The sequence below is a fragment of the Chenopodium album genome, chromosome 8 (assembly GCF_948465745.1).
Source record: "Chenopodium album chromosome 8, dcCheAlbu1.1, whole genome shotgun sequence".
NCBI classification, from domain to species: domain Eukaryota; kingdom Viridiplantae; phylum Streptophyta; class Magnoliopsida; order Caryophyllales; family Amaranthaceae; genus Chenopodium; species Chenopodium album.
Window position 1 is genome coordinate 43,992,067 of NC_137841.1, and position 72,089 is coordinate 44,064,155.

The 72,089-nt window shown below is 40.5% G+C and overlaps 2 protein-coding genes across 2 annotated transcripts; both read left to right on the top strand.

Annotated features, from left to right (window-relative positions):
- The first annotated feature begins 21,799 nt into the window (after positions 1 to 21,799).
- LOC145641841 (uncharacterized) lies at positions 21,800 to 31,893 on the top strand. Its single transcript, XM_081692825.1, has 15 exons — positions 21,800 to 22,163; positions 22,839 to 23,026; positions 23,195 to 23,274; positions 23,358 to 23,453; positions 23,793 to 23,913; positions 24,425 to 24,483; positions 24,571 to 24,645; positions 27,752 to 27,819; positions 27,920 to 28,016; positions 29,331 to 29,405; positions 30,782 to 30,880; positions 30,974 to 31,117; positions 31,199 to 31,291; positions 31,488 to 31,565; positions 31,658 to 31,893. The coding sequence occupies exons 1-15, from the start codon at positions 22,045 to 22,047 to the stop codon at positions 31,724 to 31,726; spliced, it is 1,461 nt and encodes a 486-aa protein (XP_081548951.1). The 5' UTR covers positions 21,800 to 22,044; the 3' UTR covers positions 31,727 to 31,893.
- A 7,965-nt stretch (positions 31,894 to 39,858) lies between these two features.
- Positions 39,859 to 40,395, top strand: LOC145642986 (uncharacterized). Its single transcript, XM_081694144.1, has one exon. It carries the CDS (start codon positions 39,859 to 39,861, stop codon positions 40,393 to 40,395), a length of 537 nt encoding a protein of 178 aa, XP_081550270.1.
- Positions 40,396 to 72,089: the final 31,694 nt, after the last annotated feature.

Sequence of the window (72,089 nt, forward strand, 5' to 3'; positions counted from 1 at the left end):
TTCTTGAAATTATTAGTAATGACTTGTTTATTTCATGTGGTTCTTTGGATTGACTTGTTGCAATTGATTGGTTGTTCATAGTAGAACATGTTCTTATGATGATTATGCATGTTTACCTTGGTTTTATTTTGATCTCAATGTAATTGAGTGTTGATTTCATACTAGGGTATTCATGTTACGATTTTATGATTGAGAAATGCATGAGTTGGATGTTATTGGAGATTGTTATTCATGGTTTTGGCTTGATTTTGATGGTTTGATGATTGGATATCATGAAAATAAGGGGACATCATGCCAAATTTCACCTAGACCTTGTTAGGACTAATTTAGGAATGACATAGGAATCCTTATTCAAACCTTGGTCCAAATGTATTCATGCATGCCTTGAATTGTATACTCTCAAGCATACACTTTTACCTTGGTTAAGTACTTGGCTTCTTATGTCATTTCCTATCAATTTGTTCTAATGATATGCTCTTGGTGAATTTGTAGAATCACGATGTTCGGCAAGGGAAAAGGAAAGTCAAAGAGGAAGAGGGTGGGAGAATCCTCAGCAACGCAATTCCCACCTCCTCCCGGCATCAACGATCATGGCATTATTGCCCCGAACGAGCAATTTTGGCCTATATATGCATCACTCATCAAGCGTCCGATTAGGTCCACAAGGTTCTTTTGCCCTCAAACTTTGAGGAAGCTGGGAATATTGGATGAGGTGACTAGGTTGGCTCAAAACTTTGGTTGGGGCGACTTCATCCACCTCCACGCTCACACTTACGAGCGTGTGACCTTGGAATTCCTTGCCTCCCTCCGCAAGGAAGTTTTTGAGCCGGAAGATGTCGATGAGGATCCTCAACTCATTATACACTTCAGGATGTTCAACGAGGATCACTCTCTAACGGAGAGTGATCTAAATGAGATCTTCTTTTGGTACGCCACTGGCCTTGATCACCCGTCTGAAATGACCTCCTCCCATCGCATTCCTTACAACGAACAAGAGTGGTGGAGGAGCATCACAAACAAGGATAGGTTCCAAACTAATACCTCAAAGGTCAACAACATCATCCATTTAGCCTTGAGGTATTTTGTACGGCTTCTACAATACGCCGTGTTCTTCAAAGCCAACCTCGGCTCCATGGTAAAAGACGAGGTTGCTTGCCTATTCTTGGCCGACAATCCTCAACGGCTAAAATTTCAATGTTCCTCCACCTTTATCCAACGGCTTTTGGATACTAGGGACAACCGTCTAGGTGATGAGATATTTATGGGTGGCATGATTACTATCATTGCTCTCTCTTTGAAGGGTGGAGCATACAAGGACCAAATTGAATTGCTCCCACCCGTGCACCAAAACCGAGAAGAGCTCACCGACGAGTTCCCTCCCTATGCTCTATCCATAAGCGCCCTCCGTCACAACCGCTTCCTCAATTTCACTACTAGCAAACGCCGTTTTATCCTCCTGGTCGATAGGGAGATCGAATGGTGTGTCCTCCCGGACCCCGACCTCACTACGGTGGACCACTCCGCTTCTCTCAAATGGAAGATCCCTCAGCAAATCATCCCCAATGAGCTGAGGCGAACTAGAGCCCGGGGTGGAGCTCCTCAACCTCCACCGGTCCTCCATCAAGAGCAAATCAATCCCCCCCTTAGCGGGGGAGGTGAGGCATCTTCTTCTTCTTCCTTTCCTCCTTTTGATTTCAATGCCCTTCGTAGTACCCTCGATGATATTCGTCGAGACAATCAAGCTTCCATTGAGCAATGGGGGTACTACGCGAGGGCAAATTATGACAATCTTGTGCAAGCAGGCATTCAAGCGCCCTATGTGAACTACCCCTACCACCCTCCTCAAGAGGGTCCGGTCAATCATTGGGGGCCCTATGACCCTCAACACCCCACCCCCCTTGCTACGCCTATTGGGAAGGTCCCATCGACCCTACCCAACGCGTTGGCACCCCCCCATACGACCCCTATCGTCCGGGTGGGTGTGATCCGTCTTATGACCCGGCATCCGCATCCACCCCCGCTCCTTTTGATGGTGGTTGGGGTGCCCAAGGGTGGCCCTATGAGCACTTTAACCAACCCTTCCACCCTTTCATGGACACTCCCGGGTTTGATCCTAACAACCCCCCTCAACCTAGGGGGCGAGGAGATGATAACCAGTGATGCTGTGGGAACTTTTCCCTCCCCCCCGATCTTCTCACTTGTCACTTTTGCTGGGGACGAGCAAAAGAATAGTGTGGGGGAGGATGTCCTTTTGGTTGGTTGAAGTGTACATAGGAAGGTAGGGTGGTAGAGTAGTTGCTTGCACATAAGGAGGATAGTGAGGATAGTGGCTTTGTGGTATTGATGTGGCGTTGTGGCGGTGGTGATGATGTTGGTGATGTTGTGATGGTGATGTGATGAGATGGTGATGTGATGAGATGGTGATGTTTTATGATTATTGATGTGATGATGATGATGATGATGTTTTATGGTTATTTTTGCTGATTTCTGATGATTTTCTTTGATGATCCCCGAGTCTCTGTAGGTGGAGATGCTCCCGAAAAAAAAAATCCAAATTTCCCGAAACTCCAAATCCCCTTAATCCAAACTTTGTAGATAGCTTTTTATTAATTCTTCTTCTTTTTGTTTGTTTCTTTAGTCTTTTTCTTTGTTTTCTAACCTTTTCTTGTTTTGTTTTAGTTTCTTTTGTTTGGCCCACCTTTATTGAAGCTTGAAGCAGAGATGTAGGACGTTAAGGAGCAACACTAGCTCCCTTGGTGAGAATTGGATATATTACCTTGTCTTATATTTCAAGCGACATTCGGTGAGACCTTTCCTCTCTTTCTTTTTCTTTTTCTTTGAGTGCTTAGTTTAGGTCTAGTTTAGGAAGAGTTGAATGGTTCGAGGTTGATTGATTTTGGTTCCAAGGAACCTGGGATCGTTGATGTTGATATCAACGATCACTTGTATGTCGATTGGGATTTATTTGATTTACATGCCTCGATTATGAACCTTTTTAATTTCTTCCTCCCTTTTGTGTGTTTTTCTTGTTCTCTTTTGTGTAACGAGCATGACTATGACAAGTTGAAACATTTTTTTATGTGGATTTGCTCATTCATTTGGATTCAAGAATTTATGTGCCTTTTTGATGACATGGCTTTGAATGCTTACCTTCCTAGTTGATGAGGGTTTACACGGTTTAAGAATGCTTAAGGTTGAATTAGACACATTATAAGCTAAGGTAGCCCGGTTTAGAACTCTTGATGACGTTTAAACCCCTTAGTTCACGGGAAAGTGGTAAGATGGTGTTGCTCTCCGTAGTGAATAGGATTCCCTTGGTTGGTATTTGCTTATTTTTATCCCGTGTGAGCGTCATTTGTTCTAGCCTTCATCACTCTTGTGAGCGGCGTTTTGGATCCTTAACTATGCATGTCTTAATCTTTGTGTTGGTATTTAGCTCCCGAGATCGTGACCAAACAACTTTAAAGGAGGAAGAGGGCATTTCTTCTCATTTTTCTTTGTTTTCTTTGTGTTTTGTTATAAATTTGGTTTTCATTTTTACATCCACCCACTTGCTAACCAATTTGGGCCTCATTCCCCTTTCTTGATCTAGCCATATTACAAACCTTTCGGCCTATGTTCTACCAACCCTTGTAGTTAGTGAAGCATTGGTTTTTGAGGTTCGAATTCGAGAGTGTTGGTTTTAGGGCAAGAAAGTTGTGAATATTGGTTCAAGTGAGATTTTGAAAGTTGTTCATGAAAGGAAATATTTGCAAAAAGTTTGTGAGGAAGGATGCAACGTATGAAGTTCAAAATAAAAAAAAAATAAAATAAAAAAAAAAGAGAGAGAAGGGGAAGGAAAAGGAAGAGGAAATGATGAGAGAAATGAAGTAATGTTATGAAATTTTGTATTGAAGGTTGTAATTTGAATTTAGGTTCAATTCTTAGGTGGTTCTTGAGAGATGGCCACTCTTTTGCTTCACTTAGGATTTGCCACCAAAAATTTTCAAATTAATTCCCAACCTTAACCCTTAGCCATGACATTACAACCCAAGTTAAGACCCTTGGACTTGGAGAAGTGCGGTCAAAGAACGGTGGAGGGAGATAGATTTCAACCCTATGGAAAGAGTGTGCATAGTTGAGATGTCGGGATAACCTTATGACTCCACAATAAATTTCTTTTTCCGGTTCCCTCGAGGAACCATGAGGAGCTAACTTAGGGATGATTTGAAGCTAGTGGAGAGAATGCGGACCGTCTTGGTTGGAGCTAGGGAAGAGGATGAAATCATTAGTTCTCTACGCTTAGCTTAGGTTTGTCTCCCTCAACCATGAGCATCTTAGAACGTGTTCCCCCTCTTTGAGTTGAGAAAAGTAAGCATTATTTGATTCATGTCCCTATGTTAGAGTCCATTTGGAGCATTTCCCATCGTGAAACTTGATTGATTTTCTTAACCCTTGTCATATTATGCTTGTTGTGTGTTGTCTTTTTGTTTTAGTATTCCTTGCTTGAGGACAAGCAAAAGGCAAGTGTGGGGGATTTTGATGAGTGGCATTTATGCCACTCTTTTATCCTTTTTCTCTAAGGATTCTCCCCTCGTTTGCACTTGTTTGGCCCTCTTTCTAAGCATTTTTACTTAGCTTTGCTTTCTCTTTTCTTTCTCCTTTATCCTCCCTTTTCTTAGTCTTCCCGCTTTGTTCTTATTGTGCTTTTCATGCTTATGCTTTGTAGGAACCATCGAGACTTTCAAGAGGAGGAAGCTAAGCTCAAAGGAAGCTAGAGGAAGCATGATTCAGAAGAGGTTCGGCCGAACCTCCTGATGGTGTGGCCGAACCAAGGTGTGGCCGAACCTGCTCAGTGGTTCGGCCGAACTTCGAGGCAGGGGCAAGATGAAAATTGGCAGTTTTGCAGGAGTGGCCGAACCACAGGAGTTCGACCAAACCAGGATCAGGGAGGTTCGACCGAACCTACCCATGGTTCGGCCGAACCTACCCTGTAGTCTGGCCGAACCTTCCCATTTGTTCGGTCGGACCTCTCCTTTTCTCAGCTGACTCTGTACGGACTATATAAGTCCCTTTTTTAGAACGTTTTGGGAGATTAACTTAGTTTTAATTTTCTACATTTTTAGCTTAATCTAGAGAAAGAAACTTCATTAGTAGAGAGAGAAAGTGTGGATTTCTATTGATGAACTTGGATATTGAAGAAGGAGCTTGATTGAATCTTTGTAAATCTTCATCTTCAATGAATGAGCAATCTCTTGCTCTCTTTCTTTACTTTTGTATCTAGTTTTGTTTGCTTATTTTGATTTTCCTTCTTTGCTTATTGATCATGTTGATGCTTATTGATTTGATGATTGATATTGTCTTCAATATGATTTGTGAGTAGTCACCTAGCCAAGGGAGTGGGGATGGTGTAGTTGTTAATTGATTCATGCTTATGATGTTGGGGGTTATGTTAATGGTGATTAAAGTCTTTGTATGCTTGATATTCTTTGGTCTTTCTTGCAAGTGCACATTGTTAGTTGATCAAAGATGAGTCTTTACTAACAAGTAACAGAAGTTGACTTAGTTGAGATTCATTACTATCGATAATTCTTTGTTTGCACCTTCTAATATATGGTTCTAATGTGGAAACATAGAGGCTATGTTAGGAGAAATCGATTAACCCCGGAAGGCGGTTAGATCGAGCTTTATTTCGATATTCTTGCATGCTTAGTTTACCATTGCTTTGCTTCTATGTTATTGCATGATCAAGTGACATCTACATCTACCCACTTCCCTTGGTGTTTAGTTATATTGATCTTTAATCATTCTTAATCCTTAGTTTAATCTCTTAGTTATTCATACTTCTTGTCCCGAGATAGCTTAAAGTCTTAAGTAGTGAATGCGGTGTTTATGCATGTCTCCCTGTGGTTCGATCCCTCTATTTACCCTATACACGTATTAGGTTGGTAGAGCGTTATAAATTAATTTGACTTAGGTGTAGTCGCTCAACGACACGATTATTGCTTTGTCACCTAACAGCGCTCAGATCAAGGCTTGTTTTCTTAGCAGGGATGTTCATTGAGAGGTTGGAAGCAAACAGGAAGGCGAGCTTCCTGAAGCTATCGTTGGACCCGGCTGGCAAGTTGCCTAACCATTGTTGGGCAATGCCCTTCAATGTAGCCGGGAAGCACCGACACCAAGTGGCATCATCCAACCCCTGCAGATACATGAGGTTGGTGTAAGCCATGAGGTGGTCTTCTAGATTGGTGGTACCATCATAGGTACCAACCAACACATTCTTAACCTTGGCCGGCTGTCCTTGGCCGGCTAGGCCGCCTCGGTTATCTCCCGGGTGAACGCAGAAGGTTGTTCACCCAGGCGCAGCAGACGGAGCTGCCAGTCCAATGGCTGGACATTTTGATATGCCGCCTGACCTCCAAAGAGAGTCGGCTGCATGAAGTGAGGGGGATACTGTCCGTAAGCCTGAGTAGGCACATACGGTACAGTTCCAATCATCTGAGGGCCAGAATGGACGGTATTACCGCCTGTCTGGCTCCCATGCAGAGAGAGAGAGAGTTCCATGCAGTAGTATAGTTGAAGCTGTCTGGAAAGTTCGACGTTGAAGCCGACTCAGACAGCTGTTGATTCCTCTTCCGGTTGATTATTTCCCGGGCATCAGGAATTGATTTTTTACTTCCCATCGGCTGCTGAGTCCGGCGGGTGTTGTTGTTCCTCTTAGGAAGAAGAATTTTTTACCAATCAATGGTCCCGACTGCCTTCTCCTTTGGATGAGGAGTGGGCTGCCGGTCCCTGACTGACTTCCCCTTCTCCGGAGGAGTCTTCTTCGCCGACTGACCTTTACTTGGGCCAGCCCGGCTTTGGGTGATCAGCTCTTTAATTTCACCCTTGAAACTTGTCATGAATCTCATGAGTTCGTCTCGGGTGACAGGGGCTGATCCAGCGGCCGTTTGGGTTTCCCCTTCCTGCTGCCCAGAGGGTCGGCTAGTACCCGCCTGGGAGGCACCCCGCTCCAGAGTGTCTCTGGGCCGGATGCGCTTGGTTCTGAGAGAGCCGTCTTCGGCTGTAAAGGTTTCGACTTGAGGATCTTCATCCTCATGGTCTGTAAAGACTTCTAGGTCTTCGCCCAGACGGTTAGGGGGTGGTACAGACTCTTGAACCATCTTCAAGGTACTCTCCCAACAGACGGCGCCAAATGTTTTGGGTGTTTTTGTCCCTCGGGAGAGTTACAACACGAAGACTGATCCGGCTTGAGCTGCACCTGCAAAATAACGGAGACTCCGGGTGGTTGGAGCTCCGCCTCCGACGGTCAAGTTAGTAACTTGAAAAGGAATAAAGAGTACGGAAATTTAGGTGGGTATCTTCTCGGATTCCAAGCTCAGATCTTTCTCTGATGTAAGAGAATTCAGGTAAAATAAATGGTAAAACGTGCCCTCAAAATGAGAGGAATCTCCCTATTTATAGGGTCTTTGGGATTTGTGCCCTTGATTAGGTCACTGAACCCTAATTATTGGTGGGCTGCGCCTTTTTGCGGCTTTCTCGGGATTTGGGCCTGAAGGCCGCCTTTTTCCCTTATTTTCTAGAGCGACACGTGTCAAGCAGGGATTGGTCCACTTTGGGCCAGCCTAAGGCTGACACGTGTCATCCGCTGATTGGACCACGTGGCGGGGTAAAATTACCCTAAACAGGAGGCATGTCAACAATTGCCTTTATTTTAGAGGGATCAATCTCAATACCGCGAGTGCTTACTACGTATCCGAGTAACTTGCCAGAAGTTACCCCGAAGGCGAGTTTTTGTGGATTTAATCGCATGTTATAATCTTTTATGCGAGTGAAAAATTTGCGTAAAGCTTTTATATGTCCCATTCTATCTTTGGACTTTACTATCATATCATCCGCATACACTTCTATTTCTTTATGCATCATATCATGTAAGAGAGTCGTAGCCGTTCTTTGGTACGTAGCTCATGCATTTTTTAAACCAAATGGCATGACTGTATAGCAATACGTCCCCCAAGGGGTAATAAAGCATGTCTTTTCTTCGTCTTCTTTTGCCATTAAAATATGGTTGTAACCTGCGTATCCATCCATAAAGGATAACATCGCATGTTCAGCCGTGTTATCTACCAATATATCAATATGTGGTAGAGGAAAATCGTCTTTAGGGCTAGCCTTATTAAGGTCCCTAAAGTCGACACACATACAAACTCGTCCATCCTTTTTAGGGACTGGGACGATGTTCGCTACCCATTCTGGATAATTACATACGCGAATGAAACCTGCGTCCAATTGTTTTTGTACTTCTTCTTTTATTTTTAGTGCGACGTCAAGTTTCATTCGTCGAAGTTTTTGTTTTACTGGTTTAGAGGTAGGGTTCAAGGGAATGGTATGTTCTGCAATTTCCCTATCTATTCCAGGCATGTCCTTGTATGACCAAGCAAATACGTCTTCGAATTCTTTGAGCGTCGATATGAGGGTCGATCGCTCTTCCGGATTTAGAGTTAAGCCAATTTTGACTTCTCTTTTGTTTTCATTAGTTCCTATATTGATTGTTTTAGTTTCTTCAATGATAGGGTTCTTTTGTTCAACAAACTTATTAATGTTATCATCTTCATTAGATTGATTATTATAGCATTCAAAAGATTCAAAAGAAGGCATATACTCGGAAATAGAGCTCATATTATTAGAATCAAAAGAAAGTACATTAAGAGAAGAATCCTTTTTGGGATCTTCATCCTTAGAACTAGAAAATAAAGACTCAGTAATGGCCACAAGGCCTAAATTTTCAGCTTCCCTAGAGTCTATAATAGATTCGTCGTCCGATTCTTCAAACATCTTCCCTTCGCCTGTGACGATTTCCAGCCTATCGCCTTTGTGATTGGTCCATTTGAAAGATTTCCTCCATCCATGCTCCAAGGTTTCATTAGAAGGGGTGATCAATGAAGTTGGGTCAAAAGCTTCATCCTGGATGGCATTTTGATTGGTCATTGTAGCGACATAATTTTGCTCTAGTCCAAATAGCAAGTTGAATGCTTGCCTTTCATAGCACCCTGGAGTTGGGTACTTTGATTTAACGATACTAAAATTGTCATCCAAGAAGTAGCAATCGTGAAATATTTCGAATCCAGGCTTCTTGATTCCTTCCAAAACCAATGTTTCTGGAAAGTCATAGCATGGGTAGTCTTCTCCCTCCCTAATGGATTGTCCATTAAGGGTTTGTTGATAGGATGGGAGTAAAGTGACTATCCCCTTGTTGTTGTCATCTCTACGTGCCTTTCTTTTCGCATCGTGAGACTTCAATTCTTCTTTAGTTGGTTTGTATCCCAATCCAAAGGAGAATCTTTTCTTTGGGATAGGAAGTAAGAAAGATTTCTTCATTCCTATTCCCAAAGGCATCCCAGGAAAGTAACTACTCTTAAATAAGATGTTGTTTACTATCTGGGTGGAATATGGATCAAGCTTGAAAGGTTCTTCCAAGTCTTCTTCCATTTCAATTGTGCAGATTGGCTCCGCGGCGAATCCCCACATGTCCTCTTCATCATTGTCATGGTTTATTTCTAGGAGTGATTGATCGTTTATTGCTATTTTTAGTGGAGAAGCATGTATAGTCATAGGAAGCCCTTGATAGTTCAACCTAATCATTTGATGAAGTGAGGATGGTATTGCACCAAGCTCATGTATCCAAGGACGTCCAAGTAAAAGGTTGAATGTAGGTTTTATGTCCATAACATGGAATTCAACCATCTTTTGTATTGGGCCTGTGGTAATTGGTAGCTTAACAGTTCCACAAACCGATCTTCTCGAGTTGTCATAGGCCCTAATGCTTTGTGTTGTTGATTGCAAATCTTTTTCTGGATTAAGGCCTAAATATTTTGCAGTTCGCAATGGGCATACGTTTACAGCTGACCCATTGTCTACCAAAGTTAGAGGGATGTTATATCTCTTGCACCCCACAGTTAAGTATAATGCATTGTTGTGGGTAATGTCTTTTGAAGGCAAATCATCATTAGTGAAAATGATTGACTTGTCAGATTTCTCTCTAGTAAGCAAGATAACGAGATCTTGAGGGGTTGTGTCCGTGCTTACAGGAAAAGCCGTTAGAGCGTTCATAAGGGAATTCCTATGTTCTTTAGAAGTACTTAGGAGTTCCCAAATGCTAACATTTTCCTTGGATTGACGAAGTTGTTTGACCAATGGATCTTCCACCTCAAGAGGAGGTGATATTGTATTTTGTACTTGGCCTTGATTTTGCGTGGTCGAAGATCCATTTGGTGGTGGTGCCTGGTAAATTCATCCAGAATGAGTTAAATGATCTATCTCGTTTGGATTAGTTGTAGGACTTATGAACCAACTTTCTTCTAGAGGCTTTGAGCGTGCCTCCATTTCAAGATGTTCCATGAGTTGAGCTTGATGCCATTGTTCATCCAAGGAGAGATTTGATAAGTCTTGTGACTTCCCCAAGAAATGATCCCAATCAAGCGCTCTATTTGTTTCATTTTGTAAACAAGATGGAGGTGGGACGGCGGCATACTTAGAGATATATAAGTCTTGAAAGTCGTCGTCCCATAGCCCACATACTTCATTAGTTGCCCCTATGAGTATTGTTGTTAGAGGTTCTCCTAAAGGTGTGATGTAGTTCAATGGATTGAACGTATCGCTTCCCATATGGTCCTCATCAATGTGAAACACCCCCAAGGGGGACGCATTATTGTTTGGTTTAGGCATGGGAATTCTCCCATCGTCTACCAAATCCTGTATTTTATGTTTTAAGACAAAGCAACATTCAGTGTCGTGTCCATTGCCTCTATGATAAGCACAATAAGCATTACCATCCCAATTAGGAAACCTTCTTTCTGGTGGAGTGGGTGGTGTTGGTCCTGTTGGTGCAAGTAAGCCTTTTTCATTTAATTTTTCTAACAATTCTTTATAGCTTACAGGAAATGGAGTAAATTTTCTTTCTTTTGTCCATCTTTTCCTAGGATCATTATATTTATTTTTGTTGTGGTATTGCATGGAGGTCGCAAATACATCAATGAAGGATGATGAGCCATCATTCCCCTCTTGTAGTTATTTTTAGGTTGATGATGATGAGGCTTATTTGCTTTTTCTTTAACAAGATCATCTTCAATCCTAGTAGCCACGGAATAGACCTTTTGGAAAGTGTCTAAACCAAAGTAACGTAGATGCTTGTTGTACTTTTCATGACAATTGTCAATAAACTTCTGTACTAGCTCGAGTTCGGACAGCCTTTGGGCAAGGTGGGCCGCCTTTTCTCGCCATCTACCATAGAAAGCAAGGAAACCTTCATCGTCGCCTTGCTTAAGCATTTCGAGTTCACGTAGAGTGGACTTGAACTCTACGTTACTCTCATATTGGGTAATGAAAGCCGAAACTACATCTTCCCATGTTGCTTTGAATTTTAGGTCTAGCCCATAGTACCACTCTCTTGCGGTTGGGTCTAGAGACAAGGGGAAAGTCAAAGCGTAAAGCTTAGGATCAACCCCCTTTAGTGCCATGGTGCCAGTAAAACACATTAAATGATTTTGTGGATTATTGGTCACCTTGAATATTGGTAATTCCCTAGCTACGAATTTTTCCGGTAAAGCAAGTCCTGCGGGAGGAGCAAACTTTTCTGTGTCAAAGTACTTGTTCCCCATTGTAGAACAAAGAACTAGCTTCTCTAACGACTTTTCTTTAATGGATAATTGTTCCATCTTTTCTTGTAAGGCTAAAGCTTCAGCATTTTTCTTACTAGCCTTTTCAATTTTCTTAATTCTCCTTTCCTAGGCTTCTTGAGCCTTTTCTTCTCTCAAACGAAGAATCTCATCTTGAAGTTCTTGAATGGTAGACATCATTATTGGACTAGGACTAGTTGTCGAAGGAAAATGGTTTGAAAGAGTTGGATCTTTAGGTGGTAAACGTAGAAGGCGAGCGCCCGAGATTCTTCTTTCCCAAGATTGGAAACCGGCCCTAAAGAAGTACGAAAGGATAAGTAAACCAATATGCTTGCTTAGAAGGGGAAGAAGGAAAAGAAAAAGAAAAAAAGAAAATGACACAAGATATATTCGAACGGATAACATTTCCCCCAACAACTCTTGAATAAAGATAACGTTTTAACGAATCAACTTGTTTTTTGCAAAATCAAAACTGACTCATACAGTGGGTGCGCGCAAGTAATTGAGTTGCGCGCGGATGTCGTGCGCAACTAATTTTCTTGCGCTGGGTATGGGCGCACAAATCTGTGAGTTCGCGCGCCACCTGCTCGTATGACTTTTTTTTTTTTTTGATTGAGCGTTTTTTTTTTATTTTCCCTTCTTTTTTTTTTACATCGTTATTTTTTTTTATGTTACCCGTTGAATATGACTCTAAATTACGAAGAGACGACTTCGTAATTGGGAACCTAGACCAAGCTAAAAAGAAGAAAGAAATCTATCCTAACACGTTGCATATAGTCATGTAATCACATAAGCATGCCACAAGTTATAATCCACATATTTCCATTCTAAGGTCGAAAAGGCTTGGGTGTCCAAGGTACTATATCTTAAGAAATGACGCACAAATCAATCACTCAACGAGTTGACTCATGACATCACTCTCCCAACGTTTTGTTGGTGATATGGGTGGGATGATTGTTATTGATTTCGGGATAGAAGCCTGGTGTTAGCAACCCCTAGTCAATGAGCCAATCCCCATGGTTTAAGTGTGCTATACTTATGCATGATGCAATGTTGCTTGTTTGACTTTTAGTTTTGTGCAAAAGGAAGATATTATGCGTTCAAGTCTCGCTCTCTAACTAGAGATTATCCAAGGTAGCTCTCGTTACAACCCATAGGTAACCTGGTGTTGGATACCTTGGACCATAACTACGAACTAATCATGTAACCTCCAAGTCCCCAGTGGAGTCGCCACTGTAAGGAGGGTGTTCCCATCGTAGGGGATCCTTCTCCTTAGATGCTCATGGCCCATTAAAGCCTAGGACTTTACACTTGTTAGGGTGTATTAGGATTTGAATTCCTGACTGTTTGGGAGACCTTTGAATTAGAGATGATTCTATCATATACGCTTTTTTGTAAGAAACAAGTAGGAGTCGCCAATGATTTTTAGGAAATACTCATAAACCTCATTCATGCCTTTCTCCTAAGTAGAGTTCAAGGGATATTTAGCATGAATCATAAGTTTACCCATGCCCAAATTGGTCTAGAAAACCAGAAATGAGTTCGGGAGCGAGGGTACTAAGATAACGTTCCCTTTAGAGGGGAATCGCGATCCTAGCCCTAGTGCGGCCTCTACTAGCTCTTCCTTTGCACAATTTCATTGCCAAACAATATATGCAACGTGATACCTAAAAACTATGTTAATTGGTTTTATTTACACACATTAATTCACATAGGAATTACATCGTAAGGTCGTTATTCTTATTTAATCAAATTCGTGAAAAGAACAATAAAATAGACAATATTCGCCTTGACTTAGGTGATCAACCAACAATTATTTTATTCAATTCTAATCTTGATTAACGAAAGAATGCTATGTGAAATCAATTAATTTATTATTTTAAGGCGATCAAACAACATTAATTAATTAATTAAAGTTCTTTTAAACAATAAAAATAATGGTGATTTAACTAAGTGCTCGGGAATTTTCCACTTCTTTTCGCTAGATCTCCGTTTAGAACACTTATGGACTCCTTCTTGTTGGGGAACCTCCACCGTTGTAACAAAATATCGAAAAGGGTGAGTGTTTAAGACAAGAGGGTTTGGATGCACAAGTTCACAAGTATTCTGCCAGCGTTTAGGTTAATTTTCTGTGTCTTGAAGCCTCGGATTAGGGTCTTATTTATAGGGAATGATTAGGTTTAGGGTTTCGAGCATTCTGCCGCAGCAGGTGTTGCGCGCAACTGAGTAGGTTGCGCGAGGCTGTCGCGCGCGGTATACACGCGCAACTATTTGTCTTGCGCGTAGCTCTATGGTAAGATTTGATTTTCCAATATTTTAATATTCTGAATCTTACGCGAGCGCATCTCTGAAAGTTGCGCGGCCTGCCGCGCGCAACATCTTAGCGCAACTTTGTGAGATGCGCGCGATATTTTCCGCGGCAGCTTTTATTTTAACCTAGACGCTCCTAAATCCGTCATTATTGGGTTTTAAACACGGGCTTAAGCCTAATTATGATCGGGTTTAGTTAATTTGGACCTTGTGTTGGCCTTGTTCTTTTATCTGGGCTAGTCTTTTGTGTTTTGTGGCTTAACCAGTTACCCATAAGCATTCTTTACTTTGATCCAACACGAAGATGGTTTTATTTATCGTCATTGCACTTCCTGTCGGGACAGGAGGCTAAAAGTAGATGTCTACAATACTTTAAATGCTTCGAATACTTCTCTTGGAGATTCTTGATAAACATCCTCACAGATTCTTTTTCAGTGGGCCCCTCAATCATCTTAGCAGAGGTTTCCCTCCACTTATTGAAGAAAGAATTAAAGCCTTCATTCTCTTTTTGTTTTAGCATCTCGAGTTGTCTATAATCGGTTTTGACTTGAATGTTACACTTGTATCTATCAATGAAAGTGTTTACTATCGATTCCCAGGTAGAGGTTTTCTCTTTGTCAAGAGAAAAGAACCATTGTTGACAAACGGTTTCAAGTGATAAAGAAAACAAGGAATGAAAGACTTTCTTATCAATCCCCTTAATGTTCATTATAGTTTCAAAGGCTCTTAAGTGAAGATAAGGATTATCTGTTGCCTTGAATTTAGGGATGTCAGTGGTATTGAACTTATGCGGAAGAAGTTCCTTGTCCAGCGAGACCCCTTGTGAACTAATGGCTTGAAATTTGTAGTCACTAGATAGCTTGCTCAAGCTCTCTTGCATGAGGTCCATCTGTTGATGATTCACAAGGTCATTGATTTTGAGGGCTAAAGCCTTCAACGCCTTAGTCATGTCAGTCAATTGATTCCTAAGCTCGTTGACTTCTTCTTGAGTTGCCATTATCTTTTTGGCTTTCCTCTTTTGACGAATCGGTTTATCAAAAAGTAAGACTTGAATAAAGAGGTTGTCCTTGATTAATCGCCCTTTTTTCCTTGACCAAGTACTGTGGAAAGGGAAATTAGGGATATTCATTGTTAATTATTTGACTCAAACTTATTCAACATGAAATGGATCGAAGAAAGTAGAAAGAATGAAAGTTGTGATATGAAGAAAGGTGATGTAGATGGAGAGATGTGAAAAAATTAGGAATCGAATGTACCCCCAACTCAAATGACGGAAAAAAAACCGACTCATGCATGAATCTAAGACATGGTCATGGTGACATATACTCAAAGTGTGTGCTAAGACTAGTGAGTGTAGGTGAAATGTTAAGACTCGTGTCATGACCATGTGGCTAGACTATGTGACTAGAATGAAGCAAAGACTAAGTTAAGACTTCACGTATATGCATTAAACCGGACAGGCTGTGGTATTTTAGTCATAACTTTTGATCTGTGACTCTGATTGGGATAAAACCAACGCCAAATTAAAGATAAAACTCGGGGCTACAGATCCATAGGTTGTACGACTCGTAGTTCTTCGTAGAACTTCGGTTATGACCAAAACAAGTTGACGCTTTGTGCAGTATACGGGAATAAAAATCCGGGTTGACTTAAAGGGACTATGACTCGATTTTAGACATATTTATTAGCTCAAATTAATTAATTAAGCAAAGTCCTTTAGTCATTAATTAGTTTATTAGGACTTATTTACAAGCACAAGTCAAACCAAATGGTTAGTTTAGTCACATAACAAGTATGCACAAATAAGAGATGCACAAGTAGTCAAGTAGTCACAATATGATGCAATGAGTTTGCAACCTAACCATGGCTCTAGTTCTCTAAAGTTCGGGATATGGGTGATTCAAAGAGGGCCCATGGTTAATTGTCCAGATGCACCGCGCGGAAGCCTAATTGTGAAAGGTTGGCGCGAGTGGATGGGACACCGCGAGTTAAGAAAAACTCGCTTGCATGGTTTGGTGAATTCAGCATTCTCGGATGTACCCTTTGTTGCACAGAGCGTTCAAACAGGTAGATGGAGCATGAATTCCCAGAGGGTTATGTCCATATGTAGAACACATATGGGTTTCAAAAAAGTGAGAAAAACTCAATTAGGAAGTAGGATCAAGCAAACAGTGCTAAAAACTGGTCAAAATTAGAACGCATATTTCTAGATCGGTATTAGAAGAACTTGGCGCCAGCAAACAGAGGCCAGCGCCAACAATTTGGCTTTGGCGCCTGACGATAGAAGCTGTCGCCTGGCGCCAGAGTCAAATTAGTGGCGCTAAACTCTGTTTTCTGACGCTAGTTCCTACATGCCTCAGCAGCTTTCTGTGCTCGATAAAATTTTCCAGTTCTGCGTAGCATTATTTTGATCCTAGTTGTGAAAGATATTCCTCAAATTTCCTACGTGTAAAAATCCTATGTTTTAACTCATTACGGATGGTCTTTCCAATGAGATCTTTTTTATGCATATGACAATAATATTAATCAAAATTACGCTCATGAAATACTTAGAACTTTTCGAGTCTCATCCACTCATTCTAAATCATTGCAGAAATAAATTTCAGGAATTAAAATAGAAATCCTCCCTAATGGAGTCGCCAAAAACTATAGGGAATATTTCAAGCATTATCCCTAGCTTGAACCTGTAGACACCTAAAAATGTCTCCCCAAAACCAAACCCGTTAATGAACACGTTTTACCGCCATTATTGGTCGGGTTGAGTATTTAATCATTGGAGTGCTTAAATCCATGTTCTATCCAATATATTTCATGAACCAATCCAATTTCTAGCTCATTTCCCTAAACCATATCCTATTTTCCACTTTTCGTGTCCACATCGCAAAATCGAGAGAAACTGATTTTATGGCTATAAAATTTTGATCCAATTATTATTTTGTTAGATAGGCCTTTAAATAAGCTTTCCAACCATATATCATAAGCCCAATTTTGAGCTATAACGAAAAAGATATGAGCAAAACACTAAACTAAGCCTAAAACCGACACCCTTCCACTAAAACGGCCATATCTTAAAATATACAAATCATTTTGACTTGATATTAATTGGGTTGGAAAGTAGACTTGATAAGATTTCCAATGATATAATATATGCCTTATTCCGAGTTACGGATCACCAGTTTCCACCGCATCATGGGATTTTCCCCCATCTGACGGTGCCTTCCCCCGTCTGACGGTGCCTGGCACCGTGTCACGGTGTTCTCTGCCGTGTCGCGGTGTTATTTTTTTAGGGTTTTTATCTTTTTAGGGTTCCGTGTGTTCCCTCTACTCATTTTCCCTATAAATAGGACCCCCCTTTCTGCAGTTCGGGGCACCAATAATCATTCTCTCTCACCTTACACCAAAGATAATTCTCTTCTCCCTATTTAGCCTAATTTCTAGCCTCATTATTCTTCCATAATAATTCCCTTAAGCACTCCAAGGAGTCTGTATTAACCCGAGGTTCCGTCCTTAAACCAAGGCGTGAAAGGTACAAATAACTGAGGGTTTGGACCAAATCAACTCTACTTTTCATTTATTTAATTTCATTTTCATTTGCTTTATATTTTTATTGAAGTTACTAACAGTTTTTTCATGATGTAGCAATTTAAAGGAATACGCGGAATGTGAGTAATTACTTATTTTATTTTTATATTGCTAGTATCATGATTAGGTTATTTTATATTTGATTTGACTAACAATTTATTGTTAAATTGCTTCCAATATTAATGTTTATTCTATTATTATTTTTATTGATCACCATATTGCATGTTTAAAGGGAATATGTAATTGAAAATCACGCCTAATAAGATAATTTGGACAACCGGTTTAGGTTCCTTTTTAATCTTGTTATTAATCGAAGTTATCATTAATATTTTAGAATAATGTGTTGCATTAATATTAAACCAATTTAGCATACTAATAGTTTGGAGCAAATTAAATCTTTGTTTGTATACCTTTGAAATCGCAGGAATCACTTTTCACTATAAGAATCGAGTAGAGGCCAATACGGGCGAATGTGACTCCATGACTCACTTCGTACAATCATCCCCGATCCTCCTTTCGTGGTTCCGAACCATATGGAGTTAGTAATCTCATGGATTATGAATGGGGTGTAACCTTCACGGGTCAATTGTTGTTGCCTATCGTTGTCCCTTATCGTGGTTGCCTTTTTATGATCCGTGAACGGTTTAAAAGTTCCTAAAAAACTTGTTGGCGGCTCCCTACTTTCCTTGTCCCTAATCGTATATGTCAATTCCAACTTCTTATGAGTGCCAAGCATATTCACCACATGCTTAACGTAGGCGCACTTCGAACGACGCCTACAGAACCCCACTGTGATCATGCACTAAAGTACGGTGGCGTCTAAAGGGAAAGAAGATAGAGCAAAAGAGTCGCCAACAAGTTTTAGGAACTTGTAAACCGTTCACGAGGTGAAGGTTACACCCCTTAACGATCTAGGAGATCGTCAACTCCAATAGGTCTGGAACCATGACTGGTAGTTCGAGGATGAAGGTACAAATCCAACCTAAAAGAGATTGAACATGCCCTAATAATAGGCCTCTACTTTATTCTGATCATATTCATGTGCGCTTTCGGACTAACATACAATCCATAGGTTTACCCTAAACCTGTTTAATCTATGTTGGTTGAATATTAATGCACAAATAAATATATTATTGGTGATCACTTGAATTATAATCAAATTAACCCTAAACAAGATTAATCAAAACGCCCTAACATGACACTATGAATCATAATAACAACCTAGACATGATTTCTATATCATAATAACAATGCAAACAATTAAAGCACTTACTTGGATGCCTCGTATCTCTTTCTAATAACAAAATACACGCATTAGTAACTTCAAGGAAAATATAAAACAATTAAATTAAATAATTGAAATAGAGATTAGGGACCAAGCCCTCAGAAATTAAAACCTTTCACGTCTAGGACGAAGGCAACTTCGAACTTGGCTAGGTGTTTCTTGGTCTTGTGAATGCGGAATTTTGTAGAGAAAGCTAGAGAGAGAAAGAAGAATTCTTGAAAGCTAGAGAGAATAAGAATTGATGATATTTGATGAAAATTGATTATTGTTGAGAATTGATGATTGAAAACGGAGATTTTAGGAGGCTATTTATAGAGAAAATCAGTCGGATGGATAAAAAAAAACGAATCAGAGTTTCAACAAGAATAAAACACAATTAGTGCCAGACGCTGGTCATAGCTCCAGGCGCTAATGCTTGTCGTCAGGCGCTAATAATCAGTTACACGCATTTTTTGTTTTATCATATCTTTTGATCCGGAAGTCCAAATAAGGCATATAATATGTCGTTGGAAAGCTCTTGAAATCTACTTTCCAAACCAATTAGAATCAGATTAAAATATTTTTTAGATAAAAATATATGGCCGAAATAGTGGAAGGGTGTCAGTTTTGGATAAAGTTTCATATCTCATTCATATCTTTTTCGTTATAACTCGGATTTAATATTATAATATATGATTGGAAAGATAATTTCAAGATCTATCCAACCATATAAAATTTGGATAAAGATTATGAGGCATGAAAATGAAAATAATATCTAACTTTCTTTGAACATCTTTAAATTCGAATAGAATAAGGATTAAAAATAAGGAAAGTTTTTATAAAAGGAAAGTTTTATTTAAACTCAAATTCTTTGATTTTATCTTTTCAAAAAGGATAATTAAGATCTTTTAGAAACTTATAGAAGCTTCTAATTAATCCTAATTAGTTTAGGAATAGGACTAGACCTTTGGACCCCCCATGATCATTGGGTCGTAGGTAAAAACCGGTTTGGCCTAGTTTAGTATTTTGGCCATAACTTCCTCATTATTCATTGGAATTGGGCTTATAATATATCGTTGGAAATGTCTTTTCAAGATCCATCCAACAACACCACTAACGGACCCTTGTCATGGACTAAACTAAACTGGAATGCACGTTTTTCATAAATAAGGTAAGAAAAGAAATATTTTCAAAAACAGAAAGAACATATATTTTAATAAAACATCCTCATCACTAGACTTTTCACTCTTTCGCTTTGTTCGATAATCAAATGACATGAAAGGTATTCATCACTGGGTTTGGTTTTGGGGAGACACATTTGGGTGTCTACATAACTAAAGACAATAATAATAACCACTTCCTCCCCTTATGCCACCGCAAAATGCTAAGCCCAACCCCCAACTTGTTGGAAAACAACCAACCCTCTCCCTAATCTCTGAAACGGTCGGCTGGCCCCTTCTAACCCCAAAAACCACCCTAGTCGGCCCACTCCCACCCCAAACCATAGCCCACAAAACAAAGCAATCCCCACAAACTCCACCTCTTAGCCTGCACACTTCATGCCGCCGCACCAACCACCATTGCCGCACAAAAATTAGCAGCAGGCACTAATTTGTGCAATAGCTCCGGTCGCTACCATTCAACCCCTCCAACCCAACAACTTCACCGTTTATTCGATATTGTCACGAGCTCGATGAGGCTATGTGTGTTATGGGGGTTGGGAGGGTCGGTTCGCCATTTGTGGGGGATTAAGGCAGTGGCTGGTTAGTTTTCGGTTGACTTGGATTTCATAGTGGAGAAGGGCTGCTAAATCGATTTTTTTAAAATAATTTTTTTAATATTAGACCAATCATGAACTGACATGTGTCGTTTAAAAAAAAATTCTACCCTTTGTTATTAGAAACATGAGCCAGCCCCAGTTAATCTTTATGATTGACGAAATTCGTCAATCTAATGGCATAATTGTAATATTGAAGAGAAGTTTTCATGCCACCTCATGAGTGAAGATAACGCTGATTTAACGACCGTTTGTCGTTACTTCACCAACACCACCATTAAAACTCCTCCATTGAAAAGCTTCCTGCTTCTTCCTCCATTAAAGCTTCCCCGACCTCAACCACCATTGAAGCTTCCCAACCTTAACCACCATTAAATTAAAGCTTCCCCGACCTCGACCACCATTGAAGCTTCCCCAATCTCCATCCACCTTCCCCGATTTCATACGAAAACCCTATGAATGAAAGGTGAAATTAAAGGCATGGTCAACCCCAAAGGGTAGGGGTGACTATGTCCTCCATTGAAGCTCCATCAATTGAGCTTGATTTGTGAAAATTTAGAAAAAAAAAAGTGTTGTCGGCGGCGAAAGGAGATAAGATAACAAATGTTAGTGGTTGTGATGGTGGTTGTTGTCGTGAAGAAAAGAGGTTGAAAATTTTGGAGTTGATGTTCCATTGTTAATGTGAGTTAGAGGAGTGAGGAGAGAGAAAGTACTAGCAAAGAGGAAAAGGGAAGGAAGAAGCTAAACTAACGGACATCCTAGCAAATTTACAAACATATCCCAATTAATTCATTGAAGTGTCAATTTTACCCTTGTATTTCCTCTAGAAACAAATCGACAATAGTTGAGACTATTAGATCGTATATTTTGTACTAGTTTAATCTCGTACGTTGCACGGATTAAGTAGTTATTATTTGTTTAAATAATTGTCAATTTTATATTAGAAAAATTTGTGATTTTAATCTCATTAATTAATTTTGAAAGAAGTACTATATTTAATTAGTTTTGGAATATAGAAGGCAAAAAAATAGAAAAAAAGGAGTATTGTATTTAATTAATTTTAAAAGAAATATTGTATTTAATTAGTTTAGATGGAAAAAATTTTAATAAAAAATTGACATATGTCTCTTAATAATAGATTATTTAGTTCGTGATTTTAGTGAAAAAAAAAAAAACCTAAATGCAATGACGCCAATGAGGAGGGTAGTGATTTCATTCTAAAAAAAAAAAAAAAAAAAAAAAAAACAAAGTCCCAAATTTCGTTCCTCACTTCTCCAGCGCGCCGCCCACTCCGCCTGTGCCCCCTCCACCGCCGCCGACTTCATCTTCGCCCGCTGCCTCATTCAATTCGCCGCCCACGCTTGTCTCCATTGAAGACTGAAGACTGGTGGCTTCCACCTGCAACACTTGTTGTTATATTATATAGTTGTTGATAATTTTAATTGAGGTGATAAACGATGATTGCGGCAATTTCATGGGTGCCCAAGGGAGTAGCAAAATCATTACCAGAAGTTGCTGAACTTCCATCTAAAGAAGAAATTGATAAGTTGCTCCAAAGTGGTGTTCTTCATACAGCGTAATTTATTTTATTTTATTTAATTGTATTATGTTTTAGGCTTTTCCATATTTTTTTTGTTGCTTATGAATGGAATTGCTTTACTTTTGGAAGTCATCAATGTGAAAACTTATTCACCCATTTTAATGTGAAAAAAAGCAAAAGGGTTATTTGTGATTTTGGGTCTTGTAAGGTGTTGAAATAGTGGTTTTGGGTTATTTGTGATTTTGGGTTTTGTAAGGGTTATATGTTTCCCCTTTTTTTATGGATTTTGTGTATGTTATGTGCTTTTCTAGTTTCTTAAGAGGAATTAATAATGGGGATGTAATTTGTTTATGTGGTAGTTGTAAGGTTAGATGTGAATTTGAAATTCGTGGCACAACATTGAAATTTTTTGTCTATTTTTTCAACTAAAGGCTAATGTTTTTACTGTTTAGTGTGGTTTAATCGGTAGATTAGAAATTTTGGGAGATGGGATTAGTAGTGTATTTCCATGCCACTGCTATTGGTGCACATGTAGTCTTTTTTACCAACATGTTTCTGAGATTGTGTGTTTTTTTTCCCCTTCTGTTTTTTACTTAGTGTATAGAGATGATTCCAGTTTTGATAGTTGGAAACTTTGTCGGGCGGGGGTGTATGTGTAACATTTTAATTTGAATCTTTCTGTGGTCTATTGATGCTTTTTTAACGTTACAGTGATGTTGAGCATGATGATGATGATGATGAAGAAGAAGACGAGAACATGGATGCAGAGAGCACCAAGGAGGTTGATGAAGTTGCACTTGCATCTGTTGCGGCAGAGGCACTTGGCAAGGATTCTGGTGATATAGCTGATGCCTTCAAGGAACTTGACATGGAACATTATGATGAAGAAGACGATGATGGTACATCCGACTTATTGCCAGTATCATGTTGTGTATTTTTTTTTAGCAAGTGACTTCAAATGTTATCTTAGCCTCAATGTTAGTTTTTAAGATAGGCTTCTTGAGCCTTTTTTACTGTGTGTGATAATGCTTCATCTGAAGATAGGCATTGATGTTTTTATTTTTCAGGCATTGATGTATTTAGCAAAGGGCTTGGTGATGCTTATTATCCCAGCAGTGAATTGGACCCGTACCTAAAGGATAAGGATGTAAGTAGGATACTTCAAATTTAGCCTCTGGATTCATTTGTCTTTCAATTATTTCTGAAATTGTTATATCGTTTATTTTTTAGGATAATGATTCAGAAGAGGAAGAGGATATGATCATAAGAGCAGAAGATTCGATCATTGTTTGTGCACGTAATGAAGAAGAAATCAGTCAACTTGAGGTATTCTGTGAACATACGGTGTACATTTTTTTAATCTTTGATGTGCATGTGGTGTACGTATTTATTTCAGTTGCTCATGGTGGCCCCGTTATTGGGCAAGTTTATATATAAATATCTATGAATGCATAGTAGGACCCCTTAAGTTATGTTTTATTTGTTTAGTATTGAAAATTTAATTTTGTATCCTAGAGTTATCTCCCTCTGTTATGGGCTTCTGCTGCTTTTAACATTTGGTTTTCATCGTTAACTTAATCTCCTTTTAGCCAAGGGAGGGTTTATTTGTGCATGCATGTATTGATTGGTTCAAGATTTACTATTGATAAATATAATAACTTTCAGGTCTATATCTTAGAGGATACAGAAGATGGTCCAAACTTGTATGTTCACCATGACATCATTATATCAGCATTTCCTTTATGCACTGCGTGGCTTGACTGCCCACTAAAAGGCGGAGAAAGAGGTTTGATACTAATACTTCATAAGATTTTGAGGTTTTGGACTTTAAATATATTGTTAATAATTGTTTTTTTTTTTTTTTTTTTTTTTTTTTTTTTTTTTTTTTTTTTTGGTAACAGTTATGAATATTGTTTTTTGGTTAGTGTTTATTTGAAGTTGTAGAATTAGATCCTAGCTTCATAGGATTTATTTCTAAGTTTTGAAAACAGAATTGTTCCGAGTCTTCCAACTATTCTGTATTAAAATGTAATACTTTTTGCTTTGGTGATTTTAATTAGTATATTCATGTTTACATTTAAGGTCCAGATTTTTCCGTGATGGAAGTTTATACTAGGCTGTTCTGTAATATTAGAAAAAAAAGTGAATATGTGAATTGCAGTTTCATGGTAAACTGACTTGGTTAGTTTGCTGATTGCTGATTGCTGCTGCTTTTCCTCTTGCTTTAGGTTCCTGCTGATGCTTATTTTACTACTACCCCATATTTTAAAATTCATTTTTCCTTCCATTTTTGGCAGGAAACTTTATTGCTGTGGGTTCAATGGAACCTTCAATTGAAATATGGGATCTTGATATTGTAAGTACTCAATGGTATTATGTATATTTGGAATATAATGATAATAATAAGCTAATTTTGAGCTTTACTCTCTTCTTATTGTGACAGATTGATGAAGTTGAACCATCACTTGTATTAGGTGGTGTTGATGAGTGTCTTGAGAAGAAGAAAAAAAGAAAGAAGGTAAAACTATTGAACATACTTAGTTTCCTCGTTTTGTTTGTAATTTGCTTTGACTTTTATGATTTTCCATGTTTTGTAGTTCAATGACGGAAATTATGGTTGATAATTAAGAGCTGTCTGTATGATCATTATGTTTGTTGTATGTGATCACAAAAATTGGATTTTCAATGTGATTTTAAAAAACTTGATGCACAATTCTGCAGTATTATACTTCCTCCATATCTTTTTAGTTGATATATCTGAATTGGTACACAATTTGTAGAGACAGAGAGAAGGCAAAAGCAATCATTTAATAGTATATGTAAACTTGTAAAGCAAGAAAAGGACATAGTAGGTAAAAGCAAGTGGCTAAATCAATCAATCAAAGCCTTAATCCCATAATTGGGGTAAAGAAATGTGTAAATGGAATTGTGAAGGAAACATGTCAACTAGAAAAAAAAAACCCAAAATAGGAGTTCGTGTCAACTGAAAAGAAACGTACGTAGTAGCTTATGCAATTGAAGCATCTTTCTGATATTTATTTGTTTAAATATTGTGTTTTATGCCTTTGAACAGTGTTTTTTTAAAAGCTTTTTACCCATTTATTGCACTTGTCATCAACCTAGTACTTATCTGGTTAGCTTTTATCAGCAACTATAAATGGGGTATTACTGTGGGTTTAGATTCTTGTGCTGAACTATGCTATTGCTCAAATGCCAGGACTTAAATTTGAGGTTCAAAATGCCAGAGCACATGATGACCTGTGTTTACGGGCAACAGTATGTTGATGTTAATTTCAAAATATATATGTACGGAATAACAGGAATTAGGACAAAATAATATGTTATGAAGGATAATTAGCGGTCAGAAATACGAAATCTCTCTCTCCCAAACACCTCCCCTCCTCCCCCCCCCCCCACCCCACCACCACCACACATACACAAACCCTTCAGCAAACCATATCAGCTTTCTTCAAGGGGCTGCTATCCACCATTGTTGGTGATGGTGAGCCCCATTCTCTTTCTCCTTTTTAGTTTTCAGTTCCTTCAAATAAATTACCTATGTTTCTCCCTCTAGTTGATAAGATTTTATCCTATTTTTGTGGGTTTTCTCTCCTTTTATGGTAGTTTCAAGATCTCAGATTTTCAGATGACTTGTGTAGGTGTGTGTTGGTGTTTTCTCCTTTTGGAATTGTCTCAAGTTATGTAGGACTACGATTGATGTTGATGATACAATTTACGAAGTTATTACAAGAAATATTTTCTCTTAAAATTACAAACTGACGGATCAACACGTAAAGTTGTAGAGACAACGAATTGAGAATGTGCTCAAGTGTTATATATGTGAATTTGGATTTTTTGCCCTTTCATGGTTGATTATAGTTTGGCTTTGTTAAATTAGTTTTCTTTGTTGTTGATTGTCAATTGCTGATGTGAAATGACTTTAATTAATGAAAATTAGTGTCTTTGCAGACTTCTTTATAAAAAAGGAAAAATTGATTATAATAATCCCACCTTTAGCCGGTTCGCTGCTAATAATCCCACCTTTGGATTATTATCTTATGATCCCACCTTTGGATTATTATCTAATATCCTACCTTTGGATTATTATCTAATGATCCTACTTCCTACCTTTAGATTATTATCTAATGATTCCACCTTTGGATTATTATCTAATAATCCCACCTTTGGATTATTATCTAATAATCAAAACACCTCGGCCTTCCTAGGCGTTGCGCATCAGACCGCCTCCACCAAGGCGTTAGGCGCAGCGCCTGAGCCGCCTTACGTTTAGAGGCATGAGAAAAAGGGGATTTGGATTAATTTTTGTAAAAAAAAAAAAACACATTTTTTTCCAAATTAAAGCTTACCCAGTCTTTAGAGAGATAATTCGAGCAAAAGCCCCTTGTTAATTGAATGAAATCACCTCAATTTGACCCCCAATTTAAAAGCCCTAATTTTTGAAAAACCCTAATTTACGGGTTGCTTTGCAATTGAAAAATTGGTCGGTTTTGCTACGGAAGACAGCCGGAGATCAATCCCCGGTGGTTTCCGGCTGCAGATATATCGGCGGCCGGCACCGGTGAAGCAACCCAGGTATATTTTTTTTTCTTCTATTCTCTCTCTTCGATCCAGACTCTTCTATTCACCCAAACCTCCGGAACGGCCATCTCCATCTCCACCCAGCGAAAATCGCCCCACCTTTCCCTAAAAAAATTAAATTTATACTAGACTTTGATTCGAAAACTGTAAATTTCCATTTTAGTTTTGAGCTCCATTACCGGTGGTTTCAACTATTGTGATGTATGCGAGTCAACCAAGTAGTGTGTTTTCTACACCCCATCCATATTTAGTGAATTCTCATTCATACGGGGCTGTTCGACGCTGGAAAAAGAAAGGGGATGGTTTTATGGGTGAGGGGTGGGAATTAGGGTGGCTTTAGCGGAAGGGGGGTCGATTTTCGCTGGAAGGAGGTGGGATGGGGTTCTGGCGGTGTGGGTGGGGAGGAGGGGCTGCCGGAGGGCAGGTGTTGGGGTGGTCGTGGGGTTGGGAGTCTTGGGACCGTTGGAGTGGGATGGTTTTTTTTTTTTTTTAAATTTTAAAAATTGGTTATTTATTTATTTTTTACCAATTACTTAGTGGCACATGTTCCTTAAATTAAAAAAAAATAAAAATAAAAATTACTTAAGTTACTAGTCATAAGACACCAGCAGATGTAGATGCCCTATAAATGTGGGATTATTAAATTATAATTCAAAGGTGGGATTATTAATAGCAAACCGATTAAAGGTGGGATTATTAAAATCAATTTTTCCAATAAAAAATTAGCAATTAGATTCCCTAGTGCTTGAGTCGAGAACATTATATTTTGTCCTCTTTGGATGTCAAAAGAAAAGATGAAATGAATATTAGTATATGTTATGCTGTATACTTTTATGTGATTTGTAACTTATGCCAAATTTGTCACTGGGCTACAGTTATATCTTATAGTCTAGTCCAGAAACCTTTATATATGCTTACTATGAGTCCCTTGGGTTTAATCAGGCCTATATTTGATTTTCAGCTCTCTTATTTGTTCCCAATTTCTGGCTGATTTTTGTTGCTTTTGCTGAATATACTTCATCTAGAAACCTAAGTTCAAAGAAGACAGCCACACCGACGCAGTGCTTGGCCTTGCTTGGAACAAGGAGTTCAGGTTGAGCTTTCTTCCCTTTCTATGCCTTTTTTTTTGTTTTACTAAAACCCTTTTCCAGTCGAATTTTTAAATATATGTGTCTTGCTGCTTTGTTCATCAGGAATATACTTGCTAGTGCCAGTGCAGACAAAAAAGTTAAGATATGGGACGTGGCTACTGGAAAGTGTAGTATTACCATGGAGCACCATTCTGACAAGGCAAGAATCAAATCTTGTTCATTATTTTACCATTGGCTAGAAGATATTGTGGCTTATTTAGTCTATCACAGAATGTTTTTTATTTTATTTTATTTTTAATTTTTTTTTAAAAAGAAAGATATTGAATTTTGAATTGTAAATGAAACCCACATTTCAATCATCAAAGACATTAAGGTTGGTTGCAACAATTCTACTAATTAGAAAGTCATTTTTGTTAATCACCTTGAATCATTGGAATAGGGTGTTTAAGTTGTTGTTAAATGACAAGGTCACATGATTGAGCTCTAAATAGCTGTTTCTTAAAGAATTTGTACTGAACTTCTAGTAGATTCTACTGAAATATTGTAAAGAGGATGGTTAGATGATCCAAACCTGCACTATGGCTATTTAAGTTAGAAATCCTGTAGTTTGGCATTCTGATACATTAAGGACAGTTAGATTCAGCTGCCCAATTTACATGGCAATTGTACATGTTAGATAATGCCAAGATTCTTGTCTCTCAGTGTGTGACTTTTTTCTCACGAGGAAATATGATCTTCGGGGCTCCCTGCGTGGGGGTTATTTGGCACATACCAGACCATTTTTTGACATTTTATAAAATACAAAAAAAAAAAAAAAAAAAAAAAAAAAAAACATAGTAGTTGGTGGGGGTGGGGTCTAATAGGTTTTAAGGAAAAAGGCTAGAAAAATAATATGCTTTAGAGAAATATTACTTGTATCACCGACAAATTTTACTTGTATCTAAAAGGTTTACTTATATCAGTATACTAAATTACTAATAGACCATGTAGTAATACTCCGTATTTTTTTACTAGCTGATTTGATTTTTTGCACATAAACTAAAATCATTGATTAAAACTAATAGAAGACAGTATTTTACCAAATTGCCATGGTATGTAAATACACATAACGAGGAGGCAAGGGTACTATCTTGAGGAAGGACTCCTCATTTCCTTTTTTTTCCGTACCTATATATTCAGAACAAATACTTCCTTTGTTTCTTTTAACTTGTAACACTTCCCATTTCACGTTTGCCAATGCATTATTTCAATCATAAATATCTTTAATTACCAATAATTAAAATAATAAAAGTTTATGTTGTAAAAGCATAAACTTAGACAAATCTAACAATCCCACTAAGACTATGCTTTTCCTTAACTATAAATCACTAAAACCGGTCAAGTGGAGTATGTGAATAGAGTAAAAGTCAAAGTGTTGCAAGTTAGGAGTATATGTCAATATTTTGTTCTATTAGGACTGCTTGTGCCAGTTGCTGCTACTTTGATAGCTATTTCATATTTGCCTTTCTTGCAGGTTCAAGCAGTTGCATTCAGTCATCATGTACCACAAATTCTTTTAAGTGGATCTTTCGATCATTCAATTGTTATGGTAATAAACAAAACTTAGCTATAATTAGTATCTGATTAATAATTTGGTATAGGCATTGCCATCATTTTATGCTTATTATTATTATTATTTTTTTAATGTGCATTAACAACTTCCTTTTATGTAATAGTTGTTGTTCTTTTTATTTCGACGTGACTCTGGTAATCATCCATTATCTTTCTATACTTTTTATGCACTGCATCAATAGTTAATATTATTGTTGTTTGTGCATTGTTAATTTTTTTTTTGTTTTTTTTTTTGTTTTTGTTTTTGTTTTTTTTTTTTTTTTTTTTTTTTTTTTTTTTTTGTAAAGCCGACTAAGACAAAATTTGTAAATTGGAGGAATTAGATTTTCTCTCACCCTTCTATGATTTCAGTTGTGGTATTAGACCATCTCTAATGGTGATACTCAATTTTGAGTATTAAAATACAAGTTGAGTTGTTTTTCACTCCCAATGGTTATACTCAACCCACTTCTCAATTTAGCAACTCATATGATTTATAATTTTCCAATGGTAAGACTCACATTTAAGTTTACTTATGTCAGTTTCCATTGGACTCACCATATGCAATTATTTTGTTTCCATCTTTTTTATTCGAGGGATTGTTGGCTTGTATTTAAAAACAAGTTAAATAAATATAAAATTATTATAATATTAATTAAGAGGGCCCACATTTTTTGTCAATTGAGACTCAAGTTGAGAAAGTTGCTAAGTTTAGATACCAATATATTGGTATTCTTTGCAAAAACAACTCTCTCTCAGTCTCCTAAAAAATACTACTAGAGTCTCACCATTGGAGATGATCTTATTTTGATAGATTTAATTATGATGGCAGACTGCATTAGTAATATTTAAAATGTAAAATTTGATTAATGATCCTTGTTAAAGCATTGGGTTGTGCTTTCTTTCAATAGTTCCTTGGACTTTTGCCTTTTCTAATTTCTTTCACCATCAGGGTAATTTTTTGTGCTTCCTGCTTCTATCTGAATTTTTTAGATTGGTTATCGTGATTAAATTTATTAAAATGTTTTGACTGATTAAAATTTGAGCAGTGAGTGCTTTTTAACCTTATCTTCTGTGTTATTTTGCTAGATATATATAGCTTACTCGTGCATGCTAATAAAAGGCTTTTTATTCACACTTGTGTGTGGCCGCATTTACAAAATCAAGATGATAGCGTAGATTAGTAGGCAAGAAATTTATATCAATGAGATCGACATGATATAACTCCTGCTCGGCTGCATTTGCTTTTCTAATCGATTACTTTTATATTGAGACACGTGTTGTGGACTGTACCATCAAGGAAGAGCATGTTCTGGGTTTTGTTGTCCTTTTCATTTGCTGTAAAACCCTCATAGTATTTATTCATTATTGCAGAAGGATGGAAGGAAGCCTTCACACTCTGGATATAGATGGTTTGTTGTAGCTGATGTTGAGAGCCTGGCATGGGATCCTCATACAGAACACTCTTTTGTTGTTAGTGCTAATTGACTCTGATTGTTTCTATACCTTCTTTCATGATGTGGAAAGCATGAATTGTTCAACTGTTAAAATTTTTTGCAATTCCAGGTAAGCCTTGAGAATGGAATGATTCAGGGTTTTGACATTCGAGCTGCTAGTTCCAGTTCAGATTCAGAATTGAAGCCTAGTTTCACCATTCATGCACATGACAAAGCTGCCAGCTCTATCTCATATAATCCCTCCATACCAAATGTAAATTCTCTTTCTACCGGATTTGTGCGCTTGCTTTGCTAGCCTATTTTCTTTTCCTCATTCTGGTATTGCTTGCTGCAGCTCCTTGCTAGTGGCTCAATTGATAAAATGGTTAAACTATGGGATTTGACAAATAACCAGCCTTCCTGTATTTCTTCCCGGAATCCTAAAGCTGTAAGTATATGGTTCTCTTACCAACGAAGAAATGAAAGAAGAAAATTCTTCTTAAAATTTCGCTGATCAAATTATAGACTTGTAGTGTAGAGTTCAAGGCTAGGTTTCTGTAGTAATTGATTTTTTTGTGGTCACTATTATTTTTACATGCAGATCTGCTTCTAAAGATTTTTTTATATGTTTTCTTATCCTTCAGGGAGCTGTTTTTTCAGTTTCCTTCTCACAGGAAAACCCTCTTTGGCTTGCTATCGGAGGTTCTAAGGGAATATTAGACGTGAGTTCATTACACGCTTCTTTTCTGGCATATACTATATATTTTTATACCGTGGAATTGATCTTACTAACCTAGAGCTTAATCCTTGGCAGGTATGGGATACATCTTCTGAGGCCGGAGTTGCTAAGAAGTATAGCAAAAACATTGATAAGAAGTCATAGTTTGATGATTTAGAAAGATCAGCAGTTGAATGATAGAGTGCATTTTTCCAGGATTGCTGATCTAAAAAATTTTGGTTTTCTTTAGATTTTATCAATTCTCCTTACATTTCAGATTGCCTTTTTTTTTTTTTTTTGGGTCATTTGTTTAATCAATGATATTTAATATAGTAAGTTCACTATTATTCCAATGAAATCACTTGGTCTTAAAAAACAAGAAAAAAAATACTACGTAACATAAATTTTGAAAAGGTCTTGGCTGCATGAGCACTTTAACCTTTGGGCATACAGCCTTAGAACATAACAATCTGTATTTCTAGTGGACAGTTTATTTCCCAGAAATGAAGGAGAGGAGGACGATGCTATTTCAACCGCTGAATGGCAGGATAGTATGGTGCTATTACACAACGCTGAGTGGCAAGAAGGAAGTTGTGAAAACATTGAATAGTTATTAAGAACCTCTAGTTGACATGCTATGAACCTCTAGATTTTTAATTGGGAAGCATCTTTAGTTATTGATTTTTCAAAAAATGTAAAGTAATGGAACAAACCACTACTAAGCTAAAAAGGAAACTACAAACTAATGAAGTACTTTTTGGCTCATGGGTACATGCTGAAAGAACCTTTTTAGTCCTACCGAAGGTTTCTCAGCCGGAGTTTGTATTTCAATTTTAACCGATTGGGTTGTGTAATGTCCTGTACAAATGCATCGCGAAGTGCATTACTGGCCGTTTGCGAGAGATTCTACCCACTCTTATTTCAAGGTTCTAGAATGCCTTTGTGTCGGGTCACCTAATCTCTTGATAATACGCTGGTAGCTCACGAGCTTTTGTCCTTTATGAACGCTTCTAAAGCTCGGAAACGTGTTTATGCGGCTCTAAAGTTGGATATAAATAAAGCTTATGATACAGTGCGCTCGGATTTTTTAAGTCAGGTTTTACGGGCTTTTGGTTTTCCGCCTTATTGGGTTCATATTATTGAGCAGTGTGTTATAATTGTCTCGTACCAGGTCCTTGTGAATGGAAGTCTTATGACCTCTTTTCGACCACAATGTGGTCTTAGACAAGGTGATCCTCTATCGTCGTATCTATTTGTGTTGTGTATGGAGGTGTTGTCAGCCTCTCTTAGGCGGGCGGAAGAACAAGCTTTGTTTTCCGGTATTCGGGTTTCTAGGGGCAGACCTTCGATTTCTCATCTTTTCTTTGCAGATGATTTGCTGTTATTTTTCCAGCATGTGACAATGTCATGGCCATTCTTTCGGCCTTTTACTCTGCTTCGGGTCAGATTATTAATCTACAGAAGTCCTTTGTCAAGTTCAGCCCGAACACGCTTCAAGACTACCGTGATTTTTTGGCTTGTAGTCTTTGGCTACAATTGAAGGCTTCTTTGGGTACCTATTTGGGTCTTCCTGTTGACCTTGGAAGGAGCAAGGTATCGGAATTCAGGTTTCTAACTGACAAGGTTGTTAGCCGGTTGTCTGGAGCTGTCAAAAGCTGACCCAACCCGACCCGAAATACTGACCCGAACCCGATTATTAACCGACCCATCTGAACTCGAAAAAATGGTGACCCAAACCCGACCTGAAACCAACCCTAGACTCGAGTTGACCCAAGTATATGAGACCTGAAGCCGAACATGAACCGACTTGGAGATGACCCGACCCGAATATAACCCGTAAATTATTGACCTGAACCGAACCCGACTTGAACTATAATTGACCCAAGCCCGTTTTAACCCGTCAAAACCCGAATTTTTAACCCGACTTGTTACTAACCCGACCTGAATTCAACCTGACCCGTTCCTAACCGACCTGTTACTAACCCGACTCAAAATTCAACCTGACCTGTTACAAACCCGACCCGAAATCAACCCGACTTATTATTGACCCGACCAAAATTCAACCCGACCTGAATTTTACTCGACCTATTACTAAACTTGACCAAAAAATTCAACCTGATCCGTTACTAACCCGACCTGAAATCAACACGACTTGTTATTGACCCGACCTAAATTCAACCAAAATTGTTCTTGACCCGATTTCAAATCACCTTAAATTCAATTTAGACTACTTTATTATGGTTGATCAAAGCATTTTGTCTAGGGAAACCAAGTCGGTCCAGGCCAGCAAAAGAAAGGAGCATCATCCCCAAATTTAAGAGTTAAATATAGTACTCCATATGTATTTTTTCTATGGTCAAAGGAGATAATTATCTTCCTAAATTATAAGCTATAGTTCCCTAGTATGTTACCATATATATTATAGTCAAAGGAAATAATTAGCTAGATAAAAATGATAATATCTACCTATAGTTAGTTGAACTCGAATATGACCCGACTAGAAAATGACCCGACCTAATTGTAACCCGCAAATTATTGGCTTGAAGATAACCTGATTTGAACCCGGGAATGATCCGACTTGGAAATAACCTAACCTGATTATAACCTGTAAATTATTGACTTGAACCGAACTCGACTTGAACTCGAGAATGACCCGACTTGGAAATGACCCGACCTGATTAAAACCCGGAAATTATTGACTTGAATCGAACTCGACTCAAAGAATGACCCGACCTGATTCTAACCCGTAAATTATTGACTTAAATCGAACCCGAATTAAACCCTAGAATTATCCTAACAAGTTCTAACCCGTGAAAATTCGAATTAAACCCTACTTATTGTTAACCTGACCCGAATATAACCCGACGTGTTATTAACCCGACATAAACCTGATAAGATGTATGACCCGACGTGACCCGACTCAAGCATGATGCAACCCCAACCCGACCCGCATAGGTGACGACATTAACCCAAATTGACTTGACCTGAGTTGACCCGACCCACTCTTACCCGACCCAAATCCGACCCATTTACCCAAATTGATAACTCTACAGTTGTTTGCTTTTGCTTCTCTTTGTTTGTCGGCTGCAGCGAAGCTGGTTATCATAAATTCGGTGTTAGTTGCATTGTTTGATCATATATTGTCGGTTTTCAAGTTACCATCTTCTGTAGTTTCTCAACTTGATAAAATGCTTGCTAGCTTCTAGTGGAGATTGTCTGGTTCTCGAAAGGGTTTGGCTTTGCACTCGGCTTCTCCTTTTCACTTACCTAAAGGTTTGGGGGGTTTTGGGTTTGCGCAACATTGCCTGTTTTAATTCATCCCTCCTTGCTGGTACATGGTGGAGGATGATTTAAAATCCTCAACTTTTGGTTTCCAGGCTCATGTTTTCAAAGTACCCTTCTCTGCCTGTCACCCCGAAAGCTTGTATTTCTCGACCTTTCTGGGGGTGTCGTGGGTTACAGATGGCTCTTTCGGTTGTTTTTTCCGGTGTACGCTGGAAAGTGGGTAGAGGTAATAGGGTTCGCATTACAACTGACGACTAGACTCCTGGGGGTTCAGTGTCATTTAAGGATGGTTTATCTTAGTCGGATCTTCCGACTCACGTGTCTGATATAATTGATCCGCATTCTAACGCGTGGGACTCCTCGAGAGTCCATCGGCTTTTTAATGGCCCAACTGCCGTTAGGGTCCTTAGTTTGGATCGTCCACAAGATCTTATGGATGATTTTGTGTACTAGAATTTCACTAAGGATGGCTCATTCACCACAAAGTCTGCCTATGCTCTCTTAGTTCAGCAGACTATCAGGTGTCCTCATTTTGGGTCCATGCCTGCTCTCTTGTGTAGAGATTTTGGGCGCTTCCCCCTTCTTCCTAAATGGAAAATCTTTGGCTGGAAAATAATTCAAGCTGGTATTCCGGTTGCCTCGGTTTTAGCTATTCGAGGGATTCCTGTGGATTTGGTTTGTTGTTTCTGCCGGAAGGAGCAGGAGACAATTGACCATTTGTTTCGAGACTGAGATTTCGTTGCTCATTTGTGGGTTTGCAGCTCGTTTCATTTTAATAGCCAGGGTATTCTTCATCTTCCTTTTCTCCAATGGTTTTCTGTTATGATCTCGTTGTTAGCGGCTGCTAAGGACTAGGAGAATGATCCTAGATCAAACAACCCACTTAGAAGCTCCATGGATCAAGAACCAGTTGACCTTGTTTTAGAAACTCTTGGATTTGGTCCATTTTCTCTCAAGCCTGAATTTGTCACTTTTCTCACTTGGGAGATCACTTGAAGCCCACAAAGGAGTGTTATCTATGTGTGCATGGCCCATTTACTACTCTGGGCTATATATTTAAGTTTGATTTATATTTTATTTAAGTTGTAATAAGGCTTAGAGGAGTTACTAACATCCTCTCTTATTTAGCCATAAGTTTATGTGTGCTTAGGGGTAATTGTTACTCTTAATTTCTGATTTGTAACTACCCATTTAAATAGGTGTTACAAAGGAGTGAATTAAGAGAGTTCTAATTACTTTTCGTAACCGTTGAATTAATGTGACAGTTTTAGGAAGATGTTAGGCTGTAACCTTTATATTTCCTATAAATAGGGAGCTAATAAGAAGAGAATGACAACTTTTGATCATTGATAAAAACCGAGTGTTTTAGCATTTTTCTTTGAGTTTGTCTTGAGTTAAAGTGTGTCCTTATAGCTTTGAGTTTGTTCTTAAGTTATAAGATTAGGGTGAACTTTGAGTGTGTCTTGATTTATTGCCTAAGATCCCTTGTCTTGAGTTAAAGTGTTTCCTTATAGCTTTGAGTTTGTTCTTAAGTTATAAGATTAGGGTGAACTTTGAGTGTGTTCTTGAGTTTTGGTTATCTATCCCATTTCGTGAGTTTTCTAGTGTAATTTGAGAGTAACCCGTTTTAAAAAGTTTGAATCCATCAACATATATTCGTGTGGGTGTATTTAGACTTACATCATCTGGTATCAGAGCTTTGGCATCGGTTTATTGAAGAAAAACGAGTTTTGGTGGGTTTAGCAAACTGTTGGAATTCGATCAGTTTTTCTGTCAACTTTGTGGAACGATATCTTGGTCGTCTGGAAGCCGAATTGAGTAGTTATGTTTTTTTTTTTGGATATTTTTGTGTGTAGAATACTTATATAAAATTTCAGATTTTTTGGAATTTGTTTGCTATTAAACTGGGCAGATTTTCGAAGACAGTACAGAAAGGAAGCCTTTTCAGCACATCCGATTTCAATCAAGGATTTCTTCTTCATCCGAAAAGATTTTGAGGAGTTTCTTTTCTCAAATTGATTCTTTTAATCTAAATTTTCTGAATCTTCAAGCCTTTGACAGTCTTAAGGCATTTTCGTATTTGTTTTTGGTTTCTGTTTTCAGCAGTATTTCATCATTTGTAATCGTAATAGTCTAGCAAAATAGTGAAAACAATATGACTGGTGGAGAAGAGATTGCTAGAATGTTACAAGCAATAACTGAAAAATTGGAGAATTTAGAGGAAAAAACAGAAGAAAGTGAGGAAGAAAAGGCTAGGCAAAACACAAGGATGGATACTATGTCTAACATGCTTTTACAAGCCAATAGAAAACTGAATGAGTTGGAAAATGAGGATGTGGGCGGTAACAATCTTAGACAATTTGATGAAGACAAGGGGACTTAAGATTGACTTACCTTAATTTGATGGGGGGCATGATAGCGAGGCCTTTCTTGATTGGGTTAGGCAAATTGAAACCGCATTTGAGTATAAGGGATTTGATGACAACAAAGATTCTAATTGGCTGTCCTTAAACTCACTAAACACTAGTAGAAAAATTCAAAAAGGCAACCCCCTTTTGGCACCGGTTCAAGCCAAACCGGTGCCAAAACCTGGCCCAAAATTGGGCGGGATTAAATAAGTTGGTAAAAGGCACCGGTTCAACTCAAACCGGTGCCAAAAAACTAAAAAGCACCGGTTTGAACCGGTGCCTTAGTGAACCGGTGGTTTTTTTTAAACAAAAAAAAAACCGGCCCTTTTCATTCATTCCCTCCTTTCTTCCCCCTTCTTTCTTCCTCCTTTCCTTAACCATTCACCTTCACTGTTTCATTCGAAAAACCCAAACCACTGCTGCCTCAGTCCCCTCCTTTTCCCTCCACCACTGCTGCCACCTTGAACACCACCAGAAAACCCATAACCTAGTCTCCGTCCCCTCCTTTTCCCTCCATCTCTGCTGTTCGAATTGAAGAAGCCGCGCCGCAGCCCTGCTGTTCGAATTGAAGAAGCCTCAGTCTGCTGCGCTGTTCTCCTCTTCTCTTCTCCTCTTCTCTGCCGCCTCGCCACCTTCGACCCTTCTTTTGCTGCACCACCTTCGACCCTTCTTTTGCTGCACCACCTTCAACCGCCGCGCCGCAGCCCTGCTGTTCGAATTGAAGAAGCCCTGAACGTCGCCGCCGCGCCACCTTCAACCGCACCACCTTCCACGGCAGCACCACCTTCCACGGCTGTTCTAGGTATAATTTTTTTCCTTTATATGTCTAGTCTCTAATGGGCTGGATGGGTGGTGGATTATGCATTCTTTTGCCTAGGTTACATAATGCTCATGTGCCCTGCCTTCGTTTAGTATCTTTTTTTTTTTAATAATATTTGAGTTAACAGAACAGGGTTTATTATACAGTGATCTATTGGTCTAGGTGCTTGATAAGTTTACAATGAATTAGTAGGTTAGACTGTTAGATACAACATATATTCAGAGGAAGATTATTTAGTATATCATTGATGGTGTTCAAGGACATTTTCCTAGTAGGGTGTGAAATGGATCTAGTTTACCCAAGATAATGGCTTATGATGGAAGTATTCTCTTAGGTATCCCTTGTGACTAGGGCCATTATACATGATGCTTTAAATTCCATGAAACATTAGCTGCCATAGCATCACATTGAGATCTTAAAATAGTTTGGTATATATAAATGAATTGAACAAAAGGAAAAAAAAACTTGAGAACTGTGTATATGGTTGGGTTCTGCTGCTAGATGGCTGTCATCGCTTGCAAGAGCTGTGTAAGTGAATGTAGATGCGGGCTTTATTTAGGAGTTGGGTTGTGGTTTGGGTGCTGTTGTGAGGGACAAGGAAGGGGTTGTCAAGGTTGTAGGGGTGCAGCAGAGTAGTGCTAATTGGGAGGTAAGGGTGGCAGAAGCAAAAGCTGTGATGTGTGGGCTTTGGCTTGCTGCAAACCCTATGGCACTGGTTTTGAACCGGTGCCAAAAAGCATGTTTTTGGCACCCCTCAAATAGGCAGCGGTTCAAACCGGTGCCTTAGACCGGGTTTGAACCGCTGCCAATTGCCTTTTTTCACCTAGTGAAACTTGCTACCCTTGGTATGAAAACCTCAAGGCAAATAGAAGGAGAGAGGGAAAAGAAAAAATTGACTCATGGGAGAAGTTGAAAAAGAAAATGAGGGATAAATGGGTAAATAGGGAGTATGAATAAGAACAATACCTAAAATTGATCCATCTTTCCCAAGAAGACATGAGCGTAGAAGATTACATTAAGGAGTTTGAGAAGTTGTGTTTTGTTTGTGACTTGCAAGAGAAGGAGACCTTCAAAATCGCTCATTTTGTAAAAGGTCTTTCGAAGAGTATTTGTCAAAAGGTGGAAGTGACTCACTACACCAGCTTTAGTGATGTTTGCAAATTGGCTTTTTGTTATGAAACTCAATTAAAAGAAGAGAGGCCCAAAACCTCTTCTTTCAAAAGCCCTATGAAATTTACTCCTACTTACCGAAAAGGGAGTACGTTTCAAAATAAAACAGGCGGTTCCTTTCAAAATAAGCCTTCTTCTTCTGGTTCTAAGTTTGATGAGGGGAAAGAAAAGGTCGTAATCACACCTTGTGAACTTGCTACTAGGAGAAAGTGTTTCAAATGTCATGGTAGAGGACATATAGCTTCCGAGTGTCCAAGCAAGAATGTGTTGACTGCCTCACAATGTGCAATATTTGACGAAGAAGAAAAATTCTATAATTTTGTTGCACAAGAGGAAAATGAAGAGTTTGATGAAAAGTATGAAGAGGATATACCTCCGGAGAATGAAATGAATATGATAGTGGTTCGAAAGATTTTGTTTAGTGAGCCTGAAATCGATGAAAGGCAACGAAACAACTTGTTCCATACTAGATGCAAGATAGGTGAGAAGACTTGTAATGTAATTGTTGATGGAGGTGCACAAACCGATGTAATCTCTTCTGAAGCCGTAAGTAAGTTGAAGCTTACTACTAGAGATCATGATAGCCTTACAAGTTGAATTGGTTAAATGATGGCATGGGAATTAGAGTGAAGAAGCAAGCTTTGGTGACCTATTCCATCGGCGGCTTTGAAGACAAGAGGTGGTGTGACATACTGCCAATGGATGCGTGTCATTTGTTGCTTGGAAGACCGTGGAAATTTGATCATTATTTGAAGCATAAAGGTATATTTAATGAGTATATTGTAACTACTAGAGATGGTAGAAAAGTTAGATTATTGCCTTTACCTCCTAAAGTTGCTAAAAAAGAAAAGGAAAAAAGCAGCTATCTTGTAACTTGTAACGAATTTGAGAAAATAGTGGAAAAGAATGGGGGAGGGTATGCTTTGGTTGTGAGAACCAAAGATGATATTGGTAATAATTGTAATAACCCATCCGCACTAAATGAGTTGTTAGAAGAGTACAAAGATATGTTTCCCGATTACTTGCCCAATGGCCTCCCACCTATAAGGGGCATTGAGCACGACATTGACTTGATTCTTGGAGCACCTTTACCCAACAAGGCTGCCTATAGGTGTAATCCGGAGGAGAGTAAGGAACTTGAGAGCAAGTGAATGAATAAATTGAGAGAGGCTATGTGAGGGAGAGCCTTAGTCCTTGCACCGTCCCGACACTCTTAGTACAAAGAAAGATGGTACTTGGAGAATGTGTGTTGATAGTCGTTCCATTAACAACATAACGGTAAAATACCGTTTCCCAATGCCTCGTTTGCAAGATATGATAGATGAGTTGAGCGGTGCCTTAGTCTTTTTCAAATTGACTTAAGGAGTGGCTACCATCAAATGAGAATTCGAGAGAGGGATGAGTGGAAAACGGCTTTCAAAATAAAGCAAGGGTTGTATGAGTGGTTGGTGTTTTGGGTGTTTTTGTCCCTCGGGAGAGTTACGTCACGAATTCTGATCCGGCTGAGTTGTACCTGCAAAACAACAGAGACTCCGGGTGGTTGGAGCTCCGCCTCCGACGATCAAGTTAGTAACTTGAAAGGGAATAAAGAGTACGGAAATTTAGGTGGGGATCTGCTTGGATTCCAAGCTCAGGTATTTCTCTGATGTGAGAGAATGTAGGTGTAATAAATGATTGAATGTGTCCCCAAAATGGGGAAATATCTCCCTATTTATAGGGTCATTGGAGAACGTGCCCCTATCTAGGTCACTTGACCTAAATTTCAGTGGGCTGCCCTGTAAAATGGCGCTTCTTGGGATTTGGGCCCTTGAAGGCCGCCATTTCTGAGATGTATCTAAGGGCACCACGTGTCAAGAGGATATTAAGCCACATGGACCATCCTGAACTCGACACGTGGCCTCCTCTCATTGGTCCACGTGTTTAGGGTATTTTTACCTTAAACATATGCCCCTCACAGGACGCACGTGCACATCACGTGGGACCTGTGACACGTGTCCACCTTTCAAAGGTGAACAGTAGTGGGTAAAAATTTGAATTTCAAACCAAAGTTTTCCCCCCGCTTTCACCTTCTATAAATAGAAAGTTACCCCCCCTTTTTCTCTCACCCTACGTTCATTTGACTTTTTAGAGAGAGAAAGAGAGAGCTTTTTAGAGAGAGATTCTCTGCCTCCGTCTGCATCACAACAAGTTCAAGTTTTCGTGTGCTAGCAGTTCAACACCCGGTTTCTCGGCTGTAGCGGTTTTCAGATTTTTCAGAGTAAAAGCAAGGTAACCGCCTGTACCATTTTAGCTTTTCTCATTTCAAATTGTATACCATTTTTTCTCTGCCTGTATACCTAGTTTTTTAGTAAATATAAATGAGTTTTCAATCCACTCACTCGGCACTACCTAGGATACTCATCCGGTCCCCCAGAACGGCTGAGTCTAGAACAGGGGGTGCCTTTTCTGGACTGTCGGAACCGATATGCTCATCTCCGAATTCCTCCCTCTCTGTGTCTGTGCAGGACACAATGGCCAGAACGAAACAAACGGCCAGACGGTCTAGGGGCTGGTGCACTATGGAAGTGCCAGCCGATGAGGTTTTCCCAGACGGGGAATAGAGGGATTTGGAGGAGAGCAGGTCTGACGAAGAGGCTCCCTCTACTTCCGGGAGCTCTGGGGTACGAGAGGTAGGCGGCGAGGGAACCGCCTCCTCTAATGAAGCCGGCGATGCTGAGGCCGGCGAAGGGTCAAGGGCCAAATCTTCCGGCTCTGACCAAGACAATTTTGCGGCTGACTATCAGCAGCCGCCTAAGGTCGCTGACAACCCCAACCCTAAATAGACCCGGATGCTGCCGGGTAACATCTCCCTCCTCAAGAGCGGAGTTAGGGCCTTCAAAGAAAAGCACCCCTTTGGAAGGAGTTGGGACATCATCGTTCCTCCGGCTGATGCTGTAATGGCCTGGAACGATGATATTGACAATGCAGACCACTACTTCGTCTGCTACAAGGCGGTCATCGAAGCCGGCCTCCGGTTCCCCCTCCGCCCCGGGATTAGGAAAATCCTTAAGGGGTACGATGTAGGGGTTTGGCAGCTCACCCCCAATTCATGGGTGAACATTCTTAGCTACATCACCGCCTGCGAGTTCCAAAATATAAACCCCAGCTTTTCCGCCTTCGCTCACATGCACTACTTGAGCAAGGCCCCAGGCGGCCATGGGGCATGGTATACTCTGACTACCTTGCCCCAATATTTGATGACTTTGGACAAAGTGTCCAAATGGTCCGGGTGGAAGGACAAGTTTTACTAGATTTCTTCCCCAACTTTAAGACATAACTGGACACTACGCCGGTACAACACTAAGCTGGCTCTTTTAGGCCGAAAATGCCCTCTCCCACTGCTATCTACTAAGGCCCGGGAGCAAATAATAGAGCCGGGATTTTTTGAGACAACAACTGAGCCCATGGGGGATGGGACTCACATCATAGTTCCCAAGAACTGGATCCCCCATCCGGACTTCTTCAAGGACGAGTGCTTCTTGTCCGCCTGCGGGCTGAGTACCATGTTTCCCAAGGGTAGAAAACTTTACATCCGGAATGGTTGTTATTTTATTTTTATTGCAAACTTGCCATAATTTCTTCTAACCATGAATTCTGTTCTTGCAGCCGACGCCTTGAGAATGGTCGACCCGGCGAAGACTCCGGCTAAGTCTGCGGCGCTGCTGCGCTTGCCAAGAAGGCAGTCGTCGAAGCCAATGACTCCAAGAAAGGCAGGGTAAGACCGCCTGACTTTATGTGTTTGCATATATATATATATATATATATATATATATATTATTACTTTTTTTTTTACAACTTGCCGGTTGGGTATACTTACCCTTGCTTGTTTCCCAGGACTCCGCCAAGAAAATTTCACGATCCTTCTCCAAGCTGCTCAAAAGGCAAGGAGACGATCTGGAGAAAACTCTGGCTGCGAAGGCCGCCAGGAAGGACCCTCCTCCCCAGAAATAATCTTCTGCCCAATCCGGTCGTCCAACGACCGGGGGCAAATCGCCTACTGCGATGAAAATTATGAGCGAAAGCTCAGAACGCTCACAGCAGAAAGCGCCGGATGCCTCTACGGCATCGAAGGGTGGCGAGCCACCTAATGTTGCAGCCGGTGCGGCAACGCCTGGGGAGGAGAAGAAGCCTGAGACCCATCCGGAAACCCAAGGTAAAGGACGGATTGAAATACCTTGGCCACTTGATTTTATGAGAATCAAGTCTAAGGTTGATCCCTCTGGGGGTCAGTTAGCAGCCGGCAACGGATGAATGCCAACTACGCTGCCTCTTTCTCACAGAGTACTACTTTTGATGCAGATCTGACTTCTGACGAGCCGGATCTTGTGAGCTTTGCAAAACGGATGGTGAGGACCCTCACCCGGTCAGAGAAAAACTCCATACCTGATCTGCAGGTAGTGGACTTCGACCAGATAATGGGCCAATTGGCTGAGGTAATGAATCCCACAACCTTGATATCTTTTATCTTTAATTCTGCTAAGTAACTCATAATCCGGCTACCCTTTTCTTAGGTGATGCTGAGAGTGGATGGCCTCCGGGGCCCCTTCAGGCGAAAACAGGAAGAGGTGAATGACTCCAAACGGAGGGCCCTTGAAAACCACAACTCTGATGAATATGCTAATTATACGTGTGATTTAAAGATTAAAGCAGTAGAGTTGAAACAGGAGGAGCTGATCCGGAGTTTGACGGCTGCGAACGACGAAGCTAACAGCCGGGCTGATGACCTTGATAAGCAACTGAAGGATGCCAAGTCAGACCTCAAGGCATTAGAAGATGCTGATAAGGAAAACGCCCAACTTCGAGCAGACGTTTCCCGCCTGAGGGTTGAGCTTGTCAATCTGCGAAACAAGCTGTCGGACGAGCTTGCCCAAGAGCAAAAACGGCTGACGGAGGAGAATGAGCGCGATAACTTGGCCCGACTGAAGATCACTTGGAGCCTCCTCTACACAGACATAGACTTTGAGGTCTATAATCTAAGGTATGATTACGCCACTGAGGTGCATGATGCCCAGCTACTGGGTGATGCTCCACCGCCTCGCTTCAAAGATTGGGCTGCTGAGCAGGGATATGAAGTCTCTGATAACGAGGAGCCGGCGGCGGACGAGCATAACGAAGGCCAAACCCGCCAGACTCAGCCGGAGCAGCAGCAGCCACCTCAGCCTTAGGCGGGCCTCCCCAACTTCTGCGGCAGTATGCCAACTATTTTCTCTACCGGCTTGTATGCCGTGTAATCTTGTATTTTTACCAACCATGGGGTTGGGTCAACAATTAATTTTTGGTTTCTTCACCGGATGTGATTCCGGCTAACACTTATTCTGGCCTTTGTGCCATTTTTAATATTAATGAAGTATTCCGACTCATTCGGTGTTTATATATGTTTGCGTTTGAATTTTTCCATTTGAAATTTGAATTTTGCATCTGTTTGCAATTCTTTAATATTTTGCCTAACTTAAAAAAAGCATGCGGCAATTTGCAATCCGGGTGCTCTTGCCCCTGGGCGACTGTGTGGTTGGTTTTATTTCAAGTTGATTGATTGGCTTGAAAACACTTGATACTAGGAGAAGTATGGAGTGTTTTTGGGCCAATCAATCACAATGGTGATTGCCCCAAACCAAGTGCACAGTCGGCCATTAGAGCGGGTCCTTTGAGCTTCTTACCCAGGCGGTTGTATTCCGTCTGAGGTTAACACATAGCCATTACACAAAATCTTTTGCCCCAATAGGGAGAGTGAGTGCAACTTTGGAATAAATAACCTAAGTGAGAACTTCAACCGATGACCGACTGATGCCGCAGGGCACCCGGTATTCGGTAACTTAATTGTTCTTAAGAGATTATTCTGGTCAGACGGCTATGAGTTGACCAATTTGGTCGTTCAATTTTCGCCGTCTGCGTAGGTACGTAGAACCGACGAATAGTCTGTTCTCTGCGACGATTGCACCCAGAGGGGTGTCGCCGGACGCCTTTGTCCATGTTGGGACTGGCGATTTTATAACATAAGCAACCATCCAGTCATTTTGGCCTCTTGGTCTTGTTTGAGACCGGTTGTATAGCCACTAAGCATTTTTGTGCCCAGTTTTTAATTGGACCATTGGCTGAATGTTTTTACGAAAGTGAATTTACGCTAAGTATCGAACTTAGTTAGTTAAAGAAACAGTCCACCTGAGCGTTACCTAGACGGACAAGCAATTATTGGATTGCACTAAGTATCAAACTTAGTTAATTAAACAAAGAGTCCGTCAGGGTATTACCCAGGCGGACAGACAATTATTATACCAAATGTCAAACTTGTTAAATAAACAAAGGATCAGTCTGAGTATTACCCAGGTGGTAAAGCAATTATAACCCTTACTAAGTATCAAACTCAGTTAGTTAAATTCCGTCTGAGTATTACCCAGACGGATAATAAAAAACAACAAAACAATTTTGCAAACAAAGTCTGAATTCTCATTAATTGACTCACTGTTTACAAAAAATTTACATTCTTAGAAGTAGTACTTTTTTAGGTTATCTACATTCCAAGTTCTAGGCAGGCGGCGGCCGTCTGGAGTTTCCAGACGGTAGGTGCCGTCCCTGACTTCTTCGTAAATCCGGTAGGGGCCTTCCCAATTAGGGGTTAGCTTTCCAGCCTCATTGGCCCTACCGGTTGCCTCCATTTTTCGCAACACAAAGTCGTCAACTTTCAAAGGACGCTTGTGCACTTTCTTGTTGTAGGCTCTGGTCATTCTCAGACGGTATATCTCATGGCGTAGGGCGGCGTTGCCCCTGCGTTCCGGGAGGGAGTTCAATGCCAGCCGCATGGCCTCCCAATTTGCCTCTTCATCATAGAGCATGACTCTAAGAGTCGGCTCGTAGTGCTCAATGGGCAAGACGGCTTTAGCACCGTATACCATAAGAAATGGGGTTTCTCCGGTTGCCCCTTTAGCAGTAGTCCGGATGGCCCATAGGACATGAATTAATTCTTCTGCCCATAAACCACCGGCTCTTTCAATTTTCTTTTTTATGCCGTCTGAGATGAGTTTGTTGAAGGCTTCAACCTGGCCGTTTGCTTGGGGTCGGCCGACTGATGCAAAACAATGTGAGATACCCTGATCTCCCAACCAAGTCTTGAGCTGGGGGGTCCCAAACTGAGGGCCATTATCAAACACCATAGACATAGGTACCCCAAACCGGGTGATGATGTTCTTCCAGATGAAAGAGATGACATCCTTTGTCTTGATGTTCTTAACCGGCTCAGCTTCTACCCACTTGGTGAAATAATCCACAGCCACCAAAATGTAGCGCATTCTGCCTGGAGCAGGCGTATAAGGACCCAAGATATCCATGCCCCATTTAGCGAATAGGACTAGGCTGTGGATTGCCATCAGATCAGTAGCCGGGCGGTGAATAAGTTGGCCAAACCTCTGGCATTTGTCACATCTCTTCACCAACTCTTTAGCGTCTGCTTCAAGAGTAGGCTAAAAGTAATGCCGCCTGGCTCTGACGGCTAGGGACCTGCCGCCTATATGATAGGCACAGTACCCCGCATGCAATTGTTCGAGAACTTCTTTCCCCTTTTCTGGGTTAACACATTTCAATAGAGGTTTAAGGAAACCCGCCTTGAAGAGCTCTCCGTTTCTTAACTCGAAGTTTGCTGCTCGTTTTTTCATGACGGCCGCCTCCTGTGGTGAATCAGGATGTTTTCCGTCTGCTAGGTATGCCTGGATGCAATCCATCCAGGTAGAGCTTAGGTCTGAGATTCCAATGGGCTCTTCATGTATGCTTCTCTTTTCAAGAACTTCCCAAAAGACCGACCGAGGCGTATCACAGCAGGCGGATGAAGCCAATTTGGACAATGCATCCGCCTGGTTGTTATCTGACCTAGGCACTTGATTCAGACGGAATTCCTCAAGTGCCCCAGCCTCTTCTTTGACTGCCTGAAGATATGTGATCATAGCCGGATGAGTTGCCTCATATTTTCCCTCATACTGGCTGACGACCAACTGTGAATCAGAATAGGCGTCAATTTTAGTTGCCCCTGCTGCCTTACATATGCGGATTCTGGCTAGCAGGGCTTCATACTCTGCCTCGTTATTTGAGGCCTAAAACTTAAACCGTAGTGCATATTCAAATCTATCCCCCTCAGGGGATTCATATATAATTCCTGCACCGCAGCCGTTCTTTGTTGAGCTTCCGTCTACATACACTTTCCAAACCCGGTCAATGTTATCCGGTTGCACCGGCCGTGTCATTTCAACAATGAAGTCGGCAAACGCCTGACCTTTCACTGCCTTTCTAGGTTCAAAAGTGATTTCAAGACTTTGCATTTCAATAGCCCATTTCAACATTCTGCCGGATGACTCCAAAGTAGACATTGGCCGCTTGAGGGGCTGGTCGGTGTAAATTACCACCGGATGAGCCAGAAAATACGGTTTCAATTTCTTGAAAGCCATATACAGGGCAAGGCCAAATTTTTCTACCATGGGGTACCGGAGCTCAGCATTTTTTAGAACATGGCTAATGAAATAGACCGGAAGCTGAACACCGTCTCTCTCAGCAAGGAGCACGGCACTGAGGGCATGATCTGAGACGGCTAGGTACATGTATAACACCTCTCTAGGTAGTGGAATAACAAGTCTTGGCAAAGAGTGCAAGTGTTCCTTCAACCGTTGAAAGGCCACCTTAGCATCATCCCCCCATTCAAATATGGTCTTCTTCCTGATTGCTTGGAAGAAGTAAAGGCATTTGTCACCTGACCGGCTGAGGAATCTCCCCAAGGCCGCCAGGCAACCGGTTAGTCTCTGTGCTTCCTTGACAGTGCGGGGTGACTTCATGTCAATTACCGCCTGTATCTTCTCAAGGTTAGCCTCTATCCCCCTTTGATCAATCAGGAATCCGAGAAACTTCCCGGACTCAACACCAAAGACGCATTTCTTAGGATTTAACACAACACACATACGCCAGGTACCATTTGGCTTCTTTACAAGCACAACATTCGCCACCCAGTCGGGGAAATTACATGGCCGAATGAACCCAGCATCCAACAGCTTTTTAACTTCGGCAGCTGCCGCCTGACTTCTTTCCTCGCCGTGATTTCTTTTCTTTTGCCGGATGGGCTTCTTTTTAGGATCCACGGCGAGTTTGTGGACAGCAAGATCCGGGCTTACGCCTGGCATCTCTTCCACTTCAAAGGCAAAAATGTCTTTGAATTCTTTAAGCAGAAGGTGCAAGTCTTCACCGTACTTAGCAAAAGCAATCGTCCCAACCTTCACGGTACGCTCCGGACGGCTGTTGTCCAGAGGTATATCAATATGTTCACCAGCCGGTCAGTGATTGCTATTTTTTCTCTTTCTTCACCTCCACCAGCATAGGTGCCTTTCTTTTCTTCCCGGCTGTTGGTGGGGCTGGTACTGGGTCGGCATCCTTGACATTTTCAAGGTCTATTGGTTCCTGTCCGTCTAGGGCCATAGTATCTTTGAAGGCTGAGAGATAGCACTCTCGGGCCGTCTTCTGATCCCCATTCAAGGAACCAACAGAGCCGTCATCCCTCTCATACTTGATGAGCATGAGGGACGGGATGATTACAGCCTTGGCTTCGTTGAGGGTTGGCCGGCCCAAAATAATGTTGTAGGCGGTCAGCTCCTCAACGACCAAGAACTTGACGACCAGGTGTCGCCCTTTTCCTTTCTCACCCAGCCGGATTGGTAGATCAACCCTACCGACTAGGTAAACCATTCCACCCCCAAAACCAACCAAGGGGTGGGTAACCGGATGCATGCTGCTGTCATTGTATTTCAGCTTTTGCAGGCACCAGAGGCTAATGATGTCTGATGAGCTACCGGTGTCAATAAGGATCCGTCCAACCAGCTGGTTGGCAACCTTACATTCAATGACGACCGGGTCATCATGCGGACGGCGGACGCTGCCCCTGTCCTTCTCAGTGATTAGGACGTCTGGAAAGGAGGAGCTTGCAGACGCCTGCTTATCATCATCTTTGTCCATCTTTCGAAGATGGCTCTTGGTGCCCTGGATGGTAGGGCCACCACATGAGAACCCGCCTGCTATTGTGTAGACCGGCTCCTTGTCGGTATCCGAGCTACTAGCAGGCTGGGGGGTAGTCTTGGAGGACTAACCCTTGTTCTTCTTCTTTGCCCCAGCTGGGGACTTAGAAATGTAGGACTTTAACATCCCCTTGTCTGCTAGACGGTCCAACGCCCGTTGAAGGCTGAAGCAGTCGTTAGTGTCATGGCCAACTTCCTCATGGTATTGGCAGAATTTGTTTTTGTTCCTTGATTGAATGGAACTTTTCATTAGATTCGGCTTCTCTAGGGACAGCCTGTCCTTAATTTCCATGAGGATGGAGTTGCAGTCCTTGTTAAACTCGTACTTAGGGACGTACAATTTAAATTCTTTCTTCTTCTTTTGGGACGGCTGGTCAGAATTGAAAAGAATGGTGTCCTTCGAACAAGTATATTATTTTGATGGCAGGTTCAGAATTATTAGAAAGCTAATATATTCAGTAAGGTCAAGTGATCGGAATGCCTGGGTGGAGGCCGCTTCCGATCAGTAATATTAATATAATTAATATTACATCTTAATCTTGACTGAACCCTTCGGGTCACACCCAAGCAAAATATACTAACCGACTCGACGAATTAATTCGGAAGAAATTAATTCGTCGCCCGAGTGTTAAATAATTAGACGTCGGAAATTCGAGCTTAGAGCGTCGAAACCGAGCTTCGGAAGTCGAGTAAAAAATAATAAAAATACGAGACGACAAATTAGTAATAAATCAACAATGACCAAAATACCCCTAGCATCGGAATCCCGAGTGCTAGGGGATTAGCCGAGCTAGCAGCCCGCACCATGTGCGAGACATACTAGCAAGACGTGGCTAGCAGCCCGCACCATGTGCGAGGCATGCTAGCACAGTACGGCCAGCAGCCTGCAAGCAATGCGTGGCGTGCTGGCGTGCGCTGCTGCTAGCAGCCAGCACATGTGCGTGGCTAGCTAGCAGCGCCCTCGGCATCAGCTAGCAGCACGCACGGTGCGAGGTTAGCTGGGCCGTGGGCCTAGGTCGGGTAGAAAGGGGAAGCTAGTAAGTTTGCTTGCTTTTTGGTGTGGACAAGTGTCACAAGGAGAGGAAGGAGTGGGGAGCAAGTATGGTCCCCTCCTCTCCAAGTGGTCCATACTCCTCTTTACATATGACTAGGACACTTGTTGATTTATTACTTGCTTATATATTTAATTTAATTTAGCTTTAAATTAATTTGTGGAATTTCATGAATCCCACATTGATAGGATAGAAATTCCCACTCATACTTTCCTCTATAAATACCAACCTTGGGATTTGGAGTAAAGTGCTTGAGTGGAAGTTAGAAAGAGCATTCCATATTTTGGAAAAACTCTTAAACTCCATTAACACTTAGGTTTTGGTCGGATCTTGCTAACTCCAAGGTAGCGGACCTAAAAAGTCGTGTTCGTCCTTTATGGGTGGATATCGTTGGAGGCACGACATTTGCGGTGCTCAAGGCTTTCAAGTAAGAGCCCGTTTTGAGAGGGCGAAGCTCGCTTCAAGGGTATGATTCGTTCTTACTTTTCTTGTGTTTATTTATTTATGCTTTATGGTTTTATTAATTACGAGTGGTTCCTTGGGTCGGGGTTGTTTCCGCGGTGAGTTGGACTCACCAAACCCCAACAAGAATCACTAACCGCCTAGAGTTCTTTTCTCTTCTTGCTCTCTTCTTTCCTTTTGGCCGGCTGAGCAGGCCGGCTGTCTTTCTGTTTGTCAGACTTTTTGGAGTCCGACTGATTACGTGGCGTGCAGAGGTCGGTTGCTTGAATATAGCTTTCCGCCTCCCTCAGGGCCGCTTGTAAAGTGAAAGCCCCTTTTTTGACTAGGTAGAACTTAAAAGTCGACCCGTCTCTCAAACCTTTGAAAAAGTCTGTAAAAGCTACCTCATCAAACAGTCCTTGAATCTGAATTCTAATTAGATTGAACCGCCTGACATAGGAGCGCAACCCTTCTCTCTCCCTCTGCTTAATGGTGCTCAAGTCCAAGCTTGTTTTCTTAGCAGGGATGTTCATTGAGAAGTTGGAAGCAAACAGGAAGGCAAGCTTCCTGAAACTATCAATAGACCCGGTTGGAAAATTGCCAAACAATTTTTTGTTGGGGTTTGGTGAGTCCAACTCACCGCGGAAACAAACCCAAAAACAAGACCACACTCGCAATAAATAAAACCATAAACATAATTAAATTAATCACAAGATTAAGATAAGCTAATTACCTTTGACGCGTGCTTCGCTCCAAAATGAGCTCTTACTTGAAAGCTTCAAGTCCCGCTCACACAGAGACCTACAACGAAGTCCACCCGCACCAACAAAACCGACTAGGTCCAATGTCTTGGGGTTAGCAAGACCCGACCAATAAAACCCGAGTAATTATATTGAGTTCAAAGGTTTTCACTAATTGTGATGCCTTTTTCAACTCTTACTCAAGCATCATTCCCAATGCCCATACTTGGGTATTTATAGGAAATGATGGGAGTATCATTTACTCTCCCATCAATGTGGGATAGTATGATTTTTCCATTTTATTTTAAAGCTAAAATAAAATTAATAATCAAGCTAGTAATAAATCAACAAGTGGCAAGCTCATGTGAGTGGTTAGGTGAGGACCACTTGGAGAAGGGGGGGGGGGACCAAACTTGCTCCCCACTCCCTCTCCCATAACCGGCCACCTCACTCCACACACACTCAAGGACCACAAGCCACATGGCACCCACCCTTGGGCACCAAGGCAGCCAAGGTGGGCTGCCATGTGCTGCTGTCCGTGGCAGCCACGCCCAGCAAGCCCAGCAGGCCCAGCACTCGCATGCGGGCTGCCAGGCGCTGCTGGCCAGCAAGCCTAGCATGCTTGTGCGGGCTGCTGCTGGCCTTGTGCCTTGGCCAGCGCTGCTAGGCAGCAAGCAATGGCCTAGCCATGCTGCTGCTAGCTGTGGCGAGCTGGCGCGCCTAGCGTTCTAGCCACTGCAGCTTGTTGCGGCATGGCTTGCTAGCCATTGTGCGCACAAGGCTGTGCCTAGCATGCTAGCACGCACTAGGTAGCGCCTAGCCTTGCGATGCTAGCATGGGTGCGCTAGCACGCACCAGCCAGCCTAGGCTCGGCTTGGTGCGCATGCTAGCCACCATGCTAGGCCATACGCCCTTAGCACTCGGTTTGCTTGGGCATTCCGATGCTAGGGGTATTTTTGTCTTTTGTTGATTTATTACTATTTTTCGTCTCGTCTTTCACTATTTTTCGACTCGACTTCCGACGCTCGGTTTCGACGCTTTAAGCTCGAATTTCCGACGTCTAAATAAATATTACTCGGTCGACTCATTAATTCCTTCTGAATTAATTCGTCGGTTCGGTTTGTTGAATGCTTGGGTGTGACCCGAAGGGTTCAGTCAAGATTAAGCTGTAATATTAATTATTCATTAATATTACTGATCGGAAGCGGCCTCCACCCAGGCATTCCGATCACTTGACCTCACTGAATATATTAGCTTTCTAATATTTCTGAACCCACTAACGGAATAGTACACTTGTTCGAAGGACACCATTTCATTCAATCTCCCACTTGTCCTTCCGGACAAGTGCGCATTTTGTGTACAACCTTTTTCCTATGTCGCTTAATGTCTCTTCATGAACTATAAGGTAAGATTAATTTTGTCATCCTTATTACGTCCAGAAGTGTTTTCCGATTCCGAGTCGGACTGTCAATAAACAGATGATTTCTAAAATCCATCCGAGCACGGCCATGCATTTTACAGTCTCGCTCTACGAGAGGCCTTGTATACAACAAAGACATCTTCCCTATTTTAGTAGGGGGACATTCCCAGTCTTGTAATGTAGCTTCTCTTACTGAGAGGACCTAGTCGCCCGAGCGTTGCCGTTATAATCCCCTATTACGGCAGACGTTTGACAACATCAAAGCGAACTAGTACTCAAACAAGAGAACTCACAATACTCATGGTCTAGGAAATAGGTTCCGATAGCCATAATGAGAAGTATACTTATGACAAATTTTTTAATTTCTTAAAGTATTCTCATAGGTCAATCTAGTATGGTTCTAAACCAATACCTGTGCAAATGATTTATGACAATCATGTCCTTGTAGCACAGGAAACGGTGCTATAAATCAAACTACACACTAATCTCAATCGGTCATTAATCGTCCATCGTTTAAATGACCTTGATTAGGGATAATTTTCGATTATAATATTCAATGTTCACTTAATAGGTGTTTCCTTACCAAGACTGGTCTTGATACCCTATTTTGAATATTCTCAGAATCGAATGGAGTCATTATTTAATCCTAAACCACAATTAAATAGCATAACGGAGTAATAAAATATTGCATGAAATTTTATATTACTCCAAAACTTGAATGTTTTTCCTTAGCGTCTTACATTAATTTTTCTCAAAATTAACTAAAACACTAAACAAGGAAATCAAAGCCAGTCTCCTACATGCTCGATTCCCATTGCCTCAACGTGCTTGTTGTGCTTCACTTGAGGCAAAGGTTTAGTAAGTGGATCGGCTACATTGTCATCCGTTCCAACTTTGCAAATTCTGATTTCACCCTCTGATTTCTATTCTCGAATCATGTGAAATCGCCGCTTGACATGTTTGACCTTCTGATGTTCCCTAGGCTCTCTGGCCTGAGCAATAGCTCCATTGTTGTCACAATAGAGGGCTATTGGACCCTTTATAGAGGGTACAACATCAAGTTCACCAACGAACTTACGAATCCAAACAGCCTCCTTAGCTGCTTCAGCAGCTGCTAAGTATTCGACTTCAGTTGTAGAATCTGCAGTTGTACTCTGCTTTGCGCTCTTCCAACTAAACGCCCCTCCATTTAGACATAACACATATCCAGATTGCGATTTGAAATCGTCTCTGTCTGTCTGGAAGCTTGCGCCGGTATAACCTTCAACAACTAAATCCTCTGCACCACCATACACCAGGAACTTATCCTTGTTCCTTTTCAGGTACTTTTGGATATTTTTGGCCGCAGTCCTATGCGCCTCTCCTGGGTCTGATTGGTAACGGCTCGTAGCACTCAAGGCATACGATACATCTGGCCTAGTACATATCATGGCATACATGATCGATCCAATAAGCGAAGCATATGGAATCTGATTCATTCTTACCCGCTCATCAAGTGTCTGTGGACACTGCTTCTTGCTTAGGGTTATGCCAAGTGACATTGGCAGGTGACCTCTCTTGGCCTCCTCCATGCTAAATCGAGCAAGTACCTTATCAATATAAGTACTCTGACTCAATCCAATCATCCTTTTTGATCTATCCCTATAGATCTTGATGCCTAGTATTTACTGAGCCTCTCCCAAGTCTTTCATTGAGAAGCACTTTCCAAGCCAGGCCTTTACAGACTCTAACAACGGAATGCTGTTTCCAATGAACAATATGTCATCGACATATAATACTAGGAAGGCGATGTCACTCCCACTAACCTTCTTGTAAACACAAGATTCATCTGGATTCTTGATAAAACCAAACTTACTGATGGCTTCATCGAATCGCAGATTCCAACTTCTGATTGCTTGCTTTAGTCCATAAATGGACTTCTTAAGCTTATAAACTTTCCTAGCATTGTTTTGGTCGACAAAACCTTCAGGCTGTGTCATATACATAGTTTCTTCCAAATAACCATTAAGGAAGGCGGTTTTGACGTCCATCTGCCATATTTCATAATTGTAATATGCAACAATCGCTAGGAGGATCCGAACGGATTTAAGCATTGCGACTGGTGAAAAGGTTTAATCGTAATCAATACCATGAACTTGTCTATAACCTTTTGCCACCAATCTAGCTTTGTAAATGAATACATTTCCATATTTGTCGGTTTTCAACTTGAATATCCACTTACATCCGATAGGTGTATAACCTTCGGGTAAGTCAACCAAGTCCCAGACTTGATTTTCAAACATGGAATCCATTTCAGATCTCATGGCCTCTTGCCATTTAGCAGAGTCGGTGCTTGCCATCGCTTGCTTGTAGGTTGCCGGTTCATCTCTATCCATAATTAGGATGTCCTGATTCTCGGTTAATACTAAACCAAGATATCTATCAGGTTGAGATCTCGGCCTCTGAGACCTACGTAGGGTAATGGATTGAGCATTTGCATTGTCGGTTCGACTTTGCACATTTTGATCATTTTGACCTGCGTCAACAGATGATGTTTGAGCACTTTGACTGTCATTATGATTTTGTTGCTCATCCTCATGAACTTCGTCGAGTTCGATTTTCCTCCCACTTGTCATTTTGGAAAGGTACTCCTTCTCCAAAAAGACACCATCGCGAGCAAAAAAAACTTTGTTCTTCGATTTGTTGTAGAAGTAATACCCTTTGGTTTCTTTTGGGTAGCCCACAAAGTAAACCTTGTCAGATTTGGGATGAAGTTTGTCAGAAATCAATTTCTTGACATATGCTTCGCATCCCCATATCTTTAGAAAAGATAACCTAGGAGGTTTCTTCGTCCATAATTCATATGGAGTCTTTTCTACAGCTTTTGATGGAGCACGGTTCAGTGTTAGTGCCGCAGTTAGAAGTGCGTGTCCCCAGAAAGAGATAGGAAGATCACTAAGACCCATTGTTGATCGTACCATGTCTAACAAGGTTCGATTTCTCCTTTCGGATACTCCGTTCCATTGTGGAGTTCCTGGAGGTGTCAATTCTGAAAGTATACCCTTTTCTTTCAGATGGTCATCGAATTCTTGGCTCAAGTATTCACCACCTCGATCCGATCGAAGGGCTTTGATTTTCTTGCCAAGCTGATTTTCAACTTCACTCTGAAATTCTTTGAACTTTTCAAATGATTCAGATTTATGCGACACGAGGTAGACATAGCCATATCTACTATAGTCATCTGTGAAAGTGATGAAATATCGATGTCCATTTCTTGTGGTTGAGCTCATTGGTCCACATACATCGGTATGTATAAGACCCAATAAGTCACTTGCCCTTTCTCCCAACTTGGAGAATGGCTGTTTAATCATCTTGTCTAATAGACATCCCTTGCAATTCTCAAACGATTCTAAATCGAAAGAGTCAAGAACACCTTCTTGTAGAAGTTTCTTGATGCGTTTGATGTTAATGTGGCCAAGACGACAATGCCACAAGTAAGTCTGATTTGACTCTATGGTCTTAGCTCTTTTGGTATCATTATTCACATTATAAACTTGTTTGTCTAAACAAAGCACATAAAGGCCATTTTCAGAATGTGCAATACCATATAAAACATTATCGAGATAAAACGAACATTCTTTGTCCTTTACTCGAAATTCAAAACCTTTGGCGTCCAACGCCGAAATTGAAATAATGTTTTTGGTAATGTTAGGAACATAATAAACATTATCGAGTTCCAAAACTAGCCCGGTGGGCGAAGACAAACTGAGAGTTCCTACGGATACGACACCAATTCTGGCTCCATTGCCGACCCGGAGTTCAATCTCTCCCTTTTCTAGCCTTCTAGAGTTCCTTAGTCCCTGAGAATTGGAACAAAGGTGTGAGCCACATCCGGTATCTAATACCCATGATGTTAAGCTAGTGAAGTTAAAGTCTATAACAAATATACTTGATTCAGAAGCAACGGTTCCGTTCTTCTTATCTTCCTTGAACTTGAGGCAATCTCTCTTCCAATGTCCCTTCTTCTTACAGTAGAAACATTTGGAATCAGATTTAGAAGACGCTACCTTCTTATCCTTGGTAGATTTAGACTTAGGCGGAAAAGTTTTCTTCTTACCTTTCCCCTTAAAGCCTTTCTTCTTCTTGCCCGAAAATTTGAACGGCTTGCCCTTTTTAATCATGCATATCATGCTTCCCCTCATCCTTGAGCGTTTGCTAAGCTTGCTTCAACATACCATGAAGCTCGGTGAGGGTTTTCTCCTTGCTGTGCATATTATAGTTCATCTTGAACTGATCATAGCCTTTGTGCAGCGAGTGGAGAATGATGTCAATTGCCATCTCAGTTGAATACGCCGCATCAAGCCTTCCCATGTTTTCAAACAATCCAATCATTTTGAGTACATGTGGGCTGACTGGCTCTCCTTTCTTGAGCTTGCTCTCAAGGATCTGCCTGTGGGTTTCAAACCTTTCAGTTCTGGCCTGCTCTTGGAACATATTCTGCAATTCAGAAATGATCTCAAAAGCCGTCTCCTTTTCAAAGAAAGTCTTTTGAAGCTCAGGAGACATTGTGGCCAACATGATGCATTTGACATCTCGATTGGCACTTTGCCATCGATTTAGGGCAGCTTGAGTCACCTCCTCATTGGGAGCCTCGGGCATTTCCTCATCAAGGACATATTCCTTTTGCTCTTGCATAAGAACAATTTGCAAGTTCCTTTGCCAATCAAGAAAATTAGGCCCACTCAGCTTCTCCTTGTCGAGAATTGAGCGTAACGAGAATTAGTTGTTTGAGTTATTTGAAGACATGATTCTACAATTGAAAGAATTTGTAATGAAAAACCATTCATTATACTTAAATAAGATTGAATTCATGCATTTTAATCAAACTTATTTAAAACGTCTTATTCACACATTAAAGATTGTCCCCATTTTAGGTGAGAATAAGTCGATTCCAAGATCCAAAGAAACAAAAAATGGTTAAGCATGCTTTTGCTTGTCTTAACACTCAATCTCCTAAGGTAAGCAACGCTTTGCTAATGGCTCCAAGCCACTCTTGGTTGAATAAATCGTCGCATCCAATGCTCTCTATACAATTTATTCACTTTGCCACGACATGTTAGGACTCCATCACTCATATCGTTGAGTATAACCAAAACCACCTTGCATACCCGGTATGCCTTACGTTCCTTGGAGAAGTAGTGATGCCTCGCTTTGGCGTAGCCCACCACTACCCTCGTTCGGTTGGTAAGTGTGTTTTGGAATGGCAAGTTTTACTCAATATTTTAGGGACCTAGGGTTTCTATGTTGGTTGATTTAAGTGAACTTAATTAATCATCTCAACATTCGAAATCCTAAACATGCATCTAACATATTACAATTGCTAGTATCTACGATTAGGACTAATCTAAATATTAAGGTACAAAAATACTCAACGGTTCACAGACCGTATTTAGATTTACAAAAATACATCACGGATCATAGTCCGTATTTTCTATCCTAATCGGGCCCCACTAGTTGCCATTTCATAAAACCTGTGATAGAATTTTACATTCCATTCATCCATTTACTATCTGTGAATGGCCCATGCATTTTACAACGATAAACAAGTAACAATGCATAAAACGCGCGAGAACTAGTAACTAATCTAGGTGGTTAATCCAATTAACACGCCTAATTAAACTAGTCAAAGTTGTTTTAACCGGTTATGGTAATAACTCAGAGACGCTCCCACTAAATTCCGCATCCAACTTAACTAATCCAATTAATTAAGTCGGTGAACCCAAATATTTGCCAAAATTAATTTTGCAAATGTCGCTCAAAACCCGAGGCCTAGCCTCCAAAACTTTTAATTAAATAAACAAAATAATTAAAATAATTAAAACGACAATTTAAGCAAAATTACGAATTCCAAAATGTCTATGTGCCTAGCACTAAGACTTAGAGTCCAAAAATTACCTTTACTTACATATTAAGCAACGCTAAAATTAACTTTAAAATAGCATCGCCTTAATAACCCGGGGTTATTGTGCCAATTATGGGATTGTACGTACCGTACAACAAGCACGTAGTATGCCCATGCGCACCCCCGCAACACCAAGCATGCATGTGGGCTGCTTGTGCTCGCATGCGCTACGCCCAGCCCAGCCAAGCGTAGCAGCACACACAACGCGCACAACATTATGCTGCTGCTGCGCCATGCTGCTGCTTGCTGCTGGCTGGCGCGCTATGCTGCTGGCAGCGAGCAGCAGCCCACGCCCTTCCTTGCACACACACATGCACAACACCAAGCACCTAAGAACGAAGTGCCCAGCAGCCTCGGCAGCCACATATGGGTTGCGTGAGCAGCCCAGCTGGCCGAGAGCTAGCTCGGGGCTCTTAGGCCTCGTGTTGCGTGCTAATGCTTCGAAAATTATCGATTTTTGTGTGTGACATTATAAATCAATTCTAAATTAATTTTAGAATCAATTTTGAGGAAAAATGAAAAATAACAAGTCCAACTTAAATAATTCATCCAAATGCAATTAACCAAATTTATTTCCAAGAACCATTCTTTAATAAAATTGGTTTAACTTGGTGTAATAAAATAAATTAGGGCAATTCTCACTGTTAATTTAATCACTTTAAATTAATCTTGAGATTTTGACAAAATAAAAGGGAGTTGGAAAAAATGAACATAAGTTCAATAAAGACTCCAACTTTAATACTTGTGACTTCATGAAAAATTATATCTTCCAATATGAAGATAAACCAATTTCAATCACAAGTTTTAAACTTTATGATTCCAATCAACTAAAAAATGATTAAATCAACAAAGTTTAACCAAAATTCATGGAATTTAGTAACTCAAAGTTTCAATCACTTATCATAAATAAAGATTGAATCTTTAGTACTTGGAAGCAACAAAGAACAACAATTTCACACTTAATGCAATTAATTTGCAATTATGTGAAAAAATAAAACCAAACTTTCAAGCACCAATTACTACCAAGTAATCATGCTTAAAGTGGTCTAAAATTGCATATAAATAAAGGAAAGAACCAAATACATAACCACCATAAATATGCAATCAATTTTCAAGGTTAGAAAGACTTAAAATTTTCCGTCAAAACGAAAATCCCTCGAAAAATGCATTTCTGGTCGTTTTTTGGCTAAAAACCGAGCCCTAAAAGGGTAAAACCATTTCCAGATCGCCTTTTCCACCCAAAATTCACTATTTTTGGGTCGAAATCTGGGTTCGGGAGCTGAAGACAGCTCTAATACGAGGTAAAAATTGGAAAAACGAGTTACTAATCTAATTAGCAACTTAAAACCAGAAAAATTAAGCCATAAAAACACCTTGAAAATATTATGATTTTAAAAATAAACGAGCGAGGCTCTGATACCACTGTTGGGGTTTGGTGAGTCTGACTCACCGCGGAAACAAACCCTAAAACAAGACCGCACTCGCAATAAATAAAACCATAAACATAATTAAATTAATCACAAGATTAAGATAAGCTAATTACCTTTGACGCGTGCTTCGCTCCAAAATGAGCTCTTACTTGAAAGCTTCAAGTCCCGCTCACACGGAGACCTACAACGAAGTCCACCCGCACCAACAAAACCGACTAGGTCCAATGTCTTGGGGTTAGCAAGACCCGACCAATAAAACCCGAGTAATTATATTGAGTTCAAAGGTTTTCACTAATTGTGATGCCTTTTTCAACTCTTACTCAAGCATCATTCCCAATGCCCATACTTGGGTATTTATAGGAAATGATGGGAGTATCATTTACTCTCCCATCAATGTGGGATAGTATGATTTTTCCATTTTATTTTAAAGCTAAAATAAAATTAATAATCAAGCTAGTAATAAATTAACAAGTGGCAAGCTCATGTGACTGGTTAGGTGAGGACCACTTGGAGAAGGGGGGCACCAAACTTGCTCCCTACTCCCTCTCCCATAACCGGCCACCTCACTCCACACACACTCAAGGACCACAAGCCACATGGCACCCACCCTTGGGCACCAAGGCAGCCAAGGTGGGCTGCCATGTGCTGCTGTCCGTGGCAGCCACGCCCAGCAAGCCCAGCAGGCCCAGCACTCGCATGCGGGCTGCCAGGCGCTGCTGGCCAGCAAGCCCAGCATGCTTGTGCGGGCTGCTGCTGGCCTTGTGCCTTGGCCAGCGCTGCTAGGCAGCAAGCAATGGCCTAGCCATGTTGCTGCTAGCTGTGGTGAGCTGGCGCGCCTAGCGTGCTAGCCGCTGCAGCTTGTTGCGGCATGGCTTGCTAGCCATTGCGCGCACAAGGCTGTGCCTAGCATGCTAGCACGCACTAGGCAGCGCCTAGCCTTGCGATGCTAGCATGGGTGCGCTAGCACGCACCAGCTTGCCTAGGCTCGGCTTGGTGCGCATGCTAGCAACCATGCTAGGCCATACGCCCTTAGCACTCGGTTTGCTTGGGCATTCCGATGATAGGGGTATTTTGGTTTTGTTGATTTATTACTATTTCTCGTCTCGTCTTTCACTATTTTTCAACTCGACTTCCGACGCTCGGTTTCGACGCTCTAAGCTCGAATTTCCGACGTCTAAATAAATATTACTCGGTCGACTCATTAATCCTTCTGAATTAATTCGTCGGTTCGGTTTGTTGAATGCTTGGGTGTGACCCGAAGGGTTCAGTCAAGATTAAGCTGTAATATTAATTATTCATTAATATTACTGATCGGAAGTGGCCTCCACCCAGGCATTCCGATCACTTGACCTCACTGAATATATTAGCTTTCTAATAATTCTGAACCCACTAACGGAATAGTACACTTGTTCGAAGGACACCATTCCTTTCATTGTTGTGCTATGCCCTTCAATGTAGCCGGGAAGCATCGACACCCAAGTGGCATCATCCAACCCTTGTAAGTACATGAGGTTGGTGTAAGCCATGAGGTGATCTTCCGGGTTGGTGGTACCATCATAGGTACCAACCAATACATTCTTAACCTTGGCCGGCTGTGCCGCCTCGGTTATCTCCTGGGTGAACGCAGAAGGTTGTTCACCCAGGCGAAGCATACGGAGTTGCCAGTCCAGTGGTTGCACATTGTGATATGCCGCCTGACCTCCGAAGAGAGCCGGCTGCATATAGTAAGGTGGGTACTGACCGTAGACCTGAGAAGGTACATATGGTGCAGTCCCGATCATCTGAGGGCCAGAGTGGACGGTATTACCGCCTGTCTGACTCTCATGCAAGGAAAGTGCATTCCTTGCAAAAGTATTGTTGAAGCTGTCTGGAAAATTCGACGTAGAAGCCGACTCAGGCAACTGTTGATTTCTCTTCCGGTTGATGGTCTCCCGGGCATCAAGAGTTGACTTTTTACTTCCCACCGGCTGCTGGGTCCGGCGGGTGTTGTTGGTATTCCTCTTAGGAAGAAGAATTTTGGACCAATCAATGGTCCCGGCTGCCTTCTCCTTTGGATGAGGAGTGGGCTGCCGATCTCTGACTGACTTCCCCTTTTCCAGAGGAGTCTTCTTGGCCGACTGACCCTTACTTGGGCCAGCCCGGCTCTTAGTGATCAGTTCTTTAATTTCACCCTTGAAACTTGTCATGAATCTCATGAGTTCGTCTCGGGTGACGGGTGCTGATCCAGCTGCCGTATGGGTTTCCCCTTCCGGCTGTCCAGGGGGTCGATTTGTACCCGCCTGAGAGGCACCCCGCTCTAGAGTGTCTCTGAGCCGGATGCGCTTGGTTATGAGAGAGCCATCATCGGCTGTATAGGTTTCGACCTGAGGATCTTCATCCTCCTGGTCTGTAAAGACTTCTGGGTCATTGCCCAGACGGTTAGGGGGTGGTACAGACTCCTGAACCATCTTCGAGGTACTCTCCCCACAGACGGCGCCAAATGTTTTGGGTGTTTTTGTCCCTCGGGAGAGTTACGTCACGAAGTCTGATCCGACTGAGTTGTACCTGCAAAACAACGGAGACTCCGGGTGGTTGGAGCTCCGCCTCCGACGATCAAGTTAGTAACTTGAAAGGGAATAAAGAGTACGAAAATTTAGGTGGGGATCTGCTTGGATTCCAAGCTCAGGTCTTTCTCTGATGTGAGAGAATGTAGGTGTAATAAATGATTGAATGTGTCCCCAAAATGGGGAAATATCTCCCTATTTATAGAGTAATTGGAGAACGTGCCCCTATCTAGGTCACTTGACCTAAATTTCAGTGTATTGCGCCGTAAAACGGCGTTTCTTGGGATTTGGGCCCTTAAAGGCCGCCATTTCAGAGATGTATCTAAGGGCGCCACGTGTCAAGAGGATATTAAGCCACATGGACCATCCTGAACTCGACACGTGGCCTCCTCTCATTGGTCCACGTGTTTAGGGTATTTTTACCCTAAACAGTTGGTGATGCCATTTGGGCTTTGCAACGCCCCAAGCTCCTTCATAAGATTGATGAATGAAGTCATCCGTCCTTTTCTTAATGATTTTATTGTTGTTTACTTAGATGATATTCTTGTATATAGTAAATCTAATGAAGATCATGTAGTTCATTTGAGGAGGTTGTTTGTAAAATTGAGGGAGGTGAAGTTGTGTGGTAAGCTTGAGAAATGTGTATTCATGACTCCTAGTGTCGTATTGTTGTTTACTTAGATGATATTCTTTTATATAGTAAATCTAATGAAGATCATGTAGTTCATTTGAGGAGGTTGTTCGAAAAATTGAGGGAGGTGAAGTTGTATGGTAAGCTTGAGAAATGTGTATTCATGACTCCTAGTGTCGTATTGTTGTTTACTTAGATGATATTCTTGTATATAGTAAATCTAATGAAGATCATGTAGTTCATTTGAGGAGTTTGTTTGAAAAATTGAGGGAGGTGAAGTTGTATGGTAAGCTTCAGAAATGTGTATTCATGACTCCTAGTGTCGTATTCTTAGGGTACATTGTAACTGGAGAGGGGGTACATGTAGATCCGGAAAAGATGCATGCGGTTCAATCTTAATGTTCACGAAGTTAGGAGTTTTCATGGCCTAGCCTCATTTTATAGGTGGTTCATAAAAAACTTCTCAACCATCATGGCTCATATTACAGAATTGATAAAGAAAGGTGATTTTGAGTGGAATGAAGCGGCACAAAAGGCCTTTGAGAAGGTCAAATATCTTCTTTGCAATACTCTATACTTGTGCTACCATATTTCAACAAAGTGTTTGAGGTGGAGTGTGATACAAGTGGGATTGGGATAGGTGCTATTTTAGTTTAAGAGAAGAAGCCTATGAGTTACTTTAGTGAGAAGTTGAATGGGGAAAAGTTGAACTATTCAACTTATGACCGTGAGTTCTATGCCATAGTTAGAGCACTTGATCATTGGTCTCACTACCTTAGACCAAAGCCATTCGTTCTTCATTCCGATCACGAGTCTCTAAAGTTCATACATGGGCGAAAAAAGCTCAACAAACGACATGATAAATGGGTGGAGTTTCTCTAATCATTTACTTTAAGTTCCAAATACAAAGATGGAAAGAGTAGTGTGGTGGCTGATGCATTGTCTCGTCGAAACTACTTGCTTTCCATGGTGGTTGCTAAGATTTTGGGTTTTGAACAACTCAAGGACTGTTACAAGGATGATCCCGACTTTGCTAGCGAGATAAAGATTCCTACCAAGGATTTTGTGTGGCAAAATGATTACCTCTTTAAAGGTAACAAGTTGTGTGTTCCGAAGAATGGAGTACGAGAATTGTTGGTGCAGGAAGTCCATAGCGGGGGTTTGGCCGGACATTTTGGGATTAAAAAGACTCTTGATATTCTAGGAGAACACTTCTACTGGCCTACTCATGTGGGTGAGAGATGTGCTACTTGTCAGAAGGCTAAGGGACACTTCACTAAAGGTCTCTACACTCCATTGTCGGTCCCAGATGCTTCATGGGAAAGTGTTAGTATGGATTTCATTATGGGGTTGCTACGAACGCAAAGGGAAATGGATAGCATCATGGTATTAATAGATAGATTCTCTAAGATGGCACATTTTGTAGCTTGTAATAAAACTAATGATGCAGTGAAAGTGGCCAAGCTGTACTTCAAGGAAATTGTCAAACTCCATGGCATTCCTCAAAGTATAGTATCTAATAGGGACTCCAAATTCCTTAGTCACTTTTGGAGGACCCTATGAAAGCTTTTGGGTACCAAGTTGCTATTTAGTACCTCTCATCATCCCCAAACTGATGGGAAAATAGAGGTTACTAATAGAACTTTGGGTACTTTGTTGCGTGGTCTTGTAAGCAAAACGCAGAAAGATTGGGACATTAAACTAGCCCATGCGGAGTTTGCTTACAATAGGGCTCATTCATTAACTACTTCACATTCTCCTTTCGAAGTAGTTTATGGCATGAATCCTTTTGCTCCTATTGATCTCATTACTTTTCTTAAGGGGGAAATAATGGAAAAAGATGCTAAGAAAAGAGTGGAAACTTTCCAAAAAACTTGTGAGCAGGTGAAGAAAAGAATTGAGGAGATGAATAAGAAATACCAAGAGCGAGCCAATAAAAACAACAAACATCCTATTTTTTAACCAGGGGACTTGGTGTGGTTACATTTAAGGAAAGAAATATTTCCTTAGTTACGCAAAAACAAGCTCATGCCTCGTTCTGACGGTCCTTACAAAGTTCTTGAGAGGATCAATGATAGTGCTCACAAAATTGAGCTACTCGATGAGCTGATGGGTGTGAGTACTACTTTCAATGTAGGGGACTTATCTCCTTACTTGGATGATGCAAGTTTGAGATCAAAATTTTCCCTAGAAGAGGAGAATGATCCAAGATCAAGCAACCCACTTAGAAGATCCATGGATCAAGAACCAGTTGCCCTTGTTTTAGAAACTCTTGGATTTGGTCCATTTGCTCTCAAGCCCGAATTTGTCACTTTGCTCACTTGGGAGATCACTTGAAGTCCACAAAGGAGTGTTATCTATGTGTGCATGGACCATTTACTACTTTAGTCTATATATTTAAGTTTGATTTATCTTTTATTTAAGTTGTAATAAGGCTTAGAGGAGTTACTAACATCCTCTCTATTTAGCCGTAAGTTTATGTGTGCTTAGAGGTAATTGTTACTCTTAATTTCTGATTTGTAACTACCCATTTAAATAGGTGTTACCAAGGAGTGAATTAAGAGAATTCTAATTACTTTTCGTAACCGTTGAATTAATGTGACGGTTTTAGGAAGATGTTAAGTTGCAACCTTCATATTTCCTATAAATAGGGAGCTAATAAGAAGAGAATGACAACTTTTGATCATTGATAAAAACCGAGTGTTTTAGCATTTTGCTTTGAGTTTGTCTTGAGTTAAAGTGTTTCCTTATAGCTTTGAGTTTGTTCTTAAGTTATAAGATTAGGGTGAACTTTGAGGTGTCTAGAGTTCTTGCCTAAGATCCCAAAACTTTGAGTGTGTTCTTGAGTTTTGGTTATCTATCTCATTTAGTGATTTTTCTAATGTAATTTGAGAGTAACCCGTTTTAAAAAGTTTGAATCAATCAACTTATATTCGGGTGGGTGTATTTGACTTACATTAGAGAACCTGGTGCAGTTTTTCTCCCTTCTTTGGGCTATTTGGATGTCCCGTAATAATGTATCGTTCTGGCAATAGGTTGTCTCTCCTAATGATGTTTTGCATCTTGCTTCTTAGTGGAATATGCGGGGGTAGTAGGCTCAGGATTCTCACCTTCCCTCCTCTGCTTTGGGTCCTAGTCCAAGGCCAGCTGTTTTGGGTTTGCTGCCACTCTTGTTGGGGACCCTTCATCGGGTTTTGATATTTGTTTGAGTTGTGATGGATCTTGTCGACCTCAGACAACTCGGCTAGTGCTGGTTGGGTTTTTCGTGATTGTGATTCTCCTTCAGTCCATGGGGGAGGGGCTCTTGCTTCCCTATCTTTTTCAGCCTTACAGTCTAAGTTACAGTCTTGTTTCTAAGGGTTACACAATGCCTTTTCTCGTGGTTTTCGTAGGATTCTTATTTACTCGGATTGTAAGCCTATGTGTCTAATGTTAGGCCAACAACAGAGGGACGAGGTTTCTTTATAGTGGTTACTTCGGGATATCCGGGTTCTTTTGTTTACCTTGATGACTTGCAAAATTCATAAGGTTCCTCGGAATTGGGTGTCTCCTGCATACTGGTTGGCTGGAAAGGCTCGTGCTCGAGAGTGTCTTTTTTAGTCTTTTTAATTTTCTACTTGTGTTTTTCTTGATTTGTTCTCACTGTTAAAAAAAGCCTAATGAAGTAACCTCATCCATAACAATCCACAGATGAAATTTTTTTTCTTCATATTTTGGACACAAATTCTCCAAAAGGGTGGGTTTATGTTAATATGATTGCATGAAAATGAATTGTTGAAATAGAGTTTTATGTAATGTGCACTCTTTTCGATTTGCTTATAGTCTAAATGGATGTGCAAAAGTGATTTGGATTAGGCCAAGACCTTATTCATTGATTTGCTTAGACAATTGCATGAGTGTGAGTTGTTTAGGTAGAATTTAGTATTCTATGGCATGTTTTTCATGATAATCATCGTTATTCACCTTTGTTTAATCATGTTTGACACCCCCGTGCCCCCTAGAGTCGTTTCCCTTTGTTTCAATCCTTCTTTATCTTTCTTTCTTAATTGTTTTCGTGTTTTTAATTAAAGAAACCCAACAAAAATATACTCTCCATTAACTCTTTCTTTAGTGAATTTAGTGTTTAAACTCGTGTGCTTCCTTTTAGGTTCGACTTACCCACCATGAGGGGTATGATTATCAGGCTCCGGGCGGGTGTGATTATCGTGGGGACCCTAATTACCCCATGTACACCCCGGAGCCCATAGTGATGCCCCTTCTTTTGACCCTTTTCCGGATTGGCAACAAGAGCTATATCGGAATCGTGGTTTTCCATCGGGTTATACTGGTGGATGGGAGCCCCATGGCCCTCCTATCGATGTCAACTACGAATGGAGTCCGAGTGGAGAAGTATCTAGCTCCCACATGGAGGACTAGAGCCTTCAGGCATATTTTTTTCCCTCCCCCTTACCCCTTTTTACCCATTTCGTTCAAACTGAGGACGATTTTTCTTTCAAGTGTGGGCGTGACAAGGGTCGAAACTAGGTCGTTGAAACTAACCTCTACCCTAGGCGAAACAAAATTTGTAATCTCTCAACACACCCTTACACAAGTATAATGGTAAGTTGAGGGTCGAACCAGTAAGGAACGGTGGGCGATTATCTATCGCCTAAGTCAAGCTACTCCGAAATGGTAAGGTGTAGGTATGTAAACTAGGACAAGGATGACTAAAAAACGAATTGAAATCAAGTATGTAAAACGCTAGGGCTAGGATCCACATGTAATCGTAACGGATTCAATTAATTGGGAGGTCAAAGTGACTAAGTCAAGCAATGTGAGGGAAGACCAATCATGCAACCAAAAGAGCGTATCAAGCTATTTTCCTAGAGGTCTAACTAGCGTCAACTACGATAAACTCTAGCTAGGAACGTCACAAGGCAACTCAATCGTTAAATACAAGCCACAAATCAATGGTCCGTATCAATGTGAACTTACAATGCAATCTAGTGCAACAATCAAAGTTAGCTACTCTTTAATTAATCACACACATGCACATGATCATCAACCAATTTAATCACATCATCAACTCCATCAATTTTCCCCAATTAGCATTAATCCATTACTCATACATTTTTCACCATTACCCTAGCTAGCAATCTACTCACTAGCCATTGAAATTAAGATCAAAACAACACTAAGCAACAAATTCATCATGATCAAATCAAACAAGCTAAAATCAAACACAAATCAATCAAACTTCTATCAAACTAGAACAATCAACCAAAACAAATGAAATCAAACTAAATATAAAACTATAGATTGAATTAAAGAAAAGGAATCCTTACAAACTTGATCAAAAAGTTAAAGGAAATGAAGAAATCTTCAATCATCAACAATCCACCATGAATTTCTCTCTCTAAAAACCTAGAGTTTCTCTCTCTAAAATCTCTCTAACTATGATCTAATTGTCATCTATTATTCCTCTCCTTTCCTAAAAATAGAATTAAAGACTATATAAAGGAAAGATACAAAAGAAGAGTTAGTTAGATCGTCCCAAAAGAAACCCCGGAAGGTGCGATCGCATCAAGGGAACTTACTTAATTGAATTGTTTAATTTTATATTTTCCTTGAAATTACTAACATGTATATTTTGTTATTAGAAAGAGATATGAGGCATCCAAGTAAGTACTTTAATTTCTTAATTGATATTATGGTATAGAAATCATGTTTAGATTGTTATTTTGATTCCTAGTATCATGTTTAGGATGTTTTTCCTAGTATCATGTTAGGATGATTTTCTTAGTATGATGTTTAGGGTGACAACAATAAGTTCCTTATATCAATTATGATTTCTATGATGCTTCTTATTTTCTTTCCTAATAGCATGTTAGTATTTGTTAGGGTTAAAGCTTTGATCTTTGATGTTTAGTGACATGCTAGGGTTTGTTATTAATCTTGTTAGTATCATGCCTAGGATCTTGCTATTATTATGCTTTAACACGATTGTTAGTATCATGCCTATGATCTTGTTATTATTATGCTTTAACGCATCTTGATCCCCTTGCAAAGCCAACTCCTAAGTACCTAAAAAAGAAAACAAAGGAAATAAAGAAATAAAAGGGAGACACATTTGGGTCATAGGTAAAAGGAAAACACGAAGAAAGCACGAAAAACACAAAGAAAGAAGGAAAAAGAGGAACTAAAAGAAAAGGGACCAAAAATAAGAGAAGAAAGCATGAAAATGGGATGAAATCATCCTAAAAGACTACCCTATGAGTGCCATAAATGACACTCATCAAATTTCCCCAAGCTAGACTTTTGCTCGTCCCGAGAAAAACAAAGGCTAAAAAGGAAAAAGAAGGGCTTATTCAAAGTAAAAATAAAAAGAGGGAGGTGAGAATATACACTAACTAACTTTCTTAGGAATCACGGTCAATTTTAGCAACTAAAGACAAGCCATTTAAACCCCTAGATCGCCTTAGAGGATGAGTGATGCTCTCGTAAAGGTTTCCTAGAGCTAACCTATAACTCTTATTAAGCAAAACAAAAGAATAAAAAACGAGGCAAAATACAAGAATAAAGAGCAAAGTTTTAAAAACTAAATCAAAAATCTTTGTGAAATGGACTTTACAAAGTGACTATAATTCAAATGAATAACAACCTTTCTAAAGTCAATTATGGTATGCACGTTATAAACTACCTAAGGTTGATTGAAAAATAAATATGCTAAGCATAGGAACTAGTTGTCACACTCCACTTTCATCCCAAACGGTCTTACCGCGTTCCCCCTACTAATCCCATATCTCCCCTTAGTGAGCATCTCATAGGTTCAGCAAAGGAACTGGAAAAAGATCAAATTTTAGGCTACTCGACATCTTGACTACGCATCCCCTTTCCTTAGGCTATAACCCATGATTCCCTCCACCGATGAATGACTCAACCCCTAGGTCAAAAGTTCTTCCCAAAGGTTGTAACGTAAGGAAAAAAGGGTTAAGGTAGGCTAAATATAAAATTTGGTGGTTAACCTAAATTGTGAAGCAAAGATTGCGCATTTCTTTACACCATAACCAAGCAATCACCAAACAAAAATACCAACACCCCCAAGCTTATTCAAAGAAACAATATACAATCATATAATATCAAAAAGCGCAAACGCTTTCCCCCCAAGCTAAAAGAAGCATTGTCCTCAATGCACAAAAGGGAGAAAGACACTAACTTGAATATTTAAGTTTTTCTCTTTTTTTTTTTAATTTTTTTTTTTGCATTGTTCTCATTTTCAATTTTTTTTGGATTATCCTTCACTTGTTCAAAGCATTTGTCCTCGCCTCATTTGACTTTGGAAGACTTTTATTTTCAAATTTGCATTTATTTTGTCCTTGCCTTTTAAAATTGGGACGACTTTTTACTAGTCATTTGCCATTATTCACAATGTATATACAACACAAACTTCCTCACAAACTCGAACCAAGATCCAAACTTATAGACCACAATCTCCAACAACAATGACCATTGCTTCACAAAAACCAAGAATGAAAACGAAAATGAAACAAAAGGCTCAAAATCTATAGATGTGGCTTGAAAATAAGGGAAAAAGGCTCAAAGGGCTAGAAAGTAGGCAAATGTATCCCAAAAACCAAAAGTAAAAATAAGGAAACTTCCTAGAAAAAGGAAAAATACCTCCCCAAAAAGATGCCTTTGTCCTCCCCAGGTGGTTCGGTCTCAGTCTTAGGAATCATACGTTAAGATTCTAGATTAGGTTTGCGAAAGTCAAGGATCCATGCCGCTCATGCAAGAATATTTTGAAAGCTTGAAAAAGTATGAATCTCACATGGTGGTAGCAAAAAATCACTAAGGTTGTCAAATCGAAGATAGGTAGCAACTACCAAACATGCCACAAACAAGTAGAATCCGACTTCATGATCCCCCTAGTTCTAGACAACTACCTTAGCATGCTTTATCCTAGAATCAACCAAATGTAATCCCAAACCGTGCATACCATTATTACCTAGGAAAATTATTATTCAAAAGCAAGAGTCCGTTGTTTATAAGTCCAATTCAAAATTGAAAGAGTGAAAAATAAAGCCTCAAAACGCTATGTACAAAACCAAGAACAAAAAGAAAAGAAAAGAAAAGAGAATAAAAGTTGGAAAGCAAAGATAGAGAAAAAGTAGGAGAACAAAGAAAAGAGGCAAAGATGCAATCATAACACGTATTTCGCAATCGACATAAAAGCGGTCAAATGGCCACATCACCAAAGACCTCAAACACGCTAGGTGTTATAATCATACATCCTCAAACCATTCAACTCCCCTAAAGCTAATCCTAATCTAAGCAACCAAGAAAAGTAAAGGGATAAAAGTAAAAAGATAAAACAAGAAGGGTTATGCCTCACAAAATAAAGATATCGACCGCAATGCTCATAAACATGCAAAGCTAAAGGGGAGAAAACAAAAAGGGAATCAAACGACCAAGGGAAATATTGGCCACTAGGGCCGGCACCATCATCACCCAGATCCCAACCTCCGGTAAAACCGGGAGGAAACCCATAACGACCCTTGAAAAGGTCAAGTTGGGATGCGGACAATTGGTCAA

Bases quoted from the DNA above. Each gene is read 5' to 3' on its own strand.
- LOC145641841 (XM_081692825.1), top strand. From the start codon at position 22,045: ATGATTGCGGCAATTTCATGGGTGCCCAAGGGAGTAGCAAAATCATTA. The intron at 23,027-23,194 runs GTACATCCGACT...TTTATTTTTCAG, and splicing joins TGATGAAGAAGACGATGATG to GCATTGATGTATTTAGCAAA. The intron at 29,406-30,781 runs GTAATAAACAAA...TCATTATTGCAG, and splicing joins TCGATCATTCAATTGTTATG to AAGGATGGAAGGAAGCCTTC.
- LOC145642986 (XM_081694144.1), top strand. From the start codon at position 39,859: ATGGGAATTAGAGTGAAGAAGCAAGCTTTGGTGACCTATTCCATCGGC.